The 72,089-nt window shown below is 44.9% G+C and overlaps 2 protein-coding genes and 1 long non-coding RNA gene across 6 annotated transcripts; 2 read left to right on the top strand and 1 right to left on the bottom strand.

The window, feature by feature from the left end:
- The first annotated feature begins 6,543 nt into the window (after positions 1-6,543).
- On the top strand, positions 6,544-10,968 carry LOC123448600. Of its 4 annotated transcripts, none has more exons than XR_006631852.1 (3): positions 6,685-7,942; positions 8,348-10,625; positions 10,732-10,968. It is a non-coding gene; the product is annotated as an uncharacterized LOC123448600 (long non-coding RNA). The 4 variants fall into 4 exon arrangements; XR_006631851.1 differs by having other exon boundaries at positions 6,686-7,845; XR_006631853.1 differs by having other exon boundaries at positions 6,691-9,526; positions 9,873-10,625.
- A 29,956-nt stretch (positions 10,969-40,924) lies between these two features.
- Positions 40,925-42,445, bottom strand: LOC123450518. Its single transcript, XM_045127720.1, has 3 exons — positions 41,984-42,445; positions 41,692-41,790; positions 40,925-41,533 (listed from the first exon to the last, which is right to left on the bottom strand). The coding sequence occupies exons 1-3, from the start codon at positions 42,443-42,445 to the stop codon at positions 41,441-41,443; spliced, it is 654 nt and encodes a 217-aa protein (XP_044983655.1). The 3' UTR covers positions 40,925-41,440.
- Positions 42,446-44,239: 1,794 nt separating this feature from the next.
- LOC123446465 (phosphoenolpyruvate carboxylase kinase 1-like) lies at positions 44,240-67,590 on the top strand. The gene is made up of 4 exons (XM_045123055.1): positions 44,240-44,860; positions 55,851-55,854; positions 67,212-67,379; positions 67,482-67,590. The coding sequence occupies exons 1-4, from the start codon at positions 44,240-44,242 to the stop codon at positions 67,526-67,528; spliced, it is 840 nt and encodes a 279-aa protein (XP_044978990.1). The 3' UTR covers positions 67,529-67,590.
- Positions 67,591-72,089: the final 4,499 nt, after the last annotated feature.

Raw genomic sequence — 72,089 nt, 5'->3', positions numbered from 1 at the left:
ATCTATGATTCTTGCAATGAGAGAAGTGCGTGGTTTTGGGTTCTACCATGTGGTGACCTTTCCGAGTGACAGTAGGGGCAACAAGGCACACATTAAGTAGTTGCCATCAAGGGTAACTAGATGGGCTATGTCGTTGATAGGAGATTGTACGTCTACATCATGTCATCTTGCTTAAGGCGTTACTCTGTTCTTATGAACTTAATACACTAGATGCATGCTAGATAGCGATCGACGTGTGGAGTAATAGTAGTAGATGCAGAAAGTATCGGTCTACTTGTTTTGGACGTGATGCCTATAGGTATAATCATTGCCTTAGATAACGTCACGACTTTGCGCGGTTCTATCAATTGCTCGACAGTAATTCGTTCACCCACCGTCTACTTGCTTTCATGAGAGAAGCCAGTAGTGAACACTACGGCCCCATGGTCTATTCACAACTATCGTCTCCACTTTCGCTTTTACTTTGCTTTGTTTACTTTTTGCTTTCAGTTCTCACTTTGCAAAGAATCTATAAGGGATTGACAACCCCTTCATAGCGTTGGGTGCAAGCTCTTTGTGTTTGTGCAGGTACTTGTGACTCGACGAGCGCCTCCCACTGGATCGATACCTTGGTTCTCAAAACTGAGAGAAATACTTACCGCTGCTGTGCTACATCACCCTTTCCTCTTCAAGGGAACACCAACGCAAGGCTCTAAGGCCGCGGGGAAATCCTTTGCATATTTGCCAAGGAAGTCCCTATAGGCGTAGCCCGTTACAGAAGGATTCCTGGCGCCGTTGCCAGGGAAGGTCTGTTGTCGCAGTAGCAGAAGGATATCTGGCGCCGTTGCCGGGGAAGGTCTGTTGTCGCAGTAGCAGGTCGCTAGACAACAGAGATCTCCTAGTGGAAGCTAGGTGGGGAGGAAGACGTCCTGGTGCCCAAATTTGAGTGGAGGGTTGAGGTGGCCATGGTGGCAAGAGCAAGATAGGAGGGGCTCCGGGAATGATTAGATGGGTCGGGGAGGCGTAGATGGGAGAGTTGAGGCTGCATTGGATAGGAATTGTTTAGTAATTTGGTCCGCTATTCTGTACTGAAGTTACATTATATGGTACACTACACTACATTTCAGAGGAGTGAGCTTCGTTGTAATGCATTCTTAGTTCCATGCTTTCTGCTTGTCTCGATTGCTTATATCACCAGCTCATTTTCAATTTGCAGGCGTTGGGTGTCTTCTCCTCGCTAGAAAGGTATCTTGTTTAGCACCAGACAGAATACATGTATTTGATCATTTTAACCTTCAGTATTAACTATTAAGCCATTGAATGTCTTGGTGGTTATTATATGAGACGGAGTACATATTTGGAGGAATCCTTTATGGTTTATTGCACAAAGAGTGTAATGTCTTGGACCTTCATCACCTATGCGTGATATATGTATTGCGTGCTGAGATAATAAATGGCAATATTTTGTACAGTTATTTACTATGTTTTCTGTTTTGCTATATTATGCCTGCACATTATAAAGTACAGAATGGCGCAATTTATATATCATATTGTTGTGAAAGTACAGATTTCAATCTAGTTTAGTTCTAAGATGGATTGGACCCACGGTAGCTCAAACTAGGATTTATGCTGGTTCTGAGAAAAATAAATCCAAAAGTAAGGGATAGAAGTATGCTTTGCTTCATCTATACCCCAAGAAAACTGTAGCTTGAGTCCCAATTCTTGCTTTAGATGATGTTGTGTTGTCACATGATATGCTAGTATGGTTTAGCTGCTGCTAATATTTTCACCCGCTTCGTTTGGTTAGGGGGGATTAGGAGGGATTTGAGTGGATTTTCCTCGCGTGGACCCCAACTGGATTTCTCCCCTGTGGTAAGCCATTGTCGCCCTCCCCTCCTCCCCCTCCTCCCCCTCCTCCCTGGAAGTTGCAGCTTTAGCTTGATGCAAATACTTACCAGTTCAGCTTTACTTGACTTGGTAGTTCAGGTTGATTGAACTAGTGTGCTATTTGATTCACTAATCCATGGTTGTGTAGTGTTCTGAGTTTCCTCTTGACCTTGTTTTTATTTTGACAGCCTGCCCAACAGTTCACCATCACCAAACGGAAGTGATGGCGAACTATGTGGAGATCAAACGGAAGCAAGCAGAGGAGGAGTCTCCTTTGTTCGCAGGGTCGAAAAATGCCCAGCAGTTCACCATCACCAAGTGCATTGCTGTTCTGCACAAGATGGAAAGCATCTCACATGGAGAAAGAGCCGCTGCATACAAGGTGTTTAAAAATGCTGAGAATCATGAGATTTTCCTCAATGCCGCCGCCGAAGATGAAGTGAGCGCCGCCGTGTTCCTTCGGAGTGAAATGGCAGACTTACCTTGAGGTATCTAAGGTAAGATTTCACTATGTTCTTAGGTATACTTCTCAACTTTGTCATATACTAGAGCACCACTCGCCTTTGCTGCTGAGATTATGAGATTAGTAGTTAGTGTGGACAGTGTCATGCATAAGCCTCTGCTTAACATTTGATATTCTATCATATACTATCTGCATACTTCTCAACTCTGTCATATACTATCTGCATACTTACTTCACCTGCATATAAATAGGGGCAGTAGATTAAAAAGGTATAGGACATTATTTGCAATTAGAGCAGCCTTTCCAAGTGTAACTGACAAAGGTATATGACATTATTTGCAATTACTATCTGCATACTTCTTTTCTACGTGGTAATATATGTACAGTACAGTACGGGTTCTAATTATTTAACATGATGAAAACTGTAAAGTAAATCGTCACTGTTTAGTTCTAATTATTTATATGTACAGTACAGTACAGGTTCTAATTATTTATATGATGAACATTTATTTTGTTGTAGTTATTATTTGGATGACCAGAAGGTTCTGCTCCACTTACCTTAATATATATATTTTCATCAGCTTTATTTTCCTTTCCATTGAGAACTATGGAGTGAGAAAATTGGAGGCTCTGATTGCAGTTCTGATTGCAATAATGGCCTGGTCCTTCGCATGGATTTATAGAAACCTCGAACCTGGAACCATATAACCATTTTCCAATGGCTCAGCGTATGCAATCTAGAACCGCCGCTTATAGTTATGATGCAAAATTTAGGAAGTAATTGAATTGCCTGACATGCTTTCCCTTTTAGTTACTAAAACAACAATCTTGCTAAAGATAATGCTTGAGCTGTATTTCGTCTGGCTCTGTCTGTTTCATTCCGTTGTCTGTGTTTTGTAGTTCTGCTGAATTGTGAGAACAAATCTATTTAAGTCATGAGATGAGAGGGTTGTCTCTGTTTTATTCCGTTGTCTCTGTTTTATTCATCATGATTTAGCCAATTGTAGTAATTTGCTTTCAGGATTGTACATCAACCGTCTTCTTGATATTGTTGTTGACTCTGTTTTAGCAATATGATGGGTGACCTTACCTCCTAACCTTTCCTCCTTCTAAATTCTATTTCAGCCCACGCAGGACTGCGGTACCTGAATGTTGATGCGGTGTAGAGAAAGAGCAGAACAGGATTCCTGACCTTCGCTTGATCGCTTCACAGTTCATTTCTTTAGAGTGTCATCGTCGTCTCGATCACGTGAATCCATAACTTCTTGAAGTGAGATAGGGGTTCGGCAAAAGTGAAAATCAGAAGTTGTTGTGTTTCTGCTAGCTAAACTTGGTCTATTCTCCTGACCATGTATATGAAACCTATTTGTTGTTCTCAAATTCAGAAATTAAGTGCTTGAACATGAAGTAGTTTCACTCTTATTCCACACACTTGAAGTTTCAGTCCTACCTATAACAGAGCTGCGTTGCGTTTCTCTTTGATGAATCATCTCGTGTTGCCACTTAATGTTTGAGTCCAAACTACAACATCTGATGGCATGGACCATCTAATAGTTAATAAAATGCATCATCTCAGAGTGTAGTAGATACAGACAAAGAGCCATGCCTTTTGTTGTAATCTTTTGAAGTTGTAAAAATTACATTTTTAAAAATTATACTGTACTCATGTGTATGAATCACTTTGTATGAATCCCTGTGTATCAAATAGAAAGGATGTGAGAGGATTTCAGGGGATTTGAGAGGATTGGGTGGAAGAAAGGGATTCACCAAATCCCCTGAAATCCCTCCCTCCCAAAACCTCCCCAATCCCCCTTAACCAAACGAGGCCTCAGGGACTAATGTAACGGTAATGCGTGGATTCCTTCCTGGATGATGTTATTCCAAAACATTGGCAATCATAAAAGAATTGCATGCTTGCTTGATAAATTCAGTGTAATACACCGATTTGTCTTTTCTTTCCTAAGAGATGTATACATCTTGCTCTTTTTAAAGAAAGAACTAGAACTAAAACAATGCCACTTGTTGCAAAGAAAGGGAAGAGCATACAACAAAGGCAACTGTAAGTAATTGACTGACAGCATCCACTATCTCAGATGATTCAGATGACCCTTATAGGTGTACTTATATACAGTTATACCTACCAGGTTTAATGGTATACCAAAGGAACTTGAAAAACTTCTCCACATGACCACATGTTTCAGAATTCGTCAGTCAGATAATTTACAGGTGTCAAGAACAATGCCTTCATTACTTTCGAGACTACTTTTCATCTGTTTTGATGTGTTGCATAACAAAACATCACAGGGAAGCTGTATTGTTGAGACGACTGCTACCATCAACTCCTAAAAGCACAAAATTCATATAAATAAGTCAGGAGCCCATAAACAGTCTTTGAAAACGCCACACTATCAATAGCAGAATGGCTAATCATTTAATGGAAAAGGACAAAAATAAACATTAAAAATAATAATTACCTTAGCAATATAAATCTTACAAGTACCATATTTTAACGGATAGCTCTGAGAGACATGTAAATCCGTTAAAGATGAACATGATCAATGTGGAACGGTGATTATAATCTGAAGCACAAAAGATGGCACGGACCTTCTCTACAGGATTAACTGGTGTACAATAAGCATAAAGTTATGTTTTTTATGTTTGTTTAAAGAATGTGTCAGGAACCTATTTTCAAAACTAACTAGTGAATGAAATTTTGAGGCTGCATCTTCCTTTATCATAGATTTCTACCGAATTGTATAACTGACATTGCAGCAATTCCCATTCAGGCATTAACACAAAGATCCCTCATGAAAAAGTACCAAGTGTCGAGACAGAAAGAATGACATCGGTATGCCAAAATACATGCTAAGTGCGCAAGCTCTACTAGAAAGTAGATATTGGACAAATAGGATTTTTTTGCAAGTAAATGTGACAATTTTTGTGTACTATTATATTTTGGTAGCAACAATGACCATGATAAGAAGAAGAAATCATCATATGATGCATAAGAAATTATTCCTTGCAACACACCAAAGGTGAGCCAAAAAAATATGCATATTAATTTTGTATTTTCAATAGTATGTATTGAAGCAGATAGTACTTGTATACGAAGCATACACGATAAAATATTGATTCACCTATTTAGTCAATAAGTACAAGATCAATAAATGTCTTAACTTTATACATGTTTGCTGGTAAATACTCCCTCCATCCCAAAATGGTTTATACATGTTTGCTGGTAAATACTCCGTCCATCCCAAAATAAATGTTTTAACTTTATACTAACATCAGTACAAAATTATACTAAAGTTGAGACACTTATTGTGAGACAGAAGAATGAAACCAAATAGTCAAACCATGGTTACGACTATGATGAACTAGCATGGAAACCCAGGATAATACATAAACAACAGTGTGCATGCCGTGAGAACATGTTATTGACCCCACATGCAACAGTTGGCATCCGCTTGGAAATGTAGCTTCCTCTTTTTTCTCCTTCTCATGGTGATACCTTAAAAAATATGAGAGACTCAATTGAAATCAAAATAAATAACTAAGCATCTGATTAAACAAGTAGAATTTTAGTATCAATTGTATAATTCTAGAAGAAGAAAAGCCAGCACCGATAGAAATTGCATGAAAAAGAGCAATTGCAAATAAAGCAAGCCCGTAGTATGTATGGACGACTAGGAGCCCTTTCATTGACAGTGACAGATGAAATCAAATGACAACTGTTAAATGTCTGTCGCGATGAAAACAGTACTAGACTATAAAATTGATACAAATATCTGTAGCACAACCAACTAAGAAAAAGATCGCTGGAGTCAGGTTCGAGATCACCCCATGCGTTAAGCACATGAAGAAAAAGAGTACTACCTCCCTCACACGCATTGATGCAAAGTAGCTAGTACTCCCTCCGTTTTTAAATATAAGTCCTTTTAGGGATTTCATTAGAAAACTACATACGAAACAAAATGGGTGAATCTACATACTGAAATATGTTTGCATTTGTATGTAGTTTCCTAGTAAAACCTCTAAAAGACTTATATTTAGAAACGGAAGGAGTAGGAAATAGATGAATGGATGAATGAACCCCGAACCATTTCTCATGGGTATCTCTACTATTAAAGGGGATCTGTCGTCGTCGTGATGGTTCCACCTGGTGCGATCCCCCTCCCAACGCTAACGCTGGCTATCCTCCCACCCACGTTCCACCATCGATTTTTATTCAACCCTCCAAAAACCAATCGGTTTAATTAAAAAAATCTCTTTCTCCCCTCCTGCCAACCCACGGAGAAAAGAAATCGCAAGGGAAAAACCAGGTTCGAGGTTAGCGCAAAAAACAAAACAGGCATGTTCTCCACCTCATCCCAGAAAGACGAACCGCCCGCATCCCCTCCCCCACGACCACCCACCGAACGCCTCCCTGTCCATCGGATGCCGCTCTCGCCGACGACCACCCGACGCCTTCCCCTAACACCTCCTTCCCCACCTGACAACTCCCTCTCCCGCGACCACCTTGCGCATCCCTCTCCAGAGGACGACCCTCTCTCCGGCGGATGGCCCCCTCTCTAGAGGACGACCCTCTCTCTGGCGGATGGCCCCCCTCTCCGGTGGACGCCCCCTCTCCTACAGCCACGGCCACCCTGCACCTCCCTCTCCAACGGATGGCCTCCTCACGGGCTCCTCCCTCTAACCCCATCAATTTTGTGCCTCCCATCCGTGGATCTTTCGTCATTCCCGCGAGCGGCCATGGTCGGGATGGCTTGACCATAGACCAATGCGACGACGGTGAGGGGGTCGTGGTGGTCTGAGCCATGGCGGTAGAGACGGCGACGGTGGTCAAGGTGGAGAAGCGGTACGCGAGCTATAGCAATGGAGGCAGCGACGGTACCAGGGAGGAGGAGAAGAGGTGCGCGAGGTACAGTAGTGGAGGCGGTGCCAGAGGTCGAGGAGGAGGGGCAGTGGCAAGCTTTCGGCGGGGTATGTCGGGTGCTCGCTGGAATCCCTAACCAGTGGAAGCGACTGAAGAACCACACCATGCACGTGACTGTATCAACGCCTCCAACCCCTACCATGACTGCTCTCAGCGATGTGTTAAGAAGATTTCCGATGCCAAATCGGGTATCACCCTGTCTCTTCATTTGTAATTTCGAAAACAATCAGAGATGTAACGCCTCCAATCGTCTATTTGGTTGACTTCCTATTTGTGTCAGGGCGTTAAATTAATTCATCTGTTGTTGGGTAGTTTAGGATATTTAGTTCCTAATGTTTGATGTGGTGGTGCCTACCAGAACGAAGCTAGGACCAGCTGGCGATGGTTGCAGGGCACAAGAGGATGAAGCCTCATGGTGAAAGCAGAGACTTATGTAAGGAAAAGTGATTGGACTACAGGAAAAAAGAAGATTGGGAGACTCTTGATTCAGATGGTCTTGATATGTCCAAAACTTACATGATTGTGGCAGAGGCAAAATAGAAGAAGTGGGGGAAGGAACACACACCACATGCGTGGGATAGTGAGCTCATCTCCTAACTTCATTTATTTCATTTTATCAGTGTGGTGATGTCCTACAGCCATAGTGAAATATCTCCAAATCCATACTCCTTAAATTGGTATGTAGCTGTTGTGTTATCTTATGCCCAGCTGGTTGTGCATATTTGAACATAACTTCAACTTGGTATGTTGATGTACATGATAATCACCCAACATTTATGTTCCAGCTCATTTTTTTACTTAGATTGACTTCGGGGTCATCTCAGAGCTATGTTTTGTTGATCTTTGAGGCTGTGGAACTTTACAGTTATTAACTGATTGCAAACTTTATCCAATGACTTTGTCAACTCTCTTCTTTTACCCTCTGAATTCTGAAAGAAGCTCTTCTCTTTTATATACATATTGGAAAGTTGTGCTGAATTTTTCCTTTTTCTTAATGTTGAAGTTGGCTTTACCAAGCATGCATGAGAATTAATTTTTTGTCTGAATTCTCTTCATGTATCATCACTATTTAAAATTGGCAGGAGGATAAGATGATGGGGATGGAGATGCTTTCCCACGGATTATGATGGCCGGTGAGAGGAGATGGATGGATGGATGGAGTAGCTAGGTGAGGCTATCCCTGTTGAGATAAGGATTTATTTGTTTGTGGATTAGACCATCTCTATGTGCCATGTCATCTGCCGGTCACACTGCCGTGTGGGCCCATGCATGCACCAAGGTCCCCAAGGATCTATTTTACTACTACGATATATGTGTTTCATACTATATCTGTATGTATACACAGGATTTGTTAGTTATTAGGGCCCTGATGTGCAGATTTATTTTCTTTTGGGGGTTGAGGGGTAGTGATGTGCAGATCTAGCTAGCTATACGGCTGAAATTGATAATTGTAGAATGCAATCAGTGAGCCTGTATAATAGGAGTATAATGTTATCTTAAAGTTTTAGTACTTTGCAAGCCTGGATCATTGACTTCATGTCATGCCAATCAACATCTCGCATACATATAGTCTACTCTGGTGTAGTAATTAATAGTAGAATGTAGTAATTGTCTATGACTGACTTGAGTGTCCATACGCGTCCCACCGGTGTGACATTTTTTCAGTTGAATTCATGGAGGTTGGGAAATGTCGGTACCAAAAATAAGGCTGGTCACAATAAAAGTATTATAGGTGGTATCATACACATCACCTAGGCGTTTTTTGCTTATGTATCACGAAATTAAATGAGGAAACAGAGGATTATGTATCACGATATGATACAGTATCATATAGCTCTATATAATATCGTGTTAGAAGGTTAGAGTTTTGCTTGTTTGTAATAGTATTAAATAACAGATACTGTGAGTGCTGAGTTACATGATTTACATTGGGAAAAATAAACTTCTGCAAGGGGAAGTTAGACACAAGAAAAACTGAAATAGTTCTGATGACGAACTAAAAACGCTGCCAAATGAGATGGAAGAGAAACACCAGGACAAGCAACAACTTCGCCGAGACATACATCCTTTGCCGGATCGCACTCGGGCTGCCCTCCAGCAGGTCCACGATGTAGATGAACTCGTGATCGGGCTGACAACAGTCACGAACATGTCCTCTGCTCAGCCTCCCATGCAGACATGATCTCAAGCCCCACATCCATGGCACGAGTCTTTAGGATTGTCATGCATCAGAAAATGACATGAAGAAAATATGTGTGCATGTGAGTTAAATGATTCAGATCCAGTCTTTTTTTGCACCCCTCCATAGTTCTCTTTGTGAATTTTCAGTTTTAGCTTTGTTGCCACATGGCTGCAATCAACCGTGATAGCAGAAGCTATCTAGATCCATGCATTTCAATTGAAGAATTGGTGCTTTGCATTTCAGTTTTTGAACATTGTTGTGAGTATATATGCATCCTACTTTACCTACCAGTTCATGCTGCATAGTGATGTTTGCCTAGAAATTCTGGCAAATAAACCTTAATGGCTTATTTGAATTTTATAATACTTAATTTTTAATACACATCTGAACAAATCTATTGTGGTATGACTTATGAGGTTTCACAGGATAACTCTAGCAATCTGTGAAAATTCATGCAAAATAAGAAGGTATGTTTTCCACGAAACCCACATCTAAATGCGGACTGCATGTTTATTCCTTGTTGTATGTACGTCTACCTACTGCTAAAATCCTGAGCCATTTGACTAGATATTACAATTATATATAGATGCGTGTGCGTTGTCATATCTTGTTGAACACATTACTAAGTATGTGCATGTGGGTTGCCATATCAAACACATTGTTGTCACATACGGTTGGTTAAGTGTTCTTTTTTTCACTCTTCAGTCCAGCACACTGTACGTGTGTTGTTCGTAGTTGTTCGTAATAATACAAAGAAGATGATCCAGCTGATTGTATAATTAGTAATTTAACTGGTGTATGTATGCTGCATTTAGTGGCATTAGTTAGGCACTCCAATGCCCTAAAGAACGACACTTCAATATGAATAGGTTTCAAAATTATACTTGAATTCAGAAATACACTTGGTGTTCAAGCTAAGTGGTTAAGAAACCCATAGATCACATGCGAAAGAAGCTAGGTACATATAATCTCCTTATGGTTCTTACTCTACTGCAGGATATGTAAGTATAATATGGTGCTTCACCTAAGCTATTTAAGCTTAGGATTTCTTGAAGAACAGTGCAACATGTCAAGGAGTGAAGAGAAAGCAGTGATCAACTGAGTAAACATAACTGCTTGAATGAAAGTTATCACATGAGATCAAGCACCGGTAATCAACAACCAGAATGTTTTCAGGAGTAAGAACCATTATCACGTTAAATAACTGAATTCAACGGTAGTATGTACATGCATCTTATCTGACTAGATCATTTTGCTATCTTCTGGGTGTGCTTATAAATCCAGATGATTTTTTCAGGATTTCATGTGCTTTCTACAGGCTTGTCTCTGGAATTTATATAATTCTTTTCTTGTTTCGAAGTGGTAGATCGATGTATGTGTGCGGGAAGCGTTGCAGGTACAAGTCGGATAATGTCAAAGTGAAAAACACATTTAGCCTTCTGTTTTAAAAATAATTATGCAGAACCAAGTTTTCTTCTTAATCATGTTATCCAAAGATATATATACAGAATTTTGGACTCATGTGTCTGTATTAGAGAAATTTACACACAAATAAGTGCGGTGTGTTACAAACTGGTTCTTTGTATCGTTGGGGAACGTCAATTTGTACTTTTTACAACTCTTGTTACCTGTACGGAAACATCAATCACCTGAAATCTGGAGCATTTTTAGAACAACTTTTCTAAGTATGATGCTTCAGAGAAAAGGAACACAAACTCTAGTAGGCTGATTGTGGACATATTCATGATCTGTCTTTTGCCACTTGAACTTTGTCTTCTGTAATATGTGGTTTTCTTCATTAGTACTATCTCTGTAAGATTGTAACATAATGTAAGATATTTTTGCAGTTCAACTTATAGAGGTAGTAACGATTAAAACGATGTAGGCAAGAGTTTAGAACTGCTCCTGCTTGAAAAGAACCTAGCTGATGTGGTGCTGATACGCTAAGCTGTTGGATATTGATAAATCAAAAAAGACTTCTAATGTTGATATGTATCAGGATGATGTTAGAAAATTATTGATTAATGAAAGTAGAGTAGGTTTGATATTGCTTTCTTAATATTTCGCCGATCCTATTCGTTCAGTAGATCCAGCTTTATTCGGTTAAAAAGAAGTGTGTGTGGCCGTCGTATCTGCTCGCCCCCTTCTTCATTCATCCATTTAGGTAAGAATGGATCCAGAAAAATGTCCGAGCATCAGGATTTATCCATGCATCTTTCTTTTCTTGTGATGTAAAAAAGACCGGTTCCTGTGGCAACGCACGGGCAATCAACTAGTGTATTGTAAAAACACATGGGCAACCTAGTTTGAAAGCAAACTAGATCATCATTATAAGAATATAATTAATGCGTACTCTTCTTGTTGCCTGCAATATGAAGTCTCCACTTGTTATGTTCATAATAGTAGTAAATAAAGTAGATTTTGATTGATCCAACCAAGAGCATAAACTTGAGGTCCTGCAACTGAATCTACCTACACCAGATCATTCACACTGAGTTTATGTCCATCACATAGTCTTACCCAGTATTAATCCACCATATCAAAAATTGGATCGGTTCGGACAATTCGATGCAAGAAAGATAAAATTGACGCAATTGGGGATATTCACAATCGAGACTGCTCCTATAGTCACAAAACTGGGTCACAAATCTTTATATATTTTAAAAAAGGGTCGCAAGTTGAGGAACTTGGACCGAAATCAAAATCTTCCTAACCTTGGGACGCGTATGAAGTTAGGGAAATTATTACTATCTACTGGCGGATCGCTCCTACGCGTCAACCGCTTCCATCGTTTACCACGTGTTTATTTTATTTTCTTAGAAATATCTTCATCTTATCCAGAAACAGGGCCACAGCTCGCACGGACATTGATTATGAAAAGGATACAAATTTCTGCAACAAGATCTTAGTTGCAGAATCATTCTACGGCAAGACCTTTGTTGTAAAATGTTTCTGCAAATTTTCTGACTTTTGTAAAGTTTCTGTAACAAGACTTTTGTTACAAAAATTTCTTTGACAAGATTGTTGCTGCAAGAAAAAATTGTAGCAAGACTATTGTTGTAATAAAAAAATCTGCAACTTGATCTATGTCGTAAAAAATTCTGCAACATGACTCATGTTTCCGCAACACAACCTATGTTGCAGTAGTACATGATGACGTTCGGTCACTCAATTCGTAAGATCCGACGACTTAGGAGGTGGCGAATCTTTTTAAAGAATCCGTCGGCTGACGCGTAGCAGCTCCCATGAAGTTAAGCAAACTTGGATCTCGAGATAGGGAATCTCGTTGCAGGTGGCTGGTAGCCTGGTAGTACTCACATACGAGAGGTAATCATCAAGTACTAGCAGGCTGCTAGTGAAGAGGGAGGTCGGGGAGCGATGGCCCTCCTCGATTCCAGCCGGAGGATGAGGTTGCAGGTGGGCGAGCCGTCCTCACCCTCCGTCCGCTGTGCAGCATACCATTGACCAGTCCACCAAGTGTTGCATGCCGCGAAGGCCAACCACCACGCAGTGAATCCTCCCGCCGCCGAATCAACTCGTCGTAAAACCGTCGCGATGTTGATCGGAGCAGTCGCTCGCTTTCGGTCATGGGGAGAGAGAAGGTTCTCCCAGGAACATGGGGGCGAGAGCTCTGGGATGTGAGAATTCGGAACCAACTGCCGGTGTAATTTTATTTTAACTAAAACAAAAATTACGATGGATACGCGCGGATGTGTGTACCTCGCTTTCCTTTCGGCGCCGGAGGAGTAAACTGGGGTGGAGTGTGGGGGTGGTTCGTCCGACCGGGGTGAAGAATTAATTATTCTTGACCCTGGTTCTAAATAGACTATATATATATATATATATATATATATATATATAATCATGTTTAAATAGTATATATATTATTTTTTGTATGTAGAATCTGTTAAATCGGAGAGTATCACTAGTAGAAAAAGGGCATTTTGTCCTGGTTTGTAAGGGCCTTCTGTCCCGGTTTTGGAACCGGGACAAAAAGGTCGTTAGTAATGCCCTTAGCCTTTAGTCCCGGTTCTTACACGAACCGGGACAGATGGGCCTCCACGTGGCCGCTGCGGCTAGGCCAGGTAGGGGGGCCTTTAGTCCCGGTTGCTGACACCAACCGGGACAAAAAGGCATTCACGCGTCAGCACCTGGCTGGAGTTGGGGTTTTTTTTTTTAAAAGGGTTAGTTTAGGGGTTAATTTAGGTTGTTATTAGCTAGCTAATAGATAAAAGTATCCTCTATTATATATCTCCGTGCTTGGTTTACCAACGCTACTGCTATGCCTAACGTTAACACGGCTTAGATTGAAAAGTGTCCTCTCTTATATATCTCCGTGCTTGGTTTACCAACGCTACTGCTACTGCTATGCCTAACGTTGACACGGCTTAGAAAAGTGTCCTCTCTTATATATCTCCGTGATTGGTCATCCGTCGTGCTTTGTCGAACATATTTACAAAATATATACACGAGTTACATGCACAGATATGCATCTTTTTTACACTATATCATTTTATATCATTTTCGTCGAATGGCAATAGTATTCTAATCGATCATCTAACAACTCATCATCAACTTAATCATATACCAAGTTATCATATGATACACATAAAATAAAACAGAAAAACATCATAATATATATATAGTCATCATATGCATCATGCATCCTATTTAATCGATCATGTCAAGTAATAATATAAACTAGAATAACTTGTCTCTCTAAGACCTAGTCCTCCTCTTAGATATAATGTCATAAAACAGAATAAGACCTATGGCTCCATGACGAATCACAGAGATCCAACGGTCTCCAGCTTGTGGCTTGCGAACCTTCTTTATTTCTCTCCATGCTTCAATTTGGAGTCTTTTTTATCTTGATTTGAAGTTAATCAAGTATGGAGCATAGAACTCAGCCCTCAGCGGGCTTCTAATTCTCATTTAACCTTCTGGATCCATTAACGGAGGCAGTACATCATGTGACAGTTGTTGTTGAAGAACATAATAATAACCTAGTTAGTAATGTAATCAACACCATTTATGCAATAGTGGAGCGTACTTAATTAGGAAACTCTTACCAAGACATTTCGGCGAATGTCATCTGGACTCAACCTATGCACTAGTGGCATGTAAAATGAATAATTTTGGTCAATTACAAAATGATACGGGAAGGTATCCCTAGAAGCCAGAACACCAGCAACAAGAAAGTGGAGAAGATCATCCTTCTTCTCCCAAGTTAGATGTGATCCGTACGTGTAGTGTGTCGTTTCAATTAATTTCCGTAATTCAGTCGAAGCAACGAAATAAGCTATGAATTATATTTAACAAATTTAGTATATGGATGAACACCAACTATTTCTAAATATAAATGCAAATTACTTCACATGGAGGTAAAACAGGAAGCATATCATCGACAACCACCCAAATTTTGTAATAATTTAATGTTTAAAAAATACTTAGAAATTTTGTAATTGTCCACAAGATATGAGTATAACTTGTTAAAACATCAAATTCAATTTTGTAATAGTACACCTTGAGCTCTAAACACTTCCACACAATGTGGGCATTATATAAACCATTCAGAACGACCACATGTGCTACATCATTCAAAGGACAATTTGGGTTGTTGTCGTTGTTTGTACAACATGTAACATGAGACAATTATAACTATGGCGCAATAACTAGGAACCTGCAACGTGTGGCCAAAGTTTTAATAGACGATGAACACCACATGCCATGTAAATTGCGAGAGGAAAACAGGTTGACTACACCAACTATTTCTAAATATAAATGCAAATTACTTGACAAATATGGTTGAGAAACTCACATGGAGGTAAAACAGAAAGCATATCATCGACAACCACTCAAATGTCGATGTTGTCTGAAATATTATCTTTAGGACGAAGATCGAAGGTGATTTCCATTCCCTTCTGAAATCCATATGCCTTGCAAAGATCATCCCTCTTTGGGCACCCAAATTATGTTTCAAAAACTGAATTAAATACTTGGATAACAAATGTGTGACCATGTATAGTCCTCAGCTTAGCGCTCCTCGTCTCAATTCTCTCGTGGTCTTTGAAACCGAGCCTCTCAAACACATATCTTCTTGCATGGCAAGGGAGGCACATATCGCCGTTTTCGTCAAGCTTCATGCTGAATAACCTATCGTCTCGCAGGTGAGGCATGTCGCACATACCCCGAGAGTCGTCGCAATATTCACACTCCCAATATCCATCGTCAGACATTTCCTGTTTTAATGTGGTAAATGTGTGTAAACAATAATATAATCGTGACACACTATATATATCGAAAGAATTGAACATCTATATATAATAAATCTTCATGCTCGCATCATGCATCATATTATATAATAACAAGTCCTATTAATTAATCATCATCATACAACTTCTACTCGTTATTAATAACAAGTCATACAATCATCATCCTCATAGTCATCGAACCAACCCTACTTAATTGTTCTTAGCACATGATCATCAGTATTAGGTAGGACCAATAAGCAAAACCAAATCGTAAAATAAAGTAGTATTCAAATTAGCATGCATTCAATTATAAGCAAAACTACATCATCTCTTGTGTTCGTACATCGTCAAATATTATCACTAATACTCCTCGAATACTATCATACATATAGCATCACTAATACAGCTAGAACCATAGTGCCCAACGGGTATCGTTGTGGACGGTGGACACCCAAAGAGAAGGAACCATCACAGGATCATAGCTCCAGTGAGATCCCTGAAGAACCTGCCAGGTATTGTTGAACCTGCCCTCCAACGCAACCATGTAGCGACGGACGTGCTCTTCCCCCTCGCTGACACGGTGACGTATCACCTCCGCGGTGTCCGGAAGCCTCGGCACCGTCACTGGCCCACGCGACCGCCACCAAACAAGGATCGGGTCAACAACGGGCTGGCTCCTCACCAACCTACGCCCCCCGGAAGGTAGCACCTCCCAATACCAGCCGGGCGGAGCCCAGTCCCGGACAGGGCCCCTTTGATCAAGCAGGTGTCCTCCGCCGAGTCGACGACGAGGATGCGGGATAGGCATCGTAAAATGAACTAAAAAAATAAATTAATTCTATTAATTTTCTTGCCAAAAATAAACTACTTCTATATATAGTAAAATAAAGTAGTTTTTATTAAATCAACTAGTTCAACTACTAAGCACTTACTATAAATAAATAAAATAAAGTAGTTCTTACTAAAAATAAACTACTTCTATATATAGTAAAATTTAATAAATTAGTTTTATTAAATCAACTAGTTCAACTACTAAGCACTTACTATAAACTAGTAATATGTGCACGTGCAACAACGCACGTCTAAAATGTTGACCAAATGAGACCACATCAATATAAAACAATGATCCCAAGTATGTATGAATTAAATAGATACATGATATTTGTGATGTTGCTCAAGTTATATTTTCAAAACTGAGACGTCACTATAGGCATGCAGTTGCATATAAACAATAGTGATTGATCCTCCAAATCCCTATGGTAAAATAGATTGAGTCACTCGACAAGCTAATTCCAGCGTGATACCTAATACAACATGATTCACTGCAACTACTATTTACACTATTCAATATCCTATGTTGTAGATTACTCCCTCTTTTCCTGACTGTAGCACACATATTTCTCCACGAACTCAGTAAAACTCATCATTTCCTGTGATTCATTCGGATTGAAAGGGACATTGTCAAATAGGTATATGAATACATTTCTCAGAAACTAAAATCATTAAGTAGGTCCACCATTCTAAAAGAACTTGCAATTAGAAGTTTAAAAACAATCTTTGATGTAAATACACAAGAGATTGGAATCTACAATGTTTGAAGTAGTAATTCCGAAAGGAGTAAGAGTTCTCCTTGCAACCAGAAACATATAAAGAAATTGAGAACTACATAAGTTTTTCTATGGTCAACCATTCAGAAGATTAATGCATGACAAAACTACAATACATCTATAGAAGATCTCCATTGATCATGGAGAGGCACAACCAACATACTGCTAAATGATAATATGCACTAAACAAAAGTTGGTAGAATATGATTTTGGTTTCACATCCATCTTCTATAAAGCAGCGGCCCGTGCCATCAAATGCTTATGGGGAGACTCTGACATGTAAATGTCCATTACTTTCTTCCTTAATAGCTACAAAAAATTTGTAATACTTCCTCCATTCCTAAATATTTCTCATTTTAGAGATTTCACTACAGACTACATACAGATGTATATAGACATAATTTAAAGTGTAGATTCACTCGTTTTCCTTCGTGTCTAACCGTAGTTGAATCTTTAGAAAGACAAATATTTAGAAACGGAGGGAGTAAACGAATAGGGGTTGGTTCTACAACAAGACAAACCAACACGAACATCTAACGGCAACGACGAGGACGGCGTCAACGGGGCAGAGGGACGATGGCATCGACGGGGCAGGGGCAGCGTCGGGGCGGCAGGGGTTGCGTCGGCGTCGGGATCGAATGGAGAGAGGGGAGAGATCAAAATTTCTAAACTGCCGCTTATATAGCCACACCTTTAGTCCCGGTTGGTGTCAACAACCGGGACCAAAGGTCTCTTTTTAGTAGCCCAAAGGGCGGGAAGCAAAGGCCTTTGGTCCCGGTTGGTGGCACCAACCGGGACTAATGGTGGCATTGGTCCCGGTTGGTGTCACCAACCGGGACTATTGGTGTCACCAACCGGGACTAAAGGTCTCTTTTCATCAGCCCGAAGGGCGCGAAGCAGAGGCCTTTGGTCCCGGTTGGTGGCACCAACCGGTACCCATGCCCCCCTTTAGTCCCGGTTGGTGGCACCAACCGGTACCCATGCCCCCCTTTAGTCTCGGTTGGTGGCACCAACCGGGACCAAAGGCCTTGCACTGGCGCGGTGCTATGTTTAGTCCCACCTCGCTAGCCGAGAGGGGCTCGGAGTGGTTTATAAGCCCTGCCGAACCAACCACTTCGAGCTCCTCTCTACTACAGGCTTACGGGTCTAAAATCACTCTATCTGCTTGTGGGCCTATTGGGCCTACTGCGGCCCTGCATCCTCGCCCTAGTAATGGGTTTCTAGTCGTATGCAGGCCGTGGTGGCCCTGTAGGTGGCACTTTTTAAAAAAAAAATCCAGTTTTTTGCTTTCTTTTTTGTTTCTAATTACTTATTTATTTTATTTCATGATAATTCTTTGTGCTATTAAAGTTTGTAACAAAATTCTAATTACTTATTTATTTTCTTTTATGATAATTCTTTTGGCTATTAAAGTTTGAAATGAACTCTGAAAAGGTTCCAAGTTGGCATGGTAACATCATTTCACCCACATACCATGTGTGAGAAAGTTGAGAGGGTTACGGCAAAAACTGGATGCACTTCGTGTACAAAACGAACAATCTCTTTCGAAGTATCACGGTTTCATACGGAAACTCGTCTGTTACAAAGGGATTTCATTTTTTTGAACTTATTTGAACTCCACGGTTTTTCTGTGTTCAAAATACACCATTCAAAGCCACATCATCAATTTACAACCCTTTCTCACTTCATTTGTTATTTTCCATGCATTTACTGATTATTTTGAGCTATATGACCATGAAATTGAAAAGCATTTGAAATGAACTCTGAAAAGGTTCCAATTTGGTATGGTATCATCGTTTCACCCACATAGCATGTGCGAGAAAGTTGAGAGGGTTACGGCAAAACTGGATGAACTTCGTGTACAAAACGGACAATCTCTTTTGGAGTATCACGGTTTCATACGGAAACTCGTCTGTTACAAATGGATTTCATATTTTGAACTTATTTGAACTCCATAGTTTTCATGTGTTCAAAATGCACCATTCTAAACCACATCATCAATTTACAACCCTTTCTCACTTCATTTGTTATTTTTCATGCATTTACTGATTATTATGAGCTATAAGACCATGAAATTGAAAAGCATTTGAAATGAACTCTGAAAATGTTCCAATTTGGCATGGTATCATAATTTCACCCACATAGCATGTGCGAGGAAGTTGAGAGGGTTACGGCAAAAACTGGATGCACTTCGTGTACAAAACAGACAATCTCTTTCGAAGTATCAGGGTTTCATACGGAAACTCGTTTGTTACAAAGGGATTTCATTTTTTTGAACTTATTTGAACTCCATAGTTTTTCTGTGTTCAAAATGCACCATTCAAAGCAACATCATCAATTTACAACCCTTTCTGACTTCATTTGTTATTTTTCATGCATTTACTGATTATTTTGAACTATAAGACCATGAAATTGAAAAGCATTTGGAATGAACTCTGAAAAGGTTCCAAATTGGCATGGTATCATCATTTCTCCCACATAGCATGTGCGAGAAAGTTGAGAGGGTTATGGCAAAAACTATATGCACTTCGTGTACAAAACGGACAATCTCTTTCGAAGTATGAGGGTTTCATACGGAAACTCGTCTATTACAAAGGGATTTCATTCTTTTGAACTTATTTGAACTCCATAGTTTTTCTGTGTTCAAAATGCACCATTCAAAGCCACATCATCAATTTACAACCCTTTGTGACTTCATTTGTTATTTTTAATGCATTTACTAACTATTTTGAGCTATAAGACCATGAAATTGAAAAGCATTTGGAAGGAACTCTGAAAAGGTTCCAAGTTGGCATGGTATCATCATTTCACCCACATAGCATGTGCGAGAAAGTAGAGAGGGTTACGGCAAAAACTGGATGCACTTCGTGTACAAAACGGACAATCTCTTTCGAAGTATGAGGGTTTCATACGGAAACTCGTCTGTTACAAAGGGATTTCATTTTTTTGAACTTATTTGAACTCCATAGTTTTTCTGTGTTCAAAATGCACCATTCAAAGCCACATCATCAATTTACAACCCTTTGTGACTTCATTTGTTATTTTTCATGCATTTACTAACTATTTTGAGCTATAAGACCATGAAATTGAAAAGCATTTGGAAGGAACTCTGAAAAGGTTCCAAGTTGGCATGGTATCATCATTTCACCCACATAGCATGTGCGAGAAAGTTGAGAGGGTTATGGCAAAAACTAGATGCACTTCTTGTACAAAACGGACAATCTCTTTCGAAGTATGAGGGTTTCATACGGAAACTCGTCTGTTACAAAGGGATTTCATTCTTTTGAACTTATTTGAACTCCATAGTTTTTCTGTGTTCAAAATGCACCATTCAAAGCCACATCATCAATTTACAACCCTTTCTGACTTCATTTGTTATTTTTCATGCATTTACTGATTATTTTGAGCTATAAGACCATGAAATTGAAAAGCATTTTAAATGAACTCTGAAAAGGTTCCAAGTTGGTATGGTATCATCATTTCACCCACATAGCATGTGCGAGAAAGTTGAGAGGGTTACGGCAAAAACTAGATGCACTTCGTGTACAAAACGGACAATCTCTTTCGAAGTATGAGGGTTTCATACGGAAATTCGTCTGTTACAAAGGGATTTCATTTTTTTTGAACTCCATAGTTTTTGTGTGTTCAAAATGCACCATTCAAAGCCACATCATCAATTCACAACCCTTTCTGACTTCATTTGTTATTTTTCATGCGTTTACTAATTATTTTGAGCTATAAGACCATGAAATTGAAAAACATTTGAAATAAACTCTGAAAAGGTTCCAAGTTGGCATGGTACCATCATTTCACCCACATAGCATGTGCGAGAAAGTTGAGAGGGTTACGGCAAAAACTGGATGCACTTCGTGTACAAAACGGACAATCTCTTTCGAAGTATGAGGGTTTCATATGGAAACTCGTCTGTTAACAAAGGGATTTCATTTTTTTGAACTTATTTGAAATCTATAGTTTTTCTATGTTCAAAATGCACCATTCAAAGCCACATCATCAATTTACAACCCTTTCTGACTTCATTTGTTATTTTTTATGCATTTACTGATTATTTTGAGCTATAAGACCATGAAATTGAAAAGCATTTGAAATGAACTCTTAAAAGGTTCCAAGTTGGCATGGTATCATCATTTCACCGACATAGCATGTGCGAGAAAGTTGAGAGGGTTACGGCAAAAACTGGATGCACTTCGTGTACAAAACGGACAATCTCTTTCGAAGTATCAGGGTTTCATACGGAAACTCATGTGTTACAAAGGGATTTCATTTTTTTGAACTTATTTGAACTCCATAGTTTTTCTGTGTTCAAAATGCACCATTCAAAGCCACATCATCAATTTACATACCTTTCTGACTTCATTTGTTATTTTTCATCCATTTACTAATTATTTTGAGCTATAAGACCATGAAATTGAAAAGCATTTGAAATGAACTTTGAAAAGGTTCCAAGTTGGCATGGTATCATCATTTCACCCACATAGCATGTGCGAGAAAGTTGAGAGGGTTATGGCAAAAACTGGATGCACTTCGTATACAAAACGGACAATCTCTTTCGAAGTATCAGGGTTTCATACAGAAACTCGTCTATTACAAAGGGATTTCATTTTTTTGAACTTATTTGAACTCCATAGTTTTTCTGTGTTCAAAATGCACCATTCAAAGCCACATCATCAATTTACAACCCTTTCTGACTTCATTTGTTATTTTTCATGCATCTACTGATTATTTTGAGCTATAAGACCATGAAATTTGAAAGCATTTGAAATGAACTCTGAAAAGGTTCCAAGTTGGCAGTGGTGACAATTTTAACACAACACATGATATCCATTACATCTAGGGCACAACATTACATTTGCTCAAGTTCACAACAGTGCATAAATGATAGAATTACATCTAGGACACAACACACTAGCCGAAACATAACACACACACTGCCACTTAATTGTCTTGCTTAGACGAAATAGAAACTAAACTAGCCACAATGTTGATGCCAAGAACAAAGAGAAAACACATTGTTTCCATGAGCTCATTCCTTTTCTTCAACTTCATTTGCATTTTCTTGTTTTCATTGTTCAGATCCATAACCTTCTTCTCCACCCTACTAGCTTTGATCCAACTACGTTCAAGGCCACCATGGAGCTCCTCGAAAGCTTGCCCCACTAGCTCAGTGGGAGTGGGGTCAATCCAAACAACCCAATCACACTCATCAGGAAGCTGTTAAATCAGAGTTCACATAATTAGATGAAATTCATAACTTTGCAATAAATCTATGGAAACATAGTACCAAATGATGTTTTGAGGAATTACATCGAGTGGACAACCCAAAAACCTTCTTCCCGTGCTTGCTCCACCCCAAGAAACACGGCGAGCAGGAATTAGCCCATGCCCCGGGCAACGGTGATTCGAGCGCTCCTCAAGGCCGTAGAAACTTGGATTGGGAATGAAAAACTCGGATTGGAACTGCACAATCCCGCAGCCATCCACCTACGAGCCAGAAAGGCGCATATTACGGCCCATCCCGCGAAACCCTAGATGAGAAATCCCCAAATCCAATGTCAACCGAAAATCCAAATCGACTTACCTCACTGTGTGCGGAGGAGCTTGCAGACGACATTGCAGGCGTACACATGGACGTGCCCCAACGGTGAAAACGGGGACGAGGCGTGACGGACCGCTAAATCTAGACAAATCTCGAGAAAAATGGAGCTCCGACGTCGAGCTTCGAGAGGAGAAAGCTTAACTAGTGTGGCTCGGGCATTTCATCGAACACCTCATGTGCACAGTAGGTGAGCTAGAGCACCCAAATGCCCTCCCCTCGCCGGCCAGAAAAAACAGAGTGCACTGCCGCGACGATGGGTATATATAGGCAAATTATTTGTCCCGGTTCGTGGCATAAACCGGGGCTAAAGCCCCCTTCTAAACCGGTTCAAGGCACGAACCGGTACCAATGGATGTGGGCCAGGAGCGCGACCCATTGGTCCCGGTTCGTGCCTAGAATCGGGACAAATGGGTCCAGACGAACCGGGACCAATGCCCACGAGGCCGTGGCCGGCCCCCTGGGGTCATGAACCGGGACTAATGCTCCCCTGGGTCCCGGTTCGTGAAGAACCGGGACTAATGGGCTGGCCAGGCCCGAACCAAAGCCCTGTTTTCTACTAGTGTATGCACATGTCGTATGTAATATATAATCATATTTAGATAGTACATATACTATTTTTTGGAAGTATGTATCATATTTTGTGTATGCTCTTTTTCATATACAAATATATATGTATTTCACAAATATAATAAAAACTATGGGTTAACTTATAATTTTTTCGTGTAATTCACTTTGAATAATCTTCTATTTAGTATATGTACATAATTAAGTTGATAAATTATTATACATACTACCCCATGATAGTATATGGAACATGTGGCTAAACTACCCCCGAGTGGTAGGATGTATTTTTCATATATATATATATATATATATATATATATATATATATATATATATCATAGGGAGTGACTATTTCTCACCGTGGGTGAAGAATCACCCGCCTTTATTTTTACATCTATGCACCATAATTTTATGTTCCAATTTTTTTCTTATTTCAGACGTAAAAAGAGACCGTAAGAAAATATATAGTCATCATAAAAAATATTTTATCTCACGTAAAATTACGAACATAAAAACACAGTGTAAAATATACATGAAATGCGATTTTTTCTGGTCTTATGACCTGTATTTTAATCTTTTTATATCAAATTTTACGTACTGAATCAATATTAATATAACTATTGGTATTCTAAATGTAATCTATGTGTGCAACGGTTGTAAGATTACGTGGGTGAAGAATAACCTATTTTGTATCCTGGGTGACGAAAAACTTTCTATATGTATATATATGATAAATTTTATTTATCACCGGGTGTAGAATAAATTATTTCTCATCCGAGTTAATTTTAGGACCGTTTCATAGATAAGTTACATTTTAAATGCAAATAATTAAATTTATATTGATTCATTACATCAAATTTGACATAAGCAACAAAAATATAGGTCATAAGACTCGAAAAATCGCATTTTATGTATAAATTACACTATATTTTATGTTTGTAATTTTACGTGACATAAATTTTTTCGCTTACTATATTTTTTTTTTACGGTCTCTTTTCACGTATGAGATAATATTAAAATTTATGAAACGTAAAACTACAGTGCATTGATGTAAAAATAGAGGGGGTGAAGAATAATTATTCCTCACCGATGATGACGAATAGCGCGACAATATATATATATATATATATATATATATATATATATATATATATATATATATATATATATATATATATATATATATATACATACATATATATATATATATACATACATATATATATATATATATAGGGTCGCGCTATTCGTCACCCTGGGTGAGGAATAGTTATGCTTCACCCCCTCTATTTTAACTTCAAAGCACCGTAATTTTACGTTTCGTAAATTTTGTCTTTTTTTATATGTAAAAAGTGATCATAAAAAAATATAATCAATGTAAAAGTATTTTATGTCACGCAAAATTACGAACATATAAAAATAGTGCAAAAATTACAATAAATTTATTTTTTTGGTCTTGTGACCTATATTTTTGTTTTTATTTTGTCAAATTTTATGTAGATATTCAATATAAATGTAACTATTTGTATTTTAAATGTAATTTATTTGTAAATTGATCGTAAGATCATCTCGAGTGAAGAATAAACTATTCTGCATCCTGGGTGATGAATAGCCCGTCTATTCTGCTAATATAAGTAGAATAGTTATTCTACACACACTTTCCAACTACACGCTCAACGTTAGTGCAGTGCATCCCTTTCAAAATGAGCACTGCAATGTCATTAGAAAAACTGTACGCAATTTTTGGTTACCATTTTGGCTTCAGTTTTTAAACCGTTTGTCAAAATAAGGCGTATAATATACTGTTGGATTGCTACCGAAAATCCCCAACTCCGTCATGTTGAATATATTTTGTGATTCCTCGCGGTTTGAGAGTTGTTTCAAAAATGGTGGATGCATAACGGGCTGCAACGAGCGTATTTTCGCGATTTTTTCTAAACCACTCATTGGAACGAAGCAAACAATATAGCGTTGGAAAAATATCATCGAGTCGCATCTTTCTCATGTATATTACTCTCTCTAATTCCTTACGGTTTGAGAGTAATTTCAAATTTACTAAAAAGGGAATTCTATTTTTTTTGAATTTTCTTTGTCTTTTGGGACTGTTTTTGCTGCAATTTTTAAACCGTTCTTCGGAACGAGGCATATTATATGGCGTTGAAAAGCTATGGAATATGCATAACTTTCATATGTAGGCCATTTGTTGAGATTACTCGCGGGTTTAAATGAATTTTGAAAACGGTGTGGCTGCCTACGAGTGGCAGCAAGCGTATTTTCGTAAAACATTTCAAACCACTTGTCGAAACGATGCAAATGATACGGTGTTGGAAAGATATCGACGAGGCACATATTTTTCATGTACAACACTCTCTCTAATTCCTTACGGTTTAAGAGTAGTTCTGAAATTACCGAAATACTGACAATCTGTTTTTTCGCGACACCGAAATCAACTCGTGAACCGCATCGGATAGAAAAGTGCACTGATTTTTTTATGGGAAACCGCAATGCATCCGTCAGACAAGTGCATTGCATCATTTTTCTTTTTGTTGGATGTGAATTTTTGAAGACAAGTAAGCGGAGTGCACTTCACATCGAAGGTAAATGAACCACATCGCTATAGAGAAGTCAACCTCACTACTTTTTTTTATCATTTCCATAACATTTTTCTACACTTCACGTTGGTAGTAAGTGAACCGCGAGACTTCCAAAAATGAACCTCAACACTGCCAAAAGTGAACGTCATGACTTTTCGTTGTCATTTTATATACTTATTATTTTCTACATGCATAGGCGGAGCAAGCGCACCACTTGGACTCAGCGAGCGTACTCCATGACATTTTTGAAGCGAGGTGCAATTTTATACCTTCATTCAAAAATAAATACAATGACTTGCGGGAGTGGGTACGATATACTACACTAGTTTCCAAAACGAATTGCTTTTTCTAAAACCAAACTCATCTATTTTTTACTACATTTTTCTCTATGTGTTTCTTAATAAAACAAAATGAACTTCAAATGAACAACAATCTTCTCTTGTATTTTTCTTACTGAGTGCACTTCAAATGATTTTCAGAAGAAACATATAAAAATGAGTGGACTTCAAGTGTACACCCCCGAGAAACAAATTAACGTTTTTTGTCGACCGCAGTAGCACATTGCATGCTACTAGCTCAAGAAATGCTTTGGACTCCATATATCCACACTGCAAATCATCCTCTTTTTCGGCATTAGAGGACATAGTGGACTGATGTGTGTGTTTGTTTTAGCACACACCGAACTGCATACACGCACTTCAAAAAGAAGTGGATGAAGGATAACTTCATCCTCGTCTTGACAGAGACGAAGAGCAGATGTGTGCACTGTCCTGCCATGCCAGCTGGCCATCACTCTCTTCTCAAGTGTAGTGCTTGTGGGGGGAGGGGCACAGTGGGAGGCAGCCATGGACTACAGCTGCACGCAAACTGGACGCCCTCTCAACCTCCCGAGTTGCAGGGCCATGTTGCCTCCTGCATCGGAGACATGGGAGGAAGGGAGAGGATTTTGAGGGAAGCACCATCAGGATCTCATCCCAACAAGGGGAGTGAGTGGATTCAGAGGATTCAGTGGGTGGTGGTACCTGGGCCCAACGAGGCTTGCTGTCGCGGGCGTGGTGATGGTGGCGGACGGGACCGGGGAGGCGGGGCGCGGCGGTGGCTACGACCGGGGATATGGAGGTCGGCGTCACACGACAGGGCGGTCGTGCCAGGCCTCAGATGGTGTCACGTGCCACAGTGCCGTCAATGGAGGAGAGTAGTGGGGGAGCAGGGGGTCGATTGAGCCCCGGATCAAGGCGAGGTCCTCACGAGAAGCCATTTTGGAGTTGCGAGCTCCGACGAGGCCTCCCTGATAGATCCCGTGGATCGATAAGGCTAGATGTGTTCGGTGTGAGTAGTGGTTTATTACCTTGTAGCGTGCTCGATGAGCTCCCTCTGGCTACCGTCGTGAGGTGGTGATGACGGTGGGGAAGGAGAGAGATGCGGTAGCGGCGGTGATGGACTTCCCATCGCTTCAGTGCTACCCTCTGGATCGGATTAGGGTTAGGAGTGGGGAAACAGTGGCGGCGGCGAACCTCGTAACTTGTGCCATGGTCCCCACCTCCTCTTTATAGCAGTGCGCGATAGGGGCCCACCAGCCTTGCTTGGGCTGGACGCCCCCGATCAGGGCGTGAGTCAAGGTTGGGCCCATTGGGAAAGAGATCAATCTAACATTCTCCCCCTTGATCTCATCATATACTTTTAACTTCACCCGTTTCGTAACAGATCAATACATAGGGCATGTTTCATCGTCACGGCTCAATTGTCGATGGAATCAGACATCCACAATGTACCTCTCTATTTTGAGATAGATTCTTTAACCTTGGGCCCTTTATTGTCCGGAAATATTAGACTATACCATAAAACCCATCTCGACTGTATGTTCTCCGAACACACTGGGCGGTAAGCCTTTGATAAGCAGATCTACAAACACTTGTTTGTTGCTTTTATGCTTCAAGCATTTTTCCATAATTCCGGACTTTCTCCTTCACAACACGTAACTCTTTGTCAGTGCGTTTGGCATCAACACTTGACTCGTTGTGACAGGAGCGAAAGAACTTAAAATGGTTATCGTTGTTGTCAACCATTATCAACTCCGAGCATAGGTAGCCATTAACCATTTTTCCTATCCCTCAGCCTCATATCAAGCTATAACATATCATTGCATCACATTGATGACAATCGTTTCACTCATTTGGAGATTTTCCACACAAAACTCCGAGTATGAAAGTTAGCGATAATTGTGGATTTCGCTATACATTTCACAAGTCCTGCCTTTGTACTCACAATCTTTTGAGAGCACTTATTTCTTTCATCATGAGGTTGATATCTTTGACTCCATTCCGTTGATTTATCTATGGACTAGACATTTGCCAAAACAACCCGGATATATACGTGAACTGTGTCAGGGTAATATCTTGAGCTTCCATCAACTGAAGCATGTGGTACCATATTTGTTTACAATCTTTTCTTATTAGCTTTTGAAACACCATAGTTTCCAGTTCCATTACCCTTGACTATGAGAACAGGCGTAGGTTTTCTCGTATGCATACTTTAGAGATCTTTCTTAGCATGTCCATGCGACATTCCTAATACCCCCTTTTATTCTTTTGAACTTTGAGGACAAGAACTTCTTTTCTCCTCCTGCAGTAGATTGACATCACCACTAGCAAGTATGACATCATCCACATGCATAGGAATTGGGAAACGAATTTCCCATTCTATAACTTTGCATGAATGCAATTGTCCTCTCATTTTCTTTGCACAAAATCTTTCGATTTAAGTCATGTTTTACACCTTCACATATTTCCTTTGGAATCACATTTGCCTTGTAGACCCTTCATAAAGTCTATGTTAGTGAAATTTAAATGATGGAATTTCACTAACATAGACTTTATAGTAGTCACAAGTATCTGATTTTCACATTCCTAGAGACCATCAAAATCTCAGGTACTCGCACTTCTTTCATACGGGGTTGTCGTTGCTTTGTCATTGCCAAGAGGCAAATTAATTCTATAGTCACCCATTTCCAAAAAGGCAATAGGTTTTACAGGGACCTGTATCACAAGATCCCTCGTAGAGCTAACAACAGGTGTTGTATAGGTCATACAACATGCTCCCCCAGATTACTCCATCTTCACTAAAGAAATGGCGTATCTTTAAACTTTCTTCTTTATGATACTTTAAGCACCATTGTTGTATTCCTTAGTCTGCTTTCGGAACTATAAAAGATCCGAAAATACAACTGTTTCTTTTCTTTAGGGGTATCATAATGACGGTATTCAGATGACTGTCGTACTCCCCTTGACAATCACATTCTTCATTAATGGATCACTTTAGATGCATAATGTGCATCACATCATCTAAAGTACAGAGGAGTAATGTGCATCACATCATCTAAAGTACAGAGGAGTCATGAAATACACTACAATGTATTTCATGTCTCTATCTCCCCCTCGAAATGTGGCAAGAACTTTTCTGCCACAATTTCGAAACCCATTCATAGTTCTTGTGAAATGAGGAAACTTCGATTATCTAGCTCATTCATCTTATCACTTCATGTAAAATGAAGTTATAAGTTAACTAGTATGGGAGTATTTTTTCCTCATCTCATTTCAGAAACTCAACAGAGTTCATTATAGTTGTCACTTTTGCAAGTCACACTTGCATATCATTTTTGTCTTTAGGTTCGTCTGTTACTTTTATCCTATCTGGATTTAGTGATTGCATAATGACCGTTACACATAAGGTGTACGGTCGATACTAGGAAAGCTTAATAGCTACGCCATACTTTTCTCCCATAGTGGGACACATTAACCGCACACGAGTCATCATAACTTTCTCCTGTCATACAGGATAAGGCCTTTGCCAAAATTTCTCCCGCCATACACGGATTGTTGACATAATACAATGTTAACTTTACCCGGTTACGCAGGCATTCTTCCCAGACTTTTCCCGCCATGCGTGTAATTCCCTTTAAGGGACATAAATGCCATAATTGGCTCTTTTGACTGCATCAAATTCAAAAATAAATCTGAATTATCTTTGACACACATGTTTGATCCGACGTTGGTCAAATTCAACATGCATGTTGCTTGTTTCATTTCAATCATGTTGACTGAAAAAAGGAGACTTCATCATAGAGAGTACATGAAAGACATTCGTCAACCAAGACTCTCAATGATCTATCTCTTTTCTTTTCTTGAATTAATATCCAAGAGTTCTTTTCTTGTGAAGCCATTGTTTAGAGAGAATTTATTCCCTCAAGTTATGACCTTTCTTTTCCATCTTTCGGGTCACTAGTGCCCAAAACATTCGCTTTCATGAGTGAAAGCTTGAATAACTTTTAGTCTGAGAAAACTTAGCCAATAAACAACGGTAATGAGCATAAAAATAACCCTACGTTGGTCTGATTAAAATCATGCACATTAAACCTTTTTAAACTTTCTGGAATATTCTAAATCACCGTGGTGGCAGAATTAGAATAAAACATCATCCTTCTACATTAATTCCATATCACCGTTGGGCAGAAATGGAAATAATGCATATAACTCATGAACAATGTGATGTTAGTATTCTTATTGAACAACTTTGCTAAGAAATAATCATCATCATTAACCATATTGCAGCAGAAATAGAAATATGCATTTCTCTATTTGTGCTCCGAAAAATTGATCACTTTGATACAAAATTTATCAGATATTCAAGCTTTGAATATAAGATGACTCATACAAATATAGTATTGTTATCATCAACGTTGGTCAGAAAACAACAATACCATATCTTAACTTTAAAAACAAACATCATTCTATTGTCATTGCGGAAACTGTTTGAATCTTATTTCACCCACAAGGGAAAAACTTTGCTAATAACAGTTCTTCCAATTAAATTTTCCCGTTGGTTCCAATTTAATTGGAGGACTAAACCTTTTACTTTGCAGCGGAAAAACGTGAATATAAAAATTCATGCACGTTTACAAAAAAATATTCTATTAAAATCAAAGTTTCATGAACTTTATAATTACTTTTATAAAATCCATGAACTTTTCTTTTTCTGAAAAAATATTGTATTTTCAGAAACTTTTAATTTTCTTTGCAGAAAAATTATGTCACTATTACAGAAAAATATATTCTGTCATAATTCAAAATAAAATAAAATTCATGAACTTTATAATCCCTTCTTATAAAATCCATGAAATTTTCTTTTTCTGAAAATCTTCTTTTATTTTCAGAACCTTTTATTTTTCTTTTCAGAAAAATAATATTACAATTCTATCTACATTTACAAAAACTTTGAACATTCTTCTTTTCTATTTTCTAAACATAGTTTCATAGAAAAACAGTGCTTAGAAACAATTGCTGAATCTGCCTAAAAGGACAGAAACTGAGAATTCTTTAAAATAAATAAAAATGCCCAACTTGGGTTGGCCTGGTTCCCCCCGGTCTGTGGAGTTTTTCTTTTCGGTCGGCCTCGGCCTGGCTCCCGCTGGGGCCCGAGGGGCCTTGCCACCTCCAGCCGGCCTGCTAGGCCCGAGCCGCCCCTAGGGTTTTGGCGCGGGGTAATCCTGGCTGTCTAGGAGATCCGACGGCCCCCCGTGAGGATCGCCAGAACAAAACCACAGCCGGCCAAGGGAACCCTAGGGACCCATTCTTTCCCTCCAGCGCCGCTGTCTCTCGCGAGTCAGCATCTGCCGGTTCTCCCGCCGGTGAGCTCTAGGCTGGCCGCTGGCAACGGCAACCTTGGTCCATGGCGCCGCGCACAAGGGATCTTGGCCCTTCCTCGCGTGGTGGCATCCATGCCCTACCGAGGTGATCCTCTTCTCCCTTTTCCTCGCTCGTTCCCGAGCAGCCCGCGACGGCCGGGACTCCTTGCTCGCGTGGCGGCTCTTCTGTCCCGTCGAGCAGGTTTCCTGGAGCCCCACGGCGGTGGTGTGTCTTGGCAGCGGAAGCGAGGTGGGTTTGGCTGCCGGCAGCGGCCGTTTCTGTCCCGCGCTGCGCGCGCCAGCGTTCCACCGAGTCGCTCGTCGTCCTGTGCCGTTCTCTATTTTTGCCCTAGCTCGACCAGCCCCTCCTGCCCCCTCTAAAAATTTGGACAGAGAGAGTAATGGGTGTCGGTGGAGCAGCACATCGTGGCGCCGTGGCCTTCCCTTTTGCCGGTTGCGCGTTCCCTTTGCGTCGAGCGCGCCACCGTCGAGTGGGTCGGCCGTGCTGCCACTTCTTCCTTTCGGTCCCTCGACAGCATGACATGGTGTCTCCACCTCCGTTCCTTTGCCGGCGCGCGCGAGCACCTTCACGGTGAACGCGCCACCGTCAAGGGCGCGGTGGTGGTGCCCTTCGCCCTGAAGGGTTGATACTTTACTTAGCATGTTCCCCTCCTTTTTTTTGCTTGACTTGTTTTGGATCGACTCCAAATTCTTTTCCGTTTTCCTGTTTGATCTAGATCCTTCCTTTGCCTCCGAGGAGGTGAGTTCTTCTTCCCCACACCTCGGCATGCCGATGCGTGTGGGGATCGATAGGAACATGCGCGGCCTTGCGGCGACGCTTCTTTGCCGGATGGAAATCCGGTGACTTTCCTTTTCTTTTGCTTTTCAGCTTGATCTTTGCCCTTTCTTTGGTTCATATCGGGGAGGGGAATGCTTTCTTGTACATATTTAAACCGAAAACACATCAAAATCCTCGTGGCTCATGATACCATTGATAGATCCCGTGGATCGACAAGGCTAGATGTGTTCGGTGTGAGTAGTGGTTTATTACCTTGTAGCGTGCTCGATGAGCTTCCTCTGGCTATCGTCGTGAGGTGGTGACGACGGTGGGGAAGGAGAGAGATGCGGTAGCAGCGGTGATGGACTTCCCATCGCTTTAGTGCTACCCTCTGGATTGGATTAGGGTTAGGAGTGGGGAAACAGTGGCGGCGGTGAACCTCGTAACTTGTGCCAAGGTCCCTACCTCCTCTTTATAGCACTGCGCGATAGGAGCCCACCAGCCTTGCTTGGGCTGGACGCCTCCGATCAGGGCGCGAGTCAAGGTCTAATGGGCCGTTGGGCCCATTGGGAAAGAGATCAATCTAACACTCCCTACCTGGATCCACCGGCACTGGGCGAGTTGGTGCTCCCTCGTAGATCAGGTCCAACTGGGGGCCAAAATCTGGTGGTCGCTTGGGAGCTGACTCAGCGGCGTGACCTTGCGAGGTTGTTGGTCCGGTGGAATGGGGGTGGGGGAGCTCGTCCGATGACATGTATGGCGTCGCGGGGCCCTGTGGGTTGCCGGATCCACCGACAACGCATCGCAGGAGGCCGCGAGTGGATGGATCCATCGACGGTGCGGTGTAGGAGATCGTGGTTCATAGGATCCGGAGGCACGGGTGCATCACAGGAGGGTAGCGCCGGAGCTAGAGCTCGAGGCGGCTAATCTTGGTATGGGCGGATTTGGAGGTGGGAAGTGGGTGCTCGGGCGTTTGATAGGGGCGCTCGCGGCGGGGTGGCTCCGGTGCGTAGAAGAAGGTGATAGGAGGTGGAAGTGGTTGTGGAGGAAGAAGGATGGAGGTGTGGTTGGGCACGGGAAGCAGGACGAAAGTGGAGGTCATGGCCTACAACAGGAGGTGGCGATGCGAGGTGGGGTTGTGCATTTGTGTTAGCAGAATAAGCAAAAATGTGTGCAGAATAAGCGTTTTAGGGCGTGTTTGTAGAATAGGCCCACCATATATATATATTACGATCGTTGCATAAATAAATAATATTTGGAATACAATTAGTTACATTTCTATTCATTCACTACGTAAAATTTGACATAAGAAAGCAAAAATACAGGTCATAAGACTAGAAAATTTGCATTTTATGTATATTTTACGTTGTGCTTTTATGTTTGAGATTTTACATGACATAAAATATTTTTTACTATGATTTTATATTTTCTTACGATCTCTTTTTGCATAAAAAATAACACAAATATTATGAAAGGTAGACTTACGATGCATTAATGTTAAAACAGAGGGGGTGAAGAATAACTATTCGTAGGTGAGGAACAGTTATTCTATAGTTATTCTTCACCCACTCTATTTTAGCATTAATGCACTATAGTTTTACGTTCTTTAAATTTTTGCTTTATTATATACGTAAAAAAAGACCGTAGAAAATATATAATTATCTTAAAAAATATTTTATATCAAGTAAAATTACAAACATAAAAACATGATGTATAATATACATAAAATGCAAATTTTCTAGTCTTATGAAATATATTTTTATTCATGTCAAATTTACGTAGAGAATCAATATAAATATAAGTATTTGTATTTAAATACTATTTATTTACGAACTAATCATAGGATTACCTCTCGGCTCAAAACAATCGTAAGATTATGTGAGGTAAAGAATAACTTATTCTGCATACTAGACGATGAATAACATATGTATATATATACGCCTTGTTTAGTCTCCTAATATTAGTAGAGTAGTTATTTTGCCAACACTTTCGAACCTCCTTCCAAAGTTAAAAGAATTGCACTGCTAGCCAAATTACACTTCAGTGTTGGGAGAAACAACTGTAGGCGTTATTTCGGTATTGTTTACGCTCCTGTTTCTAAAAGTTTGTCGGAACAAGGCGTATAATATACTCTTGGATAACTATGGATTATGCATAACTTCGCCATGTTGAACATTTTTCAAGATTCCTCATGGTTTAGGAGCAGTTTTAAAAACGGTGGGCGCCCGACGAGTGGCAACAAGCGTATTTTCATATTTTGTTCTAAATCATTCGTTAGAATGAAACAAATGATATGGGTTGGAAAGATATCTTCAAGGTGCAAATTTTTCAGTAGAACACACTCTATTTTTTTATGGTTTAAGAGCAGTTTCAAATTTACCCAACGCGGAATTCTGTTTTTCCAATTTTGTGAATTTTTTGGTGCAATTTTCGCTGTAGATTATGACTGTTTGTCAAAACGAGGCGTGTCATATGTCGTTAGAAAGCTATGGAATATGCGCAACTTGCATATGTTAGATATTTGTTCAGATTTCTCACTGAGTTTAATGATATGTTAGATATTTGTTCAGATCGCGTGTCGTAATGACGCAAATGATACGACATTAGAAATATACTGACAAGGTGCAAATTTTTTATATATAGCACCCTCTCACTGCTTCAGACCGAAAGCCACACTGCATCAGACGAGCAATCGGATTTTCTCAGATGAGAAGTGGACTTTGCTTCACATGACTTTTTGTTGTCTTTTTTTATACTTTTTCTTTTTATTTTAGTGGAATAGACATGGAAATTGATGAAGTGTATTGCATATCGTACTACTCAACACTACCCGAGACGGACTATTGAACTACATGATTTACTTTATCATTTTTTTCAACTTTTCTTATGAGCGAGAGTGGACCGCAAGGAAAATAGCAAGTGAACCGCATGAATTTATGTCATCCATCATTCAAACTTCTTTCAACGAAGAAGAAAGTGAATATCATAAAAAAATTTGAATGTTTTTTTCGAAATGAAGTGTACTTCGAAGTCCTTCGAAGTGAACTTTTTTTAAGATAAGAGTGCATTGCATTTTCATCTATCTTTTTCCTCTGTAGAGTTTGGTTTTCCTGTAATGCAATGCAGTGCATATATTTTGGTCGATGAATATGCACTGCTGGGACAAGGCGAGTGGACAACATTTATTTTTCTGCATGCTAGACATTACACACAAGAATTTATCCACATCCATTTTTTAATCTCATTTCCTCTTTGCATTTTTCAAGTACTACATCACTGAAGAACACGAGAAGAGCACACGTGAACTGTATGCGGTGTCATGAATGTATTCGTCGCGATCCGCACTACAAAACATAGAGAAAAATAGAAGTTAAATGTGGCACAAATGTTTGGCCTTTTTATGGCATCGATCATACAAAGAAAAATGCAGCACAATTTAGAGTATATAGGTTGAAGTTAATCAGAGTATACTCTTAGAATATGTATAGGATAGAAGTTATGTGCTTCAACTTATAACATATTATATATCTTCTTCCTCTCTCTTTGTAACCAAATCCTGAGATCATCGGTATCTTTCTTGTACTCCAAGGTTTACCCAATATATATACATACGTGGCCCGAGCAAAGGGTTGAACGCTTCCAACCAAATTCACATGGTAATCAGAGCATCTTCCTCATAGATCAAAAATTGCATCTAGCTACCTCCCCCGCGGCCGAGATCATGTCTTATTCCGCAGCCCTATCTTCCCCCATGAGCTCCCTAACCACCTCCGAATCCTCCACCTTTTCACCATCATCCAACAGGAATGCTGCCTCTCTCGGACCGCCACCTCAGGAGAAGCTGGTGAGGGGAAACTTCCTCCTATGGAAGGCCGTTGTGCTTCCTCACATCAGAGGTGCACAGATGGAGCACCACCTCAAAGGGAAGAGTCCCGTACCGTCTGCCACCCTTGCACTCACCAAGGACGGAAAAGAAGAACACATCGTCAACTTCGCCCGATCCCTCTCGTACGCACAACAGCAACAGCTCCAAGGGTATCTCTCCAAGGGTATCTGATGGGATCTCTCTCCCGCGATATCCTTGCACAAGTCGCCACGCTCCAGACACCGGCAGAGGTGTGGAGCGCCATCCACTCCATGTTCCCTCCTCAAAGCCATGCCCAGGTCATCAACACCCGCATCAAGCTCATGAACCTGCAAAAAGGTAACATGACCATGGCTGAATATCTTGGAAAAATCAAGACTCTTAAAAATGAAGTTGCATGCTGCATCAGAGCTCCTCATCCTGACGCCGTGATCGTCTCCAAAATCTTGTCTGGACTCGATCTGGAGTACAATACAGTTGTGTCCGCCTTGGCTGCTAGGGTTGAGCCAGTCTCGATTCAGGAGCTATACAGCCAGCTCTTGAGCTTTGACGCCCGCCTGACCCTTCTCCACGGCACAAACATCAGGCAGTCCTCCGCCAACTTTGCTTCTCGTGGCCACAGACGTGGGCGCGGTCACCAGGGGCAGAACCGCAACACCAACAGCGGCGGTAGCGGTCGTGGCAACAACCAAGGCGACCGCGGCTTCAACAACAACAACAACCGCCGCACTCCTTCGTCTCAACGTCCTCGCTGCCAGCTGTGCAAGAAGCCAAGCCATGAGGTCATGGACTGCTGGCACCGCTATGGTGAAGATTACGTCCCCGACGCTCGCCACGCTGCCGCAGCTGTTCGTGAAGAAGGATGAGATGGTCTGGTACGTCGACTCTGGTGCAACAGACCATGTCACAAGCGAACTAGAGCAACTTGCTGTTCGTGAAAGATACCTCGACAACGACCAAATTCACACTGCAAGAGGTGGAGGTATGGATATTTTTCACATTGGTCAAGCTTCCATTAATTCCCCTACTCTCAAACGTGATCTAGTCCTTAGAGTTGTCCTTCGTATTCCACAAGCCGATAAAAACCTTGCATCTATATCTCGTCTAGCCATTGATAATAATGTGTTCTTTGAAACTGACCCTCGTTATTTTTTTATAAAGGACAGGGTAACGAGGGAACTCCTTCATCACGGTAGATGCATTGAAGTGCTCTACCCCATCACATCTGGAGCACTTAGTCGCAAGCGTCGTCAAGTCTACTCTGCCATCAAGCCGTCTTTGGCAAGGTGGCATCAAAGATTAGGACATCCTTCATTGATCATAGTTAAACAAGTAGTTAATAAAGACAAACTTCCATTGTCACATAGTCAAATTAGTGATTCAGTTTGTGAGGCTTGTCAATGTGCCAGAAGTCATCAACTGCCTTATCCCAAGTCAAATAGTGTGTCTCATGCTCCTTTAGAGCTTATTTTTCAGTGATGTATGGGGTCATGCCAGAGATTCTTTTGGAAGAAAAAAATATTATGTTAGTTTCATTGATGAATATAGCAAGTTCAGTTGGATTTATTTGCTCAAATATAAGTCTAAATTTTTTTCCATCTTCCAAGAGTTTCAGAGACTTGTTGAAAGGCACTTTAACAGGAAAATCATGACAGTACGAAGTGATTGGGGAGGGGAGTATGAAAAACTCAACTCTTTCTTTTGTAGCATAGCCATTCAACGTCATGTTTCTTGCCCACATACTCACCAACAAAACGGCTCTGTCGAACGAAAACATCGTCACATTGTTGAAGTTGGCCTCTCATTACTAGCTCATGCATCAATGCCTCTCAAATATTGGGATGAAGCATTCATTACAACAACATATCTCATTAATCAACTTCCTAATAAAGTCGTTGGCAACTTCACTCCGTTGGAACGTCTATACCATCAAAAACCTGACTACAACTCTCTCAAAATCTTTGGGTGTGCATGCTACCCCAATTTACGTCCATTCAACCATCATAAGGTTGAGTTCCGGTCCACTCAATGTGTCTTTCTTGGCTATAGCAATCTCCATAAGGGATACAAGTGCCTAGAAATTGCAACTGGACGTATCTATATTTCTCGAGATGTTGTTTTTGATGAAACTCTCTTTCCGTTTGCCAAACTTCATCCCAATGCAGGAGCTCTTCTACGTGCTGAAATAACACTTCTCCCAGATTATGACATAATTTCTGATCATGGGAGTGAATTTTCTAAACCTGATCATGTGAATAAATCCATGCAAAATTATATTTCTACTAATTCATGTGCAGATTTGGCCCACGAATTCATGTGTGAAGATGGAGCCAACACAGTCGACGCTCGCCCCGAGGAGGATCACATCCCAGGGGGACTCTTCGCCTCGGCGGGCGGCTTGCGACCAAGTGGCCGACGACGCAGAGCCCACTAGTCCAGGCGCACGTAGGGGCGACTCTCCTCTCGCCACGAGTCCACGGGCCAAGGTGGTGGCCAACCAGGCGACAACAACTGGGCCCAGCCCGGCTGTCCCGACGAGTGCGTCCACTCGTGCGGATTCGGAGGGCGATCCCGAGGTGAGCCCTGACCAGGCGGATCAGGGGCCTGGATCTTCTACTGCGCCTTCCCCTGCTAGAGAAAATGTTCTACAAATAATTCCTCAATGCCCAGCTCCTATATCTCTCATTGCTTCTCGCCGGCATACAAGGTCTTAGTCAGGTATTGTCAAGAAGAAGGAATATACAGATGGTACAATAAGGTATGACAAAACAAAACGTGCTTTTCTCACTACTGCTGGTGAACCAATTAATTTGTCTAATGCTCTCGCTCACAAAAATTGGAAAGAAGCCATGGACAATGAGTATGATGGACTTATGAAAAATAAAACTTGGCACCTCATACCACCAAAGAGTGGTAGAAATGTCATACAAGATAAAAAAGAAAGTCTGATGGAAGTATAGACACATACAAGGCTAGATTAGTTGCTAAAGGTTTCAAACAGAGGTTTGGCATTGATTATGAGGATACCTTGAGTCCTATTGTTAAATCAACTAATATTGGACTTGTCTTGTCTATTGCTATTTCCAGAGGTTGGAGCCTAAGACAGCTAGATGTTCAGAACGTGTTTCTTTATGGTGTTGTTGAGGAAGATATGTTCATGCGGCAGCCACCAAGTTATGAGGATCATGGCACACCACATTATGTGTGTAAGTTGGATAAAGCTTTATATGGTTTGAAACATGCCCGAGTTACAACAACTTGGATTTAGATCATCCAAGGCAGACGCCTCATTATTCTTTTATAATAAAGAAAATGTCATTATCTTTGTGCTTGTTTATGTTGATGATATCATTGTTGCTAGTTCAAGTTCAAGTGCTACTACTTGTCTGCTTAAAGATCTCAAGTTGGAGTTTGTTCTCAAGGACTTGGGAGATCTTCATTACTTCCTTGGCATAGAAGTCAAACAGATAAGATATGGTATACTTCTCACACAAGGAAAGTACACAGCTGACATACTCAGGAGGGTAGGATTGGAAAATTGTAAACCCGTGAGTACACCTATCTCAAGCTCAGAAAAACTTTCAGTTGAAAGTGGAGAGGTACTTGTATCAGACGATGCAACAAATCACAGGAGTGTTGTGGGTGCTTTACAATACTTAACACTTACACGTCCTAATATTTCTTATGTTGTAAACAAGGTATGTCTTATGTTGTAAACAAGGTATGTCAGTATCTTCATGCCCCTAGCACTACTCATTGGACTGTAGTGAAGAGAATTTTGAGGTATCTTAAGTTTTTGGAGGGGCTTTGACTTCAGATTACCAAGTCCTCTTCTATGCTTGTAACTGCCTACTCTTATGCAGACGGGGCAGGATGTGTTGATGATAGAAGGTCTACTGGTGAATTTGTTGTATTTCTGAAAACCAGTCTTGTGTCATGAAGTGCAAAAAAGGAGGCTACAATCTTCAGGTCAAGCACTGAGGTTGAATATAAAGCTTTAGCAAATGCCACAGCTGAAGTAATGTGTATACAAACACTACTCTATGAGTTTGGAATTAAAACTCCAAAAGCTGCCAAACTATGGTGTGATAATATTGATGTAACTTACTCCCTCCGTTCCTAAATATAAGTCTTTATAGAGGTTTCACTAATGGACTACATACGGATGTATATAGACATATTTAAGAGTATAGATTCACTCATTTTGCTTCGTATGTAGACACCTAGTGAAATATCTTAAAAGATTTATATTTAGGTACGGAGGGAGTATTTGTTAGTCAATCCTGTCTTTCATGCACGCATGAAACATATTGAAGTTGATTTTTCATTTTGTCAAAGAAAGCATAGCTAGAAAGCTTCTCGAGTTTTGGTTAATTTCTACAAGAGATCAACTTGCTGACAGATTCACAAAACCATTCACTACGAGGAGTTGGATGAGTTCAAGTACAATCTTAATCTTGGCAGAAGTTCATGAGGTTTAGATTGAAGGGGGGTGTTAGAATATGTATATGATAGAAGATATTTGTTTAAACTTGTAACCTATTGTATTTCTTCTTCCTCTCCCTCTATAACCATACTCCTGAGATCATCGATCTCTTTCTTGTACTCCAAGGTTTATCCAATATATATACATACGCGGCCTGAACCAAGGGTTCAATGCTTCCAATCAAATTTACATATACAAGAAGGAGGGTAGTGGATTCATTGGACCTTAGCTGGGTCTGCTTCGGTTGAACGGCGGGTGGGCACTACTCAATCTGCACTGCACGTGGAGTCACAATGCACTGCACCAGCGGCGGAGGGGAGTTGGAAGAGGTGGCAGAGGTCTAGTTCACCAGCGGGAACTCATAGGCCGCCCGGGCACGAGGGACCCAAGCCCTCACCAAACAATCCCAACTGTCTGGATCAGGTGATGCGCTCGAGTTCGTCGTTCTCGTCGGGACCCCTAGAGGAGTAAATGAAGTGAAAAAAAGAAGTTCTATTAATTAGAATTTGGGTCTTCAGAACTGCAAAAAAATGCGAGCTGTATCGATGTAGTCACAGTAGAGGCATCCTGGTGGAAGTTAACTTCCTGTCTTTTTTGTTGTTATTCCCTCTCCTGCAAAAAGAATAAACTGACCTGCAAAACAGCTAAAAAGCAAAAGAATGAAGCGCACGAATTTTCTATCTACACAAATTTGAACACGCACACTCAGTGCACGCATCAGGTGTTGTGAATCCGAAGAAGAACTGTCGTCCAGCTATTGCTGGCGCTCTATACACAAGAGATCGGGCACTGGTGAGCTTACCCGAAGTGCATGCTCTTTTGCCTTGGAACATGACGGGGAGGAGGTTGCCCGCAACAGCGAATCCGACACCGACCTGGGGGAGCCGCTCACCGGTCCCGCCTGGAATGGAGTTGTCAAAATCGGCCTGAGTGATGGACAACTCGTCTCTTCACAGCCTCCAGTCGCTGTTTTGAGGGAAGAATCGCCGAGATGGAGGATTGGACTCCGGCGGCGACATGGGGATGCCGGGCCCATGGGATTTAAGGCCGATCTTCACAAATCTAGTGTGAATTTGACGGCTGGGTGAACTCACCATACTATGGAAGAAGAAGGCGGTCGGGAGTAGGAAGGTTGCGGCAGAGTGACGGGACAATGCAAGGCCGGAGCAGTGGAAGGCGGGGACGGAAGTTAGGCGTGAGACTGAAGTAGTGAAAGGCGGGGCTGGCGCGGCGAGGTTGAGGTTGTGGAAGATTAGGGCGGCCGTGGTGGCGCGAGGCCGCAGTGGTGGAACGCATGGGATGGCGGTACGCGCCCAAGGGAGGACAAGGGTAAAGCAAAGAGGGTGGGATCCGTCGCCGGCCAAGGCGTGGCAGCGAGATCTAGTGAGAGGAAGGTTGTGGAGGGGGTGGGCGCCGTGGGGAAGAAGAAGGTGGGTAGGAGAGGTTGTGGGCGTACGGGCGTCATGGGATGGTCCGGGAGTTGGCCCACGGTTCGGGATATTACGAAGTCCACGAGTGTTGACAGAATAACATGGTTGAGCAGGCGGACGATCCATCAACCCCCTCCGAATCGTTGGAATATTTTTCCACTGATGTAGTAAAATATCGACGCGATGCAGCAATTTTTTTAACGGTTGCAAAAAAATATAAAATTTGTAGCAAATAAAATATCCACGTGATCATAGCAAAAAAACAAAACTGATGGTGCGTGGTAGCAAAAGTCAAACGCCGGTTGTAACAAATATCTACGTGAACGTGTATGCAACTTTTTTAGTGAACGGTTGCAGCAAAAAATGATGCCGGTTGTAGCACAAATTAACACGGTTGTAGCAAAAGTAAAAAACATCGATTGTAATAAAAAATCCGACGAACTGGAGTTGCAACCAAACGTATATGCAACTTTTTTTCTGGACAAATATAGAAAAAACGCTTGCAGCAAATATGACGCTGGTTGCAACAAATTTAGACGAAAAATATTGCATGCCCAGTCAGCGGGTCGCGCGGGGTCGCGTGCGGCCGGTCGAATGATTTTGCCGGCGCATCGGTCAGAAACGTTTCCCAAGGGCGTTTCCCTTCGTGGTGCCCCGCTCGCTCGCTGTCCACGCGTCTCGCGCGTGACCCGTGTGTATGTTCATGCAATATTTTTTTACTGTGGTGATCGTTTAAATTTGCTACATTTGTCCAATAAAAGCTGCATATACGTTTGGTTGCAACCTGAGTCCGTCGGATTTTTTACTACAACCGATTTTTTTGCTACAACCGCTATCATTTTTTTCTGCAACCGTTCACTAAAAAAGTTGCATACACGTTCGCCAGAGTTGCAACCCGAGTTTACCGGATTGTTTTGCTACAACCCTTATTTTGTTTTGCTACCACGCATCATCAACTTCGTTTTTTTTGTTACGACCACGTTGATATTTATTTTGCTATAACTATATTTTTGTTGCAACCGTGGACGAAAATTGCTGCATCATAGACAAAATTTCTTGCGTCGAGAAATTTTGCTGCATGGAGATCTAACGATGCGGCCCGCGTGCAGTTAGCGGATCGGACGGCCCACGCGCGGCCTGCCAAAAGTTTTGACCGGCGTGCCGGCAGAGAGCACTCTCCATAAGATTTTAAAAGAAGTTGTTAGATTAGATCAACTTTATATATACATACACACACACATATATATATATGGCATGGATTTGCTATCAACACTAGCTGGGGTGGTTGCTATCTGAACCGTTTGTTTGCATCGAGATTCACACTTTCTTGTAGATAAGGTTCTCTCTTACACGCACACACACACATGCGCGTATCGCAACATATAACGTGCGGTATAGATTCCTTACGCTCCAGCGTAACTTTATATATTTGCTTTTCTGTATATATATCTAGAGTATGTGGGATAGTTCGTGCATCCTAGTATCCGTCGATTCTCAGCTGGTCCATCAATATACCACGCATCTATACTACTATTAAACAAGCAAACGAGAACTTTCTTACGTGCACCCAACAATTAGTACAACAAAATACACGAAGCAATCAGCACCACACAATTAGTCTCACAAATTCTAATCCAACAGCCAGCATTTACCTAATACATATATGTGTGCACTTAGCAAATTCCCATGACTAACCGTGCTCGACCTCCATCACCCATCCTGCAGCACGTAATCCCACTCCAAAAGAGAGGACCGATCAGAATATTCGCTTTCGCCACTGCCTCGCTGGATCCCCTCCCCCCTCCCCCTCCCCTCCCCACCCGCATTTATAACCACCCTCGCCGCCGGGGGAGCCCTCGACCCGCATCGCACATCACAGCCGCCCCCAACAACAGAGGCCAAACCAGACCAGACCACACCATGTTTTATGACGGAGAGGAGGCACTGATGCGGCAGTACTCCGTCGGCGACGAGATCGGACGCGGCCGCTTCGGGACGGTCCGCCGCTGCCACTCCAACGCCACGGGGGAGGCGCTGGCCCTGAAGACCACGCCCAAGGCGGCGCTGCATGACCCGCTCGACCTAGCGCTCGCGGAGCAGGAGCCCAAGCTGCACCTCCTCGCCTCCTCCCCGCCCTGCAGCCCGCACCTGGTCGCACTCCACGCCGCCTTCGACGACGCGAACGCCGTCCACCTCGTCGTCGACCTCTGCACCGGTGGGGACCTCCTCTCGCTCCTCTCCGCCCGCGGCCTCCGCCTCCCCGAGCGTGAGGCCGCCGGGCTGGCCGCGCAGCTCGCGTCCACGCTCGCCGCTTGCCACCGCCGCGTGGTCGCGCACTGCGACGTCAAGCCCGACAACCTCCACTTCGAGCTCAAGCTTGCCGACTTCGGCTCCGCGGAGTGGTTCGGGGACGGGCGGCCCATGTCGGGCCTCGTCGGCACGCCATACTACGTGGCGCCCGGGGTGGTCGCCGGGAGGGAGTACGGGGAGAAGGTGGATGTGTGGAGCGCTGGGGTGGTGCTCTACATGATGCTCTCGGGGGTCGTGCCTGATGGGGTTATAGTCCTAGGGTAGGGTCATAGGCCTGCCCTATAGGTCCTACCCAAGGACTACCCTTCATAAGGGACAATGCCCTTAGTCAGTTCCGACTGAATTAAGGACTTCCCATCATCCAGTCGGTGACGATTCCTCCATCATCCAGTCGGAGATGAGCAGTCGGAGCGTATCAAACTTACCGACTGGATTCCACTCTGTACATCATAACCCCCCTCGAGGGCAACGGTCATACGCTTTCATGTATATTTATTAGCATTTAAGGCATACGTTACCTGTAACATAGACATTTAATCACCACTACTCCACCCCTGTGCACCGAACTGTTGTGAAGGGCCGCGCACTCTATATAAGTCGACCTTCCCCACTGGTGCAGGGGTTAGCAATTCACTGTAATCCATATTCCACTCGACATCAAGCTCCCAAGAGCACTGAGACGTAGGGCTTTTACCTCCACCGTAGAGGGGCCTGAACTCATACAACCTCGCCGTAGCTAAGGCTCTGCCCATCCTTCCATACCCTACACATCTACTGTCAGACTTATACCCATGACAGTTGGCCCCCACCGTGGGGCAGGCGTCTAAGCGACTTTCGGCGAGTTTGCGACTACATCTTTTCATCATGTCGTCCGGTGGAGATTTGTGCATGGGTCATGAGATCCTCTTCGGCGCTCTCTCCTTCATCGTCGACGATTCGGGATGGCTTCGGGATGCTCCTCTCGACGTCGAGGCGCTCCCCAGTCGTGGGGCTACGCACTTTCGTGCCGGCGCCCGCGACATCCTTCTTCTCCAGCAGTCGGCTCCGGTGTCGACCTTCGCCCCCGTCACGCGCCGCAACAAGCGGTCTCACCGTCCGCGGCTCCAGCGTTGGGTGCAATACGCCCAGGCGCACCAGAGCGCGTCTTCACAAGTGGCGGTCCTCGAGTCGGTTGTAGTTGCGCCGCCGTCCCAGCGCTCGGACTCAGTTCTGACTGAGTTTCCTTCCCAGTACTTGGGTCGCGGGCCTGCAGCCGAAGTACACATGGCCAACTCCCATGAAAGTCCTCGCCAAACCGGCCGGAACGAGCACGAGGTCGGCGAAACATCCGGCGCTCGTCGTCAGCCCCGCCGTTCTGCCAGTCGGCACACTCGTAGAGCAACGTGGAGGTGTTCCGCACACCCGTCCTCAACCTGGATGCCGCTGCCAAGATAGCCGATTCCCTCCAGCCGACTGATTTAGAGGCTGGCAGAGGGATCGAGCAGAACCGTGCCCTACTGCACACGGCGCAACAGCAAAATTCGGCGGTCTCCCAGTCGCACAACATGATCCACAATAGTTCTGTTCGCGCGAACACGCATCGGTCAGTTCACAGCCCCGGTTCTCATCAGCGACACAGGGGAGGCAGCCGTTCCATGAATCCCGAAGATCGTCGCCGTTCACGCACCCCTCCGCGGGGTGGGCCCGTCGGGCCCCGACATCATGATGATCGGCGTTCGGTCGGTGACACTTATGATCCAAGGCCCGACGCAAGAGGATGTATCGCCCAGAGGAGGGTCGACAGGGGCCGGGCCCACCGCGATGGTCATGATATAGACCGTCCGAGTGGAAGCAGGACCATTGTCTCTGGCCCCGAGTGTTTCAGTCGAGCCATCCGTTCGGCTGACATCCCTCCCAACTTCCGATTGGCGACGGGAATCAACAAGTTTACAGGAGAATCCAAGCCAGAAACGTGGCTGGACGACTACCGAGTGGCAGTCCAGATCGGCGGTGGAGACGACCAGGTCGCCAAGAAACATCTCCCCCTGATGCTCGACGACTCGGCACGAGCGTGGCTGAACCAGTTGGCTCCTTCAAGCATCTACAGTTGGGCAGATCTGGCCCGAGTCTTCATCAGGACCTTCGAGGGGACGTGCAAACGCCCTGCTGGTCTCGTGGAGCTCCAGCACTGTGTCCAGAAGCAGAATGAGCCCCTGCGCGATTTCATCCAGCGTTGGACAACCCTCTACCACACGGTGGAGAACGTCACAGAGCACCAAGCAGTCTGCGCCTTCAAGGCAGGCGTGCGGTACAGAGATCTGTACCTGAAGTTCGGTCGAACAGGCGACATCTCCATGAGCAAGATGATGGAGATAGCGGCACGCTATGCAAATGGCGAAGAAGAGGACCGCATTCGTAGCGGCAAGCACAAAACAGTCGCCGATGGAGATGGGAACAACACTCGGAAGCAGAAGCAGAAAGCTCCGTCCACTCTGCAGGCAGAGGCCGCAGCCGTTACCAATGCCAAGTTCAAGGGCAAGGGGAAGGCTCAGTTCACCCCCAAGAAGAAGCAGTCCGGAAACCACATCCTGGACCAGCCATGTCCAATCCACACGAAGATGGATGAAGAGGGCAACGCCATATTTTCGAAGCATACCACTCGGCAATGTCGCCTCCTGATCCAGGGGTTCGGCGAAGGGCAACCGAGTGAAAAGGACAATGAACAGGATGAGGAGGACAAGGAGGATCCGTTCCCCCAAGTCCATGTCACACTGATGATTTTTGCTGACGTTGAAAGCAAGAGTCGACTGAAGTTGGTGAACAGGGAGGTGAACATGGCCACCCCGACCAATCCCACGTTCCTCAAATGGTCTCAGACTGCGATCACCTTTGACCAGTCGGATCATCCAGCACACGTACCCACCCCAGGGAGGCAGGCCCTGGTCGTCGACCCGATGGTGGAAAGAGTCCGACTGCGCAAAGTCCTCATGGACGGCGACAATGGCTTGAACATCATGTATGATGACACTCTCAAGGGGATGGGCATTCCGATGTCAAAACTTAGCGAGAGCAGCATGCAGTTCCATGGAGTCGTCCCTGGACGAAAGGCCAAGTCACTCGGCCAGATCGCGTTGGACGTCGTCTTCGGCTCCGACAAGAACTTCCGCAAGGAAAAACTGACGTTTGAGGTGGTGGACTTCCAGAGTGCGTACCACGCGATTCTGGGCCGCCCGGCGTATGCGCGTTTCATGGCCCCTCCATGTTACGTGTACCTGAAGCTGAAGATGCCAGGCCCAAAAGGTGTGATCACTATCATAGGAAATCGGCAGCGGGCCGAGGAGTGTGTGCAGCAGGGATCGAGGATCGCCGATCAGTAGATGGCTGTCCTCGAGCTTGACGAGTACAAGAAGACAGTCGACCCCGCTGACTTGATTCGTTCGAAGAAGCCAGCTTCGGAATCCGCATTCCAATCGGCGGGAGAAACGAAGAAGGTGAGCATCCACCCGATAGACGACGCCGCTGCCCCGACGAACATATCCACCACCCTCGATCCTAAATAGGAAGCCGAGCTCATCCAATTCCTCCGTGAGAACTGGGACATTTTCGCATGGAAGCCCGCTGGTATGCCAGGTGTACCCAGGGAGTTGGCTGAGCACCGATTGCATGTGGATCCTGCTGCTCGGCCTGTCCGAGAATGCCTGCGTCGGTCCGCCGCGCACAAGAGGAAGGCAATCGGAGAAGAGGTGGCTAAGCTTTTGGCAGCCAACTTCATTGGCGAGGTACACCACTCCGAGTGGCTCGCCAATGTTGTCATGGTGCCCAAGAAGGACAAGTCTCTTCGAATGTGCATCGACTTCAAGCATCTCAATAAGGTCTGCCCGAAAGACCATTTCCCGCTCCCCCGCATCGATCAAATTTTCGATTCAACTGCGGGTTGCGAGCGTTTGTCATTCCTTGATGCCTACTCAGGCTATCATCAGATCCATCTGTATGGCCCCGATGAATTAAAAACAGCCTTCATCACCCCATTCGTGTGCTTCTGCTACATCACTATGCCATTTGGTTTGAAGAATGCAGGAGCGACCTTTATGCGCATGATCCAAAAATGCCTCCTTGACCAGATCGGTTGAAATGTGGAGGCGTATATGGATGATATCGTAGTCAAGTCACGCAAAGGTTCTGACCTGCTGACTGACTTGGCAGAAACATTCGCCAACCTTCGTAGGTATGATATCAAGCTCAACCCAGCCAAGTGTTCATTCGGTGTTCCCAGCGGAAAGTTACTCGGTTTCTTCGTTTCCGAACGAGGAATCGATGTCAACCCCGAAAAGATCGGGACCATCGTCCGAATGGAGCGGCCGGTTAGAATACACGATGTTCAAAGGCTCACAGGTTGCCTAGCGGCTTTGAGCAGGTTTATCAGTCGACTCGGCGAGAAGGCACTTCCTCTGTACCGACTCATGAAGAAATCAGATACTTTCGAGTGGACAGACGAAGCCCAAATCGCATTCGACGACCTCAAAGTCCTACTTTCCACCCAGCCGGTTCTTACTGCTCTGCTCAGTAAAGAACCCCTTCTTCTGTACATCGCGGCTACAAATCAAGTCGTCAGCACTGTTCTCATAGTCGAACGCGAAGAAGAAGGCAAAGCATACAAGGTTCAACGGCCAGTGTATTATGTCTCCGAAGTCCTGACTCCTTCCAAGCAGAGGTATCCCCACTATAGAAAACTTATTTACGGGATTTACATGACTGCGAAGAAGGTGGCTCATTATTTCCAAGACCACTCGGTGTCTGTCGTTTCTGATGCTCCGTTGTCGGAAATCCTCCACAATCGGGACGCATCGGGCCGAGTGGCAAAGTGGGCGATGGAGATGTTATACTGCGACATCAAGTTCGAGGCCAAGAAAGCTATAAAGTCTCAAGTTCTGGCTAACTTTATAGCAGAATGGGTAGAACAACAGCAACCGACCCACATCTACTCGGCTCATTGGACAATGTTCTTCGATGGGTCCAAGATGTTGAATGGCTCCGGCGCTGGCGTTGTGATCATATCGCCAAAGGGTGACAAACTCAAGTATGTGTTGCAGATACACTTCGATTCCTCCAACAATGAGGCAGAGTATGAGGCTCTCCTTTATGGATTGCGCATGGCCATCGCACTCGGCGTCCGTCGCCTGATGGTCTACGACGATTCAGATTTGGTAGTTAATCAAGTGATGAAGGAGTGGGACGTAAGGAACCCCACCATGACCACATACTGCAATGCAGTGAGGATGCTCGAGAAAAAGTTTGAAGGTATGGAACTCCACCATGTTCCGCGACTGAAAAACCAAGCAGCTGATGAATTGGAGAAACTTGGATCCACTCGGAGACCAGTGCCGAGTGACGTCTGCCTCGAGCACCTTCACCTTCCCTCAGCTAAAGAAGATCCTTTCACAGAGGAACCAGTACAACCAAAGAGCTCGACAGATCCGACTGAAGTCGAAGTCCCTACTGTAGTTGATTTGATCATGGAGATTCTTGCTATCATCCCCGATTGGACTGTGACGTTCATTGCATACATCCTGAGGCAAGAATTACCAGAAGACGACTTCCAAGCCAGACAGATCGTCCGCAGGTCAAAGTCGTTCACTGTCATTGATGGCCAGTTGTACAAGGAAAGCGTTTCAGGCGTCCTTCGACGATGCATCTCCCCTGAGGAGGGACAATTAATCCTGGAAGAAATTCACTCGGGAACCTGCGGTCATCATGCCTCCTCAAGGGCAATCGTCGCCAAAGCATTCAGAGCTGGCTTCTTCTGGTTGCAGGCGAATGAAATGGCAAAGGATATGGTCGACCGATGCGAAGGCTGTCAGTTCTACTCTAACAAGTCCCACAAGCCAACATCTGCGTTGAAGACAATCCCTCTTGTTTGGCCGTTTGCAGTGTGGGGATTAGATACAATCGGTCCATTCAGGACAGGCCAAGGGGGATTCACACATCTGTTGGTGGCAGTCGACAAGTTCACAAAGTGGATTGAAGCCAAGCCCATCAAGAAGCTCGACGCCCTTACAGCCATCAAGTTTGTCAGGGACATCATCTCCAGATTCGGGGTACCGCACATCATAATCACTGTCAATGGCACAAACTTTGAGTCGGACAGATTCAAAGGTTTCTGCACAAGCCAAGGTATCCGAGTGGATTTTGCATCTGTGGCGCATCCCCAAACAAACGGGCAAGCAGAGCGGGCGAATGGACTTATTCTGCAAGGTTTGAAGCCTCGACTCCTACGAGAAGTGGGACATGCTGCCAGCGCATGGGTCACCGAGCTGCCTTCGGTGCTGTGGGGTCTCCGCACAACCCCAAATAGATCTACAGGGCGATCCCCGTTCTTCCTCGTTTACGGAGCAGAGGCAGTCCTTCCGAGTGACTTGCTTCACAACGCTCCACGAGTTGAACTCTTCTCCGAAGCTGAAGCAGAGCAAGCAAGGCAAGACGGAGTGGATCTTCTAGAGGAGGAGCACGAGATGGCACTGACTCGCTCAACCATTTATCAACAAGATCTACGGCGCTTTCACGCGCGACACGTCAGGAGTCGTACATTCCAAGCAGGCGACCTGGTGCTCCGAGTGGATCAGCAGAGACCTCACAAGTTGGCTCCCGCCTGGGAAGGACCCTTCATCATCTCCAAGGTGCTCAACAACGGAGCATATCGACTCTACAACCTCGACAGGGAAACGGACGAGCCGAGAGCATGTAACGGAAATCTCCTGAAGCGCTTCTACACGTGACCGTTGACTGAAGTAATGTAAAGAACAAGTATCGTTGAAGTAATACAAAGCAGATTGAGTTTTTGCAGATGCAAAATTCTTCCGCGTTCGCAGACTCCGGTCTAAAAAAAAAGAGTGTGCACTAAACGTCGCACTCGGGGACTTAGCTGCGATCCAGAATCGCCTAAGTACAAACTTTCTCCGAGTGTGCACTAACCGTCGCACTCGGGGACTTAGCTGCGATCAAGAATCGCCTAAGTACAAACTTTCTCCGAGTGTGCACTAACCGTCGCACTCGGGGACTTAGCTGCGATCCAGAATCGCCTAAGTACAAACTTTCTCCGAGTGTGCACTAAACGTCGCACTCGGGGACTTAGCTGCGATCCAGAATCGCCTAAGTACAAACTTTCTCCGAGTGTGCACTAAACGTCGCACTCGGGGACTTAGCTGCGATCAAGAATCGCCTAAGTACAAACTTTCTCCGAGTGTGCACTAAACGTCGCACTCGGGGACTTAGCTGCGATCAAGAATCGCCTAAGTACAAACTTTCTCCAAGTGTGCACTAAACGTCGCACTCGGGGACTTAGCTGTGATCAAGAATCGCCTAAGTACAAACTTTCTCCGAGTGTGCACTAACCGTCGCACTCGGGGACTTAGCTGCGATCAAGAATCGGCTAAGTACCAACTTTCTTCGAGTGTGCGCTACACGTCGCACTCGGGGGCTTAGCTGCGATCAAGAATCGCCTAAGTACAAACTTTCTCCGAGTGTGCACTAACCGTCGCACTCGGGGACTTAGCTGCCATCAAGAATCGCCTAAGTACCAACTTTCTCCGAGTGTGCACTACACGTCGCACTCGGGGACTTAGCTGCGATCCAAAATCGCCTAAACAGTAACTTTCTCCGAGTGTGCACTACACGTCGCACTCGGGGACTTAACTGCGATCCAGAATCGCCTAAACAACAACTTTCTCCGAGTGCGCTCTAACCGTCACACTCGGGCACTTGTTTGCGATCAAGAATCGCCTAAGTAAAAAGCTTCCTTCGAGTGTATCTTAGAGATCCACTCAGAGGTTAGCAACTACCCTCATTGGGGCTCATGTAGATGTCAAGACAACTGACAATTACATGAGTAGCAGACCCTCATCGAGGCTCATGTAGATGTCAAGACAACTGACAATTACATGAGTAGCAACTCGCTCCGAGTACGACTTTACAATCGCGCTCGAAGACTTAGCTGCGATCACGAATCGTCTAAGTAAACAATTGCCTTCGAGTGTATCCTAGAGATCCACTCGGAGACTTAGCAGACCCTCATTGAGGCTCATGCAGATGTCAAGACAACTGACAACTACATGCTCTGCATGTTTGCCACTAGCTTCACCAAGAAACGCCAAACAAAAACCACGAGCCAAAATCGTGTCAACCATTATTTGGCAAAGGAAGAGCAAAATATTAGATTCAAATTCAAAGTTGGTTTAAAGATAGTCGGTTCGGTGTAGATCAAGCTTATCCACACCGAACCACGAACGTGACGGCCAACAGCAGTGGCCAAAGTTTGATACAACTACCACTCAGCATACCGAGGTAAAGTTTTTTCAAGCGTCGTCAGGACTGGCAGGCTCCACGAAAGTGTCGAGGTCGATCCCGTCTGTGATGCGAGTGGCGCTCTCAAGGAAGGTCTCCATGAAATCTTCGAATCGAAGCTTCTTGGTGTTGGCAACTTGCAACGCCTTCAGCTTCTCTTCGCGAGCCTCCTTGCAGTGCACTCGGACCAACGACAGCGCCACGTCCGCACCACAGCGAGCAGCAGACTTCTTCCACGCCTGCACTCGGTTCGGGACGTCCTCCAGCCGAGTCATCAACCCTTCCATCTCCCGCTGGGACTTGTCTTCAGGCCACAGCTCCTTGTCGATTCGGCCGACGACCTCTCTCAGGGGACCGATAAAAGGTCCCACTTTGCCAAGGCGAATGTGCGCTCGGAGCATGTCTCGATTGGCGTCGTCGCCGAGTGGAACGTTCGAAATAACTGACCGCTCAATGTCAGCTGCTTCAGCCTCAGCGTCCATACAAAAATCTGCAAAGACAAGATGAGCAGACAGTAAGCGCATCATGAAATACAAAGTCAAGAAGCACTCGGAAAAACAGAACTTACCACCGAGAAGCGCAATCATCTTCCTTGCCCAGTCACTGACGTACTTCTCCTGTGATATGCACCGCCTGTTCATCACCTTCATCTGCCCCATCAGCTCGGTTCTTTGTTTCCCCATTTTCTCCATTTCGGCCACCAATGCCTTGTTTGCCTCACGGGACTCCTCCAAGGACTTCTCTCGTTCAGCAAGAGCGCCCTTCACACCAGTCAAGTCATGAACAGTTGCCTCCAGTTCCGCAGCAAGCTGAATCTTTTCAGCCTTCAGAGCGTTGTACGCTGATCCCATCTTGCAAGTCTTCTGCAAATCAGCGCGAAGAGAAGAGCAGGCAAATTCAACAAGGAAAACAATAAAAGCTCGAAGTTCTTCAGACCCCTGCTGACGTAAGCAGTCGACAGCGGCCTCGAGGACTACACCCAGTGGGTTCACTAAGAGTGACCCCACTGCCATGAAGCTCAAACAGGTCCGCCCTATTGAGCTAAATAACAAAAACAAGCCTATGAGGCTACTACTACCCGACTTGAGTAAAATTACTCTCGGGGACTACTTCCAGTAGGTGCACTCGGAGTGCCCTCACCGATAACATTCGAACAGATTAGTTTTGATCTGATCAAGTTAAAGAAAATGTATATAAAGACAACTGCCGGTGCGAGCACTCGACAGAAGTCTCGGGGACTACACCCACTGGGTTCACTAAGAGTGAACCCACTGCAAAATAATCATACTGCATCCGAGTATATTGCTTAAACACCCACTAGGTTACAAGAGGAAAGTAAATACTTACTAGCCCACTTACTCGGATATCGTCCCGGAGTTCCAAGCTTCGCTTGTACACAGACGCGATGGAGTCGTACGCACTATTGGCATCATCCGCCATCAACTCTGCCTGCACCATGGCCCCCTTGGCAGCTCCCACCTGATCTTCCGGGAGGCGTTGGGCGTCGTACTGGACGGTCGGCGGACCTGGCACCACAAGAGACTCCTTGGGCATCCCAAGTCCTGCTCCAGTCGGTTCAGCAGCGATGAGCGCCGTTTCAGTCGACGACATCGTCTCGGTTGGCGGCGCGTCCATGGCGGGAGTAGTAGCAGATGGAACAGCCTCAAGGACAGGCACCATAGCTTGCTCGGACCTCTTCTGGTCGTCCTCCTCCACATGAATCACCTCTGAAGGAAGCCCGACCGAACGACGTGAGACCATAGGAAAAAGGGCAAGATCAAAGACATAATTCGTGAAACAATTGTGAGCACTCGACAAGTTATACTCACCTCATTCGGAGGAGGGTTGTCTGCGCGGAAGGGCTTCACTCGCCGGGCTCCTTTGGGGTTATCGCAGGCGCCTGTGATGCTGCGGACTCACGCCGTCACAACCTCCCCGGTCACGCACTTGGGGTGAGTCCGTGTGGAGTCCTCAGGCCCCGTGTAGTGCCACATGGCGTGGTGTCGAGCTTGCAAAGGCTGGATACGCCGACCTAGAAAAATCTCCAGCAAATCTATGCCGGTGACTCCCTTGCGGACGACATCTACCAGCGCGTCGACCGGAGGCTGAATCTGGATCTTTTCCATCTTCGTGAGCGCAAGCTGCCTAGGCGGAGCCGGTCGGTCTAGGCTAAAAGGTGGCAGTCCAGTTGCGGCATTCGGACAACCGACGTCCTGGCAGTAGAACCAAGTCGACTGCCAGTTCCTAACGGATTCAGACAACTGAAGAGCGGGATAGCTACTTTTGCTTTTCTTCTGGAAGCCTAAGCCTCCGCAGAGCTGGAGGATATGAGTTTTGTCGTCCGACTGGCTAAGTCTTTTGATGGTTTGGGATCTAGCAGAGAAGATGTGCTTAAAGAGCCTCCAATGAGGAGGATAACCGATAAAACACTCACAAAGCACGACGAAGGCAGAGAGATGAGCTATTGCGTTGGGAGGAAAATGGTGGAGCTGCGCCCCAAAGTGGTTCATTATACCTCTGAAGAAGGGATGAGGAGGCAGAGAGAAGCCTCGGTACACGTGACTGAGCAGCAAGACGCGCTCCCCCTCCTGGGGCGCCGGCTCCGTCTCGCCCTCCGCCGGCAGCCTCCACGTCTTGTTCTCGATCAGGCCTTGCTCCACCAGCTCCAGCATGTCGCTCTTCGTCACCATGGAGGGGAGGAAATCCCCCTGGATCCAACCCGCCGGCAGTGCCCGCTGTCGCTGTTGAGCGGGAGCCGCCGTCTTCTTCTTCTTCCGCGCCTCGAGCTTGCTCGTCTGCCCCTTCGTCATGGTGGAGGTTGCAGATCCTCGGAGGAGGAGAAGAAGGAAGGAGCTTGGGGTGCGCAGGAAGCCACGGGAGAAGCGGGGCGAGTGCGAGTTATCAGGCGAGTGCAACGACAAACCCTCGCTGGAGAGGTTTAAATAAGGTTCCGACTGGGTCACTAGCAGGTGGCCCCGAAATCTTATCCCCCGACCGGTTGCTGCGATATTAGTGGAGGAGACGATGGCGTGGAAATCGAGGCGGCAGATACTACTCGATGACGATGTCGTCATCCCCGGTGAGCGCGCGACAACCGAAATTTGAGGATCCCAGAAAATCCGCCGCTGTCAGTTGACCGGTCACGTCAAAAGATTCCACGGAAGCACTCGGTCTCTGACGGTTCGTTTCACAGATATATGTTGGAATTATGCCCTAGAGGCAATAATAAATATAGTTATTATTATAATTCCTGTATCAAGATAATCGTTTATTATCGATGCTATAATTGTATTGAATGAAGACTCATTTACATGTGTGGATACATAGACAAAACACCGTCCCTAGCAAGCCTCTAGTTGGCTAGCCAGTTGAGCAAAGATAGTCAGTGTCTTCTGATTATGAACAAGGTGTTGTTGCTTGATAACTGGATCACGTCATTAGGAGAATCACGTGATGGACTAGACCCAAACTAATAGACGTAGCATGTTGATTGTGTCATTTTGTTGCTACTGTTTTCTGCGTGTCAAGTATTTATTCCTATGACCATGAGATCATATAACTCACTGACACCGGAGGAATGCCTTGTGTGTATCAAACGTCACAACGTAACTGGGTGACTATAAAGATGCTCTACAGGTATCTCCGAAGGTGTTAGTTGAGTTAGTATGGATCAAGACTGGGATTTGTCACTCCGTGTGACGGAGAGGTATCTCGGGGCCCACTCGGTAATACAACATCACACACAAGCCTTGCAAGCAATGTAACTTAGTGTAAGTTGCGGGATCTTGTATTACGGAACGAGTAAAGAGACTTGCCGGTAAACAGGATTGAAATAGGTATACGGATACTGACGATCGAATCTCGGGCAAGTAACATACCGAAGGACAAAGGGAATGACATACGGATTATATGAATCCTTGGCACTGAGGTTCAAACGATAAGATCTTCGTAGAATATGTAGGATCCAATATGGGCATCCAGGTCCCGCTATTGGATATTGACCGAGGAGTCTCTCGGATCATGTCTACATAGTTCTCGAACCCGCAGGGTCTGCACACTTAAGGTTCGACGTTGTTTTATGCGTATTTGAGTTATATGGTTGGTTACCGAATGTTGTTCGGAGTCCCGGATGAGATCACGGACGTCACGAGGGTTTCCGAAATGGTCCGGAAACGAAGATTGATATATAGGATGACCTCATTTGATTACCGGAAGGTTTTCGGAGTTACCGGGAATGTACCGGGAATGACGAATGGGTTCCAGAAGTTCACCGGGGGGGGGGGGGGCAACCCACTCCGGGGAAGCCCATAGGCCATAAGGGTGGCGCAACAGCCCTTAGTGGGCTGGTGGGACAGCCCAAAAGGGCCCTATGCGCCATAGAGATAAAAATCAAAGAGAAAGAAAAAAAAAGGGAGGTGGGAAGGAAGGGAAGGACTCCCACCCACCAAACCAAGTCCAACTCGGTTTGGGGGGGAGCCTTCCCCCCTTGGCTCGGCCGACCCCCTTGAGGCTCCTTGAGCCCCAAGGCAAGGTCCCCTCCCTCCCACCTATATAGACGGAGGTATTGGGGCTGATTTGAGACGACTTTTCCACGGCAGCCCGACCACATACCTCCACGGTTTTTCCTCTAGATCGCGTTTCTGTGGAGCTCGGGCGGAGCCCTGCTGAGACAAGGTCATCACCAACCTCCGGAGCGCCGTCATGCTGCCGGAGAACTCTTCTACCTCTCCGTCTCTCTCTTGCTAGATCAAGAAGGCGAGATCATCGTCGAGCTGTACGTGTGCTGAACGCGGAGGTGCCGTCCGTTCGGTAGTAGATCGTGGGACTGATCGCGGGATTGTTCGCGGGGCGGATCGAGGGACGTGAGGACGTTCCACTACATCAACCGCGTTCACTAACGCTTCTGCTGTACGATCTACAAGGGTACGTAGATCACTCATCCCCTCTCGTAGATGGACATCACCATGATAGGTCTTCGTGCGCGTAGGAATTTTTTTGTTTCCCATGAGACGTTCCCTAACAGTGGCATCATGAGCTTGGTTCATGCGTAGATGTCTTCTCGAGTAGAACACAAAAGTTTTTGTGGGTGGTGATGTGCATTTTGCTGCCCTCCTTAGTCTTTTCTTGATTCCGCGGTATTGTTGGATTGAAGCGGCTTGGACCGACATTACTCGTACGCTTACGAGAGACTGGTTTGATCGTTACGAGTAACTCCGTTGCTCAAAGATGACTGGCAAGTGTCGGTTTCTCCAACTTTAGTTGAATCGGATTTGACCGAGGAGGTCCTTGGATGAGGTTAAATAGCAACTCATATATCTCCGTTGTGGTGTTTGCGTAAGTAAGATGCGATCCTACTAGATACCCTTGGTCACCACGTAAAACATGCAACAACAAAATTAGAGGGTGTCTAACTTGTTTTTGCAGGGTATGCTTGTGATGTGATATGGCCAACGATGTGATGTGATATATTGGATGTATGAGATGATCATGTTGTAATAGAAATATCGACTTGCACGTCGATGGTACGGCAACCGGCAGGAGCCATAGGGTTGTCTTTATACTAACGTTTGTGCTTGCAGATGCGTTTACTATTTTTCTAGGATGTAGCTTTAGTAGTAATAGCATGAGTAACACGACAACCCCGATGGCAACACGTTGATGGAGATCATGGCGTGGCGCCGGTGACAAGAAGATCGTGCCAGTGCTTTGGTGATGGAGATCAAGAAGCACGTGATGATGGCCATATCATGTCACTTATGAATTGCATGTGATGTTAATCCTTTTATGCACCTTATTTTGCTTAGAACGACGGTAGCATTATGAGGTGATCTCTCACTAAAATTTCAAGACGAAATTGTGTTCTCCCCGACTGTGCACCGTTGCTACAGTTCGTCGTTTCGAGACACCACGTGATGATCGGGTGTGATAGACTCAACGTTCACATACAACGGGTGCAAAACAGTTGCGCACGCGGAACACTCGGGTTAAGCTTGACGAGCCTATCATGTGCACACCTGGCCTCGGAACACATGAGACCAAAAGGTCGATCATGAATCATATGGATGATATGATTAGCATAGGGATGCTTACCACTGAAACTATACTCAACTCACATGATGATTGGACTTGAGCTAGTGTAAGTGGATCATGAACCACTCAAATGACTAGAGAGATGTACTTTTTGAGTGGGAGTTTAGCAAGTAATTTGATTAAGTTAAACTCTAATTATCTTGAACATAGTCTAAGTCCACTTTGAATATATTTGTGTTGTAGATCATGCCTCACGCGACAGTCACCCTGAATTTTAATACGTTCCTAGAGAAAGCTAAGTTGAATGATGATGGAAGCAACTTTGTAGACTGGGCTCGTAATCTTAAGCTAATCTTACAAGCTGGGAAGAAGGATTATGTCCTTAATGCTGCGCTAGGAGATGAACCACCCGCTACGGCTGACCAGGATGTTAAGAACGCTTGGTTAACACGTAAGGAGGACTACTTAGTAGTTCAATGTGCAGTCCTGTATGGCTTATAACCGGGACTTCAACGTCGCTTTGAGCGTCATGGAGCATTTGAGATGTTCCAGGAGTTGAAGTTCATCTTTCAGAAGAACGCCCGGATCGAGAGGTATGAGACCTCCGATAAATTCTATGCTTGCAAGATGGAGGAGAACTCGTCTGTCAGTGAACATGTGCTCAAAAATGTCTGGGTACTCAAACCGTCTAGCTGAGCTGGGAAGTGAACTCCCGCAAGAGGCTATCACTGACAGAATCCTTCAAGCACTGCCGCCAAGCTATAAAGGCTTTGTGTTGAACTACAACATGCAAGGGATGAACAAGTCACCCGGCGAGTTGTTTGCGATGCTGAAAGTCGCAGAGTCTAAACTCCGTAAAGAGCATCAAGTGTTGATGGTGAATAAGACCACTAGTTTCAAGAGAAATGGCAAAGGCAAGAAGGGTAATTCAAAGAAGAGCGGCAAGCCTGTTGCCAGTCCAACGAAGAAACCCAAAGCTGGACCTAAGCCTGAAACAGAGTGTTACTATTGCAAGGGTATGGGTCACTGGAAGCGCAATTGCCCCAAGTATCTGGCTGATAAGAAGGCGGCCAAAGAAAAATCAGGTATATTTGATATACATGTTATTGATGTGTACCTAACCGGCTCTTGTAGTAGTGCCTGGGTATTCGATACCGGTTCTGTTGCTCATATTTGCAACTCGAAACAGGAACTGTGGAATAGACGAAGGTTGGCGAAAGATGAAGTGACGATGCGCGTAGGAAATGGTTCCAAGGTTGATGCAATCGCCGTCGGCACATTGTCACTTTAGTTACCGTCAGGATTAGTGATGAACTTAAATCATTGTTATTTAGTTCCTGCGTTGAGCATGAACATTAAATCTGGATCTTGTTTATTGCGAGACGGTTACTCTTTTAAGTCAGAGAATAATGGTTGTTCTATTTCTATGAGTAACATCTTTTATGGTCATGCACCGAATGTGAGAGGATTGTTCATATTGAATCTTGATAGCGATACGCATATACATAACATTGAGACCAAAAGAGTTAGAGTTAACAATGATAGCGCCATATTTTTGTGGCACTGCCACTTAGGTCATATTGGTGTAAAGCGCATGAAGAAACTCCATGCTGATGGACTTTTGGAGTCACTTGACTTTGATTCACTTGACACGTGCGAACCATGCCTCATGGGCAAGATGACTAAGACTCCGTTCTCCGGAACAATGGAGCGTGCAAGTGACTTGTTGGAAATCATACATACCGATGTGTGTGGTCCAATGAGCGTGGAGGCACGCGGTGGATATCGTTATTTTCTCACCTTCACCGACGATTTAAGTAGATATGGTTATGTCTACTTGATGAAGCACAAGTCTGAAACATTTGAAAAGTTCAAGCAATTTCAGAGTGAAGTGGAAAATCATCGTAACAAGAAGATCAAGTTCCTGCGGTCTGATCGTGGGGGTGAATATCTGAGTTTTGAGTTTGGTACTCACTTAAAACAATGTGGAATTGTTTCACAGTTAACACCGCCTGGAACACCACAGCGTAATGGTGTGTCCGAACATCGTAATCGTACTCTATTAGAGATGGTGCGATCTATGATGTCTCTTAGTGATTTGCCGTTATCGTTTTGGGGTTATGCATTAGAAACAGCTGCATTCACTTTAAATAGGGCACCATCAAAATCCGTTGAGACGACACCATACGAACTGTGGTATGGCAAAAGGCCAAAGTTGTCGTTTCTTAAAGTTTGGGGATGTGATGCTTATGTCAAAAACCTTCAGCCTGAAAAGCTGGAACCCAAAGCGGAAAAGTGCGTCTTCATAGGTTACCCAAAAGACACAGTTGGGTACACCTTCTATCTCAAATCCGAGGGCAAAGTGTTTGTTGCTAAAAACGGAGCTTTTCTCGAGAAGGAGTTTCTCTCGAGAGAATTGAGTGGGAGGAAGATAGAACTTGACGAGGTTGTCGAACCTCTCATCCCTCTGGTTGGTGGCGCAGGGCAAGGGGAAACCTCTGTCATTGCAACGCCGGTTGAGGAGGAAGTTAATGATGATGATCATGAAACTCCAGTTCAAGTTTCTGTCGAACCACGCAGGTCGACGAGACCACGTGCTGCTCCAGAGTGGTACGGTAATCCCGTCTTATCAATCATGTTGTTAGACAACAATGAACCTGCGAATAATGAAGAAGCAATGGTGGGCCCAGATTCCAACAAATGGCTAGAGGCCATGAAATCCGAGATAGGATCCATGTATGAGAACAAAGTATGGACTTTGGAGGTACTACCTGAGGGCCGCAAGGCCATTCAGAACAAATGGATCTTCAAGAGGAAGATGGACGCTGACGGCAATGTGACCGTTTATAAAGCTCGACTTGTGGCAAAGGGTTTTTCACAAGTTCAAGGAGTTGACTACGATGAGACTTTCTCACCCGTAGCAATGCTTAAGTCCGTCAGAATCATGTTAGCAATAGCTGCATTTTTAGATTATGAAATCTGGCAAATGGATGTCAAAACGGCGTTCCTTAACGGTTTCCTTAAGGAAGAGTTGTATATGGTACAACCCGAAGGTTTTGTCGATCCTAAGAATGCTAACAAGGTGTGCAAACTCCAGCGATCCATTTATGGACTGGTGCAAGCATCCCGGAGTTGGAACAAATGCTTTGATGAGGTGATCAAAGCATTTGGGTTTATACAAGTGGTTGGAGAATCTTGTATTTACAAGAAAGTGAGTGGGAGCTCTGTGGCGTTTCTAATATTATATGTGGATGACATATTACTGATTGGACACAACGTAGAGTTTTTGCAGAGCATAAAAGGTTACTTGAATAAAAGTTTCTCTATGAAGGACCTAGGAGAAGCTGCTTACATTCTAGGCATTAAGATCTATAGGGATAGATCAAAACGCCTGATAGGACTTTCACAAAGCACATACCTTGATAAAGTTTTGAAGAGGTTCAAAATGGAACAGTCCAAGAAAGGGTTCTTGCCAGTTCTACAAGGTACGAGATTGAGTAAGACTCAGTGCCCAGCAACTGATGAAGATAGAGAGCATATGCGCTCCGTCCCCTATGCTTCAGCCATAGGTTCTATCATGTATGCGATGCTGTGCACTAGACCGGATGTTAGCCTGGCCATAAGTATGGCAGGTAGGTTCCAGAGTAATCCAGGAGTGGATCACTGGACAGCGGTCAAGAATATCCTGAAGTACCTGAAAAGGACTAAGGAGATGTTTCTCGTGTATGGAGGTGACGAAGAGATCGCCTTAAAAGGTTACGTCGATGCAAGCTTTGACACAGATCCGGACGACTCTAAGTCACAAACCGGATACGTATTTATTCTTAATGGGGGTGCGGTAAGCTGGTGCAGTTCCAAGCAAAGCGTCGTAACAGATTCTACATGTGAAGCGGAGTACATGGCTGCCTCGGAGGCGGCTAAGGAGGGTGTCTGGATGAAGCAATTCATGACGGATCTTGGAGTGGTGCCAAGCGCACTGAATCCAATAACCTTGTTCTGTGACAACACGGGTTCCATTGCCTTAGCAAAGGAACCGCGGTTTCACAAGAAGACCAGACACATCAAACGACGCTTCAACCTCATCCGCGACTACGTCGAGGGAGAGGACGTGAATATATGCAAAGTGCACACGGATCTGAATGTAGCAGACCCGCTGACTAAACCTCTTCCACGGCCAAAACATGATCAACACCAGAACTGTATGGGTGTTAGATTTATTACAATGTAATTCACATGATGATGTGAGGGCTAGATTATTGACTCTAGTGCAAGTGGGAGACTGTTGGAATTATGCCCTAGAGGCAATAATAAATATAGTTATTATTATAATTCCTGTATCAAGATAATCGTTTATTATCCATGCTATAATTGTAACGAATGAAGACTCATTTACATGTGTGGGTACATAGACAAAACACCGTCCCTAGCAAGCCTCTAGTTGGCTAGCCAGTTGATCAAAGATAGTCAGTGTCTTCTGATTATGAACAAGGTGTTGTTGCTTGATAACTGGATCACGTCATTAGGAGAATCACGTGATGGACTAGACCCAAACTAATAGACGTAGCATGTTGATCGTGTCATTTTGTTGCTACTGTTTTCTGCGTGTCAAGTATTTATTCCTATGACCATGAGATCATATAACTCACTGACACCGGAGGAATGCCTTGTGTGTATCAAACGTCGCAACGTAACTGGGTGACTATAAAGATGCTCTACGGGTATCTCCGAAGGTGTCAGTTGAGTTAGGATGGATCAAGACTGGGATTTGTCACTCCGTGTGACGGAGAGGTATCTCAGGGCCCACTCGGTAATACAACATCACACACAAGCCTTGCAAGCAATGTAACTTAGTGTAAGTTGCGGGATCTTGTATTACGGAACGAGTAAAGAGACTTGCCGGTAAACGGGATTGAAATAGGTATACGGATACTGACGATCGAATCTCGGGCAAGTAACATACCGAAGGACAAAGGGAATGACATACGGGATTATATGAATCCTTGGCACTAAGGTTCAAACGATAAGATCTTCGTAGAATATGTAGGATCCAATATGGGCATCCAGGTCCCACTATTGGATATTGACCGAGGAGTCTCTCGGATCATGTCTACATAGTTCTCGAACCCGCAGGGTCTGCACACTTAAGGTTCGATGTTGTTTTATGCGTATTTGAGTTATATGGTTGGTTACCGAATGTTGTTCGGAGTCCCGGATGAGATCACGGACGTCACAAGGGTTTCCGGAATGGTCCGGAAATGAAGATTGATATATAGGATGACCTCATTTGATTACCGGAAGGTTTTCGGAGTTACCGGGAATGTACCGGGAATGACGAATGGGTTCCGGAAGTTCACCGGAGGGGGGGGGGGGGCAACCCACTCCGGGGAAGCCCATAGGCCATAAGGGTGGTGCACCAGCCCTTAGTGGGCTGGTGGGACAGCCCAAAAGGGCCCTATGCGCCATAGAGATAAAAATCAAAGAGAAAGAAAAAAGAGGGAGGTGGGAAGGAAGGGAAGGACTCCCACCCACCAAACCAAGTCCAACTCGGTTTGGGGGGGAGCCTTCCCCCCTTGGCTCGTCCGACCCCCATGGGGCTCCTTGAGCCCCAAGGCAAGGTCCCCTCCCTCCCACCTATATATACGGAGGTATTGGGGCTGATTTGAGATGACTTTTCCACGGCAGCCCGACCACATACCTCCACGGTTTTTCCTCTAGATCGCGTTTCTGCGGAGCTCGGGCGGAGCCCTGCTGAGACAAGGTCATCACCAACCTCCGGAGGGTCGTCACGCTGCCGGAGAACTCTTCTACCTCTCCGTCTCTCTCTTGCTGGATCAAGAAGGCCGAGATCATCGTCGAGCTGTACGTGTGCTGAACGCGGAGGTGCCGTCCGTTCGGTAGTAGATCGTGGGACTGATCGCGAGACTGTTCGCGGGGCGGATCGAGGGATGTGAGGACGTTCCACTACATCAACCGCGTTCACTAATGCTTCTGCTGTACGATCTACAAGGGTACGTAGATCACTCATCCCCTCTCGTACATGGACATCACCATGATAGGTCTTCGTGCGCGTAGGAAATTTTTTGTTTCCCATGCGACGTTCCCCAACAATATATCCACTCGGATCACTGGTCAAGAGGATAAAATGGATCGAGGCAAACAACACCAAAGTCGCATCTGAAAGGATCGATATGGTTGGCTAGAGGGGGGGGTGAATAGACAACGACCACTTTTTAATTAATCTTAACAAGTTAAGGTAAACACTATACGGGTTCACAAATAATATGAAAAAGAGGTGACCCCTATAGAAGCTAACAACAAGAGCTATTAAGACAAGCAAGATATAGTCACAAGCAAAAGCAAATACAAAGTAAAGGTTAGAGATAACCACAAGTGGAACCGATGGAGACGAGGATGTGTTACCGAAGTTCCTTCCCTTTGACAGGAAGTACGTCTCCGTTGGAGCGGTGTGGAGGCACAATGCTCCCCAAAAAGCCACTAAGGCCACCGTATTCTCCTCACGCCCTCGCACGGTGCAAGGTACCGTGATTCCACTATAGGTGCCCTTGAAGGCGGCGACCGAACCTTTACAAACAAGGTTGGGGCAACTCCACACAAAGCTTGGAGGCTCCCAACTAAACCACGAAGCTTCACCACAATGGAATATGGCTTCGAGGTGACCTCAACCGTCTAGGATGCTCAAACACCCAAGAGTAACAAGATCCGCAAGGGATTGGTGGGGGAATCAACTTTTCTCTTGGTGGAAGTGTGGATCTAGGCCTTCTCACCCAATCCCTAAAGAATCAACAAGTTTGATTGGCTAGGGAGAGAGATCGGGCACTTTAGAGCTTGTGGAGAAACAATGGAGCTTAGAGAGGTAAGAGATAGGGTTCCTCAGCTAGAAGAACCCTTTATATAGTGGGGGGGGGGGGGAAATCAGACCGTTTTCCCACTCTCTGCCCGAGAACCAGCGGTACTACCGCTGCCTGGCGGTACTACCGCTGGCTGCAGCGGTATTGCCGCTGAGCCTCCAGCGGTACTACCGCTGACACCAGCGGTACTACCGCCGGCCCCTTGGTAGTGCACGAGCACAACTACCGCCGGGAAAGTCTTCGCAAAAGGGTCCGTCCACAAACTACCGCTAGGTAGGTGGAACAAAACACCTGGAGCGGTACTACCGCTGACCAGGGGCGGTACTACCGCTGGCTAGCGGTACTACCGCTAGGTGCAGCGGTACTACCGCTAGCAGTCCAGCGGTACTACCGCTGGAGCTAGCGGTACTACCGCTGGGGACCATTTTGCAGAAAAACTCAAGACGAAATAGGCCAGGGCCGCTCCAAACAAGGAAGGGGAGAATGTGAAGTGTGCGTGTGTAAAGATGGATTCCACCCAAACCTTTCCACTACGGATCCCCTCTTAATAGTACGGCTTTCCTATGACTCAAATAAAGAGAATCGTAGAGAGCGCCGTGCTTCCGTTCCAGAAGAGAGGAGACGTGTCGTCTTGTGCCGTTGACGAGTGTTACCTGAAACCTTGACACACACGATTAGTCCTATACGGTACTGTCATCAATCACCAAAATTACTTAGGCATAAACTATGCCTCAACAGCATCCATACCAGTCGGATCCGTACTCCAATCATCGCTTCGTCGTTCCAACCCCGATCCATTCGGGGACTAATGATGGGGTTATAGTCCTAGGGTAGGGTCATAGGCCTGCCCTAGAGGTCCTACCCAAGGACTACCCTTCATAAGGGACAAGGCCCTTAGTCAGTTCCGACTGAATTAAGGACTTCCCATCATCCAGTCGGTGACGATTCCTCCATCGTCCAGTCGGAGATGAGCATTCGAAGCGTACCAAACTTACCGACTGGATTCCACTCTGTACATCGTAACCCCCCTGGAGGGCAACGGTCATACGTCTTCATGTACCTTTATTAGCATTTAAGGCATACGTTACCTGTAACGTAGACATTTAATCGCCACTACTCCACCCCTGTGCACGGAACCGTTGTGAAGGGCAGCGCACTCTATATAAGTCGCCCTTCCCCACTGGTGCAGGGATTAGCAATTCACTGTAATCCATATTCCACTCGACATCAAGCTCCCAAGAGCACTGAGACGTAGGGCTTTTACCTCCACCGTAGAGGGCGTGAACTCATACAACCTCGCCGTAGCTAAGGCTCTGCCCATCCTTCCGTACCCTACACATCTACTGTCAGACTTATACCCACGACAGTGCCCTTCTACGGCGCCACCGCGCCCGAGATCTTCGAGGCCGTGCTCCGTGGCAACCTGCGCTTCCCGCTGCGCGCCTTCGCCGGTGTATCGCCCGAGGCCAAGGACCTGATGCGCCGCATGCTTTGCAAGGACGTCTCCCGCAGGCTCTCCGCCGAACAAGCCCTGAGTAAGCAGCGATCCCCCGACAGATCCCCTGAATCGAAGACCGCTCGCCGTCGCCTCTGGAGTTCCTTGCTGACGTTCGTGGATCGACTGGTGTTTTCCGCGGGGCATCCGTGGATCGCGAGCTGCGGCGGGGATGCGGTCGCGGGCTGAAGAGATCGATGGACCAACATAATCTCCACGCGGTCCATCCTCCTGTAGATAGAAGATCTTCTCCGCAGATGACGATGACTCAGTCTCTGCGGCTCTGCTCTGTTTCTCCGGCAAATCAGCGATGGGCCGAAGCAGCGGTGGTGCCGGAGTTGAGTTCAATAAGTAGATCCTTTACTCTAGGTCTAGAAGTCTCACGTGAAGCTCGGATTTCAGAAGCTTTCACCCGAGTTAGCCTGAATGTGTGTTTGTTCGTCGTGTTTGTTGTCTGAATCTGTGTACATGCAGTTTTGTTAAGTCGTAGCTAAACAAGAGAGAGGGTTAGTAGTACCTCATGGAACTTGGTAGGCAAGTGTCACGCCCAAGATGCGACCCTATCCTCAATTTGGCACGGGGCCTCGTCAGGGATAGAAGCGCATCTCGTCGTGTCGCCAGAATGGATATCGTTACAAGTACATGTACTGAAGAGAAGAGATATATATAAAGAATTGGCTTACACTCGCCACAAGCTACATCAGAGTCACATCAGTACATTACATAAACATCAAGAGGAAGAGCAGGGCCCGACTACGGACGAAAACAAACGACAAAAGAAGAACGACGTCCATCCTTGCTATCCCAGGCTGCCGGCCTGGAACCCATCTGTGACAGCCCGATGCCGACGCCCAGAAGATTCCCCTTTATTTCCGTTTCCGTCGTGCGGCTATTTTATTTTGTTGGTTGCATCGTCATTTAGTTTGCATCATCGCATCATGCATGGCATCATGTCATCTGTGTTTTGTCGGTGTTGCTTGTTGCTCCATGTTGTGGGGTGTTAGTGCTTCGTAAGTGGCATTATTTTGTTGGAGTGATGAAAGAGGGTGCGTTAGAGCAGCCGCTAAACCCCGTTGCACCGCAGACCTAAAACCCTCCTCTCCCCTCCTAAGTTGTTTTGTGGTTTTGCTAAAGATTTCTAACTTTACTCCTCTTTTAAAATATTCGTCTTCTTTTAAAAGGGTCCTTTTATTAAATGTGGGGGGCAACCCTTGGATTTTCTTTATTTTCTCCTTTTGTTTAATTTAAATCCGTCTCATTTTCTTTTCCTCTTTAAAGAGCTTTATTTTAATCTTTAAAGATAAGAGGTTGTATTTTGTTCTCTTGTCAAAAGGAGTTTGATTTTAATCTTTTGTAAAAGGGGTTGATTTTATTCTTTAATAAGAAAAGGGTTTTGAATTGTTTTTAAATTCTTAAAAAAGGTTTTATTTTAATTCTTAAAAGGGTTTCATTTTATTTGTTTAAAAATGCCCAAAACTATTTCTTATAGTGGGGTATGTTTTTAAGTAGTTAAAAGACATTTTTCTTTATTTTAGTTTTTCTGTTAAAACCTTTTCTTGTGAGTTTATATTTTTTTCTTTTCTTTTTAAAAAAATCAGGTTTTAAAAAAAACATCAGGGGGAGGACCCAGCCAAGGCCCAGCAGGCCAAGGCCAAGGCCCGAGCAGCCGCACGAGCGCAGCGCCCCCTCCCTGCGCGCCGCCATGGCCCGAGCAGCCGCACGAGCGCAGCGCCCCCTCCTCCGCTCCTGGCCTCGCCTCCCCAGCGCCCACTCCTGCCGCCCTCTCCTCTCCCCGTGTGGTCGCCCCTCCCTCCGCTGCGCCCCGAGTCGCCTCGCCCCGCGCGCCATGGCCCCCGTGCCCAGCCGTCGGCCCTGCCGGATGTCGTCGAACTCGCCGCCCCTCGCTGGTGCACCGTGTCGGTTCCTCTGCCTCCCTATGGCGCCCCGCGCCGCCACGCCCCTCTCTCTCGCAGCTGCCTCGCCCCGGCCGCCTCCACCTCATCGAGCCGGCCCCGTCGACCTCGTCCGCCCTGCGCCCGCGCCTCCCCGTCGCCACGCCGTGGCCTCGCCCGCCGTTCCCCGTGCGCCGGCGCCGCCTCCATCTCTCGGTCGGCCCGAGGCCCCCGCCAGCGCCGCTGTGCCATGGCCTCTCCTGTGTGTTGCTTCTGCAGGAGCTTTGCTCGAGGCGCCGCGTGCCGAGCCGTCCGCTGCCGAGCGCCGCTGCCGTGTGTAGTTGCTGCTAGGAGTGCCTGCCGCCTGCTCGCCGTCGCCCGTGCCTTTTGTTGCCGAGTTGCTGCGTTTGCTGCTGCTGCTGCTTCTGCCGAGTTGCCGCGTTGCTGCTGCAAGCTGTTGCTGTTGCCTTTGCTCGTAGCTGCCTGCTGTGGCTGTCGCTGTAGCCACCGCCGGGTTGCTGCTATAGCTGCCGACGTTGTTGCTGTGCACGTGGTTGTTGTATGCCTGAGGTGCTGCCGCCGTGGCTGATCTCGCTGCTGTGTCGTGCCGTAGCTGTCCATCGTTGCTACGTTTTGCGGTTGTTGATGTCGGCCGCTGCTGCTGGGAGTTGCCTGCGCCGCTGCCGAGTGCTCGCGAGCGGCTAGCTTAGCTCTTGATGTCGCCCCGCGCTCATGCTGTAGTTGTTGTCCTGTGTCGCTGGTGCCTTGCTATTGCTGTTGGGCTGCTAAAGCTACCGGCCGAGGCATGGTGCTGCTGTAGCTGCTTGCGTGCTTGCTGTCTGAAGCTTTGCTAAGTTGTGTGCGTTTTACTGCTAGCTAGATAGATGCTGTTAGGTGCCGTTGCTTTTCCTAGTTGCCGTAGCTGCTGGTACTTTGCTAGTTGATGCTTTTGCTGTTAGATGCTAGTCTAGGTAGCTAGTGGCTTGCGGTTTGTCCGCTTACGCTAGCCGTGTTGCTGCCGCTTGCGTCGCCGCGCGGACCATCCTCGCCTACCGTGAGTCGTCGACAAGATCGACGAGTACAACGATGACTTCGACTTCCCCGAACATCAACGGAGACGTGATCGACTATCGACGCCGAAGACCGGGAACCACGACGCCGAGCGAACGACTACCATCGACGAGACCGTGTACCACTACTTCAACTACCGGCGCGTGTACCACGACTTCCACGACGACCACGACGTCCGCTTCGACCGAACCCCTCCGATTCGCACGCGTCGAAGGTATACCGAGGGGACATGTCGTGTACCGTGTGCTAGTGATGAATGAATGTATGTGTTGAACAAGTTGAATGCATGTATCCACCGTATGTATGCACCTTTTGTTTGCCCGTGCACGTTGTCTTCCTTTTCGTCGTGCCCTCGACACATGGGAACCCGGTAGTCGGGATCATCCCATCTTTATTTAGCGTTCCCGCACGCGCGCCCTATTCGTTGTCATCGATACCCCGTTGAGTCATCGGGATAGGAACGTTGCCGTGGCATCGTTTCCGATTTGCCGCCATAGTTTCCCTTTCACTCGCAGTGGCGACACCTGTTTATTTCTCTTCTTGCCCGTGATGTTTGAACTCGCATGCATAATGCATTCATGGCATAACATATTGTTTTGCATGTCTTTTGTGCCGTAGATCCGATCTATGTTTCGCGTGGTAACCGACTAGGATGACTTGTAGGATCATCGCTTCACCCTTGCCATGATAACCACAATATAATATTGCCGTGATAATTAACGGGAGTGAATTAAATAATTAAACGTGGAGTTTCGTCGATATGCAACCCGTTGCATATCGAGCTTCACTTAATGTGTAGAGTTTGCGTGAGATGAATTGCCATGCCATCCCTTGCATCTTTGAACCGATCATGCATCATATTAGGGTGTGCATCATGTCTTGCATTTGCCGTGGTGAATATCTGTGTTGATGTTTGTTTCCGGTTTCCTCCGTCTCGATAGAGTTCCGCAAGCGTGTCGGAATGTGAGGACCCGTTCGACTACGTTGGTTTGCCGACTTCTCCGAGTCATTCTTCTTCCAAGCGGGATCTCAGGCAAGATGATCATTTCCCCAGATACCATTACTATCATTGCCATGCTAGTTACTTCGATGCGATCGATTATGTCTCGTTTCCTACCACTTGTTAAATATCAGCCTCTCAACAATGCCATGAAACCTTCAACCTGTTCGACCTAGCAAACCACTGTTTGGCTACGTTACTACTTGCTTAACCCTGTTTTTAGCGTTGCTAGTTGCAGGTGCAGATGCTTCCATGCGAAAGCATGGGTTCCTTGTTATATCACCATATTAAATGCTATTTAATTTAATGCACCTATATACTTGGTAAAAGGTGGAAGGCTCAGCCTTTCTAGCCTGGTGTTTTGTTCCACCGCCTTTGCCCCCTTAGTTTTGGCTACTGGTGTTATGTTCCATAAACGAGCGCTCCTAACACGATCGGGGTTGTTATGGGGATCCCCTTGATAATTTGTTTTAGATTAAAGCTGGTCCGGCAAGGCCCAACATTGGTTCTACATTTGCCCAACATAATAACTTTGTTAATATTGAAATGCATAGGGCGTCATGAACCCAAGGAGTAATTTTACATAAACAGGGGGGCCAGTGCTGATGGTGTTGGTCCCAAACGGTCTGCCTGCGGGGCCACCACGGGGAAACTCGAGGTTTGGCCCCCGTAGCTAGTTCCATCCGTCGTGTCCTGAGAACGAGATACGCGGCTCCTATCGGGATCGTCGACACGTCGGGCGGCCTTGCTGGATTAGTTTTACCTTTGACGAGATATCTTGTGCATC

Source organism: Hordeum vulgare, chromosome 4H (genome assembly GCF_904849725.1).
Source record: "Hordeum vulgare subsp. vulgare chromosome 4H, MorexV3_pseudomolecules_assembly, whole genome shotgun sequence".
Classification (NCBI taxonomy): domain Eukaryota; kingdom Viridiplantae; phylum Streptophyta; class Magnoliopsida; order Poales; family Poaceae; genus Hordeum; species Hordeum vulgare.
This window is presented reverse-complemented; position numbering and strand designations above follow the sequence as displayed.

Excerpts from the sequence above, each read along its gene's own strand:
- LOC123450518 (XM_045127720.1), bottom strand. The coding sequence starts at position 42,445 with ATGGATCGTCCGCCTGCTCAACCATGTTATTCTGTCAACACTCGTGGA. Across the intron at positions 41,791-41,983 it reads CCTTCTTCTTCCATAGTATG|GCGGGACCGGTGAGCGGCTC; the intron begins GTGAGTTCACCC and ends ACTCCATTCCAG. Across the intron at positions 41,534-41,691 it reads CAAAAGAGCATGCACTTCGG|CTGTTTTGCAGGTCAGTTTA; the intron begins GTAAGCTCACCA and ends TTTGCTTTTTAG.
- LOC123446465 (XM_045123055.1), top strand. The coding sequence starts at position 44,240 with ATGTTTTATGACGGAGAGGAGGCACTGATGCGGCAGTACTCCGTCGGC. Across the intron at positions 67,380-67,481 it reads CTCCGCCGAACAAGCCCTGA|GGCATCCGTGGATCGCGAGC; the intron begins GTAAGCAGCGAT and ends TGTTTTCCGCGG.